The sequence below is a fragment of the Ambystoma mexicanum genome, chromosome 3p (genome assembly GCF_040938575.1).
Source record: "Ambystoma mexicanum isolate Mex_15411 chromosome 3p, UKY_AmexF1_1, whole genome shotgun sequence".
Classification (NCBI taxonomy): domain Eukaryota; kingdom Metazoa; phylum Chordata; class Amphibia; order Caudata; family Ambystomatidae; genus Ambystoma; species Ambystoma mexicanum.
Genome location: NC_090925.1, coordinates 419,261,572 through 419,333,660, shown reverse-complemented (window position 1 = coordinate 419,333,660; position 72,089 = coordinate 419,261,572).

Below are 72,089 nucleotides of genomic sequence, written 5' to 3'. Positions count from 1 at the left end.
CATACAACCACACAACCTGTTGAATCTCTCGCCCCCATAAGCAGGAAGGAAGGGAGACGAGAGGAAGAGAGGCATTGGAAAATGTCTTTACTGACAGAGGGAGTTCATTCTGGCATAAGTAATCAAGCTCAGTTTATGGGCCATCGGGTAACGAGGTTGAGTGGTCACTGGTCATCAATGGATGGTTTGCCCTGATTTGATATAACTAGCCCTGAGCTGACATTCAGTGTTCTCTCGTGAAGCTCCCGGGGTCATCAATCGTTCTTGCAAAACCCAGAGGGCAGCCTTGCGATACAGAAAGAAAATGTATTCTTTTGACTTAGATAGCTTTTCCATGGTATTTGCTTTGACAGCACAGCCCTTCAGGGGGGCGCCTAAAAGGTGGGCTCTGCATCAGGGCAAAATCAGTTCTCTCCTTAAGCCCATATTCGGGGGCTAGGCCCCATGTGAATTCTTGAAGTGCAAAGCTCAAGAATTTTCCAAAGGAGGGTGTTCAGACATTGGTTGCAATGCTACAAGACCCACACGAGGGTGGATGCATAGAAGATTTAATTAAGGTGCTTTCATACCCTTTGGGATCATGAGTAATACAGTATCCTGGAGGTGGAATAATATGAACTGGAGACTTTTATGCAGATTGTTCATGGGCCAGGCCACCCAAAAAGGATGCTGAAAGGTATTTTGAGGTTTGCGATGATGACATTTCATAATCACAAAAAAGAGATGAGCTATGGCTGGATCTATTGCTCAGGTTTGATCTGTATCGTATAAGGCCAAAGGCTTTTAACTCGTATGGGACATGGAGCAACGGCCGCCATAATAGCTGTATTGACTTTATTTTTGTTAATCCCCTTGTGTGTGAATTCTTTCATGAACTTGAAATCCTTCCTACGACTTTGAGTGGCCACGCTATGTTAAGTACGAAGAGTACATTCAAATCTAATAGAAACAGGGATGAGCCCTGTGCAAATGTCACAGTAAATTTGAAGGTCAACCGAATTTCATGGTCGGCAGTAAATATAAATAGCCTTAACTATGTATTGGCCAGTTGCGGTAGCGATGTCCTAACTCGCAGTAACTGGAACTTAAATGAAATGTTAGAGACTTAATTGCCTAAACAGTATAGACATTTGGTCTCACATAAATCTTTAGAAAAGCAGTGGGCCCTTTTTTACCGGGAAATTGCAAAGAAGAAGCAGGAATTGCATGCAACGGTCTGTAGGATCAGGAAGGGTCGGTATATTTCGGAGTGGGAGAAAAAGTCCCAGATAACTAAACTCTGCACCCGTTACAGGAACTGTCTTTATGGTTACAAATATCAGGAAGGAACCTCAAATTGGAAGTACATTCAGTCTCTGATAAGAACCCATAACACAAACAAAATGTGGTACCTGCTTCGAATACACAGGTCTGGAAATACAGTAAATGAACTTTGTGGTATCATTGAGAAGGCCTGGGGACACATATAGAAGGGATATACTGGGATCAAAGGTTGTCTATAGTAGAGAAGATCTTGCCTCAGAACACAGATATCCCTGTGTTGAACTATTTTAAGGAAGCAAATGTTGAAAGGAACATTATAAAAGCAAAAGCCTAAAGGGCCCCGGCCCGGACGGCCTCTCGAATGCAGCTATCAAGAAAGCTCGTCAGTTATGGGAGGCTATCTTACACATGTTTTCTCTACACATTATTGAGTGGCACGAATTTTCCCACACTTAACGTGACTATTTTGATCCCAGTACACAAAAGGGGTTTGGACACAGACCCTAAGAACTTTAGATCGTTGGCAATGCTTGATACTAGTGCAAAAATATTTGCGAGTCTTCTAGTAATGTTAACAACATGGTCCGATACTAACAATCTATTAAAACGCAACAAACTGGGTTTAGAAAGGGTGGTAGTACAATGCATTCAATCTGGCTTCTCCACTCTCTAATATCAGATACATATCAAAATCCTGAGACCTGTATATACCTATGTTACATTGATTACTGTGCGGCCTTAGTGTCTGTCGTGTTAAACTTTGGCAGAAATTGGTCATCTGGGGTATTGATCCTTTCCTTCTATATTACATTAAGGCGCAGTATAGTGATACAAAGATCAGGGTGAGGTTATCTCAGGAGGGTGGCACGACAAAATGTTTCACTACAAATAGGGGCCTTAAACAAGTTCTTGCCCCTCTCTTGTTCAATCTTTATGTCGCTGATTTAGATCAAGCATTAAGGGGTGCTCATAATTGTCCAACGAACTTTGGAGGGGAGAGTATACTTTGGCTTTCCTACGCAGACGACACTGTCGTCCTTGATTGGATGACAGTGGGTCTTCAGCATTCATTAGAAGCCCTGCACCTATATGCCAAGCAAAATGACATCAGAATCAACCTGAGGAAGACAAAAATAATGACAATTGGGAAGGGGGCATATGGAGGGACCTCATATTCCTGGTGCATGGATGGGACACATGTGGAGCAGGTGAAAGAGTATAAATATGTAGGATTGACTATAAAGGCATCATGTATCTTTGCACATTATGCTGAGGCACTCCCCCTTAGGCATGGTGGAAATGGCTGATGATTAATGGTGTCATAAACAGGAATGGGGGTCATTCTATTGAGGCTAAGCTTGAAGCCTACAAGGTCTCCCTTATTCCAGAAATAATGTATGCGCTGGAAGTTTTGCCTGAGAAAGCAGTGCAGTGGCTGCACAAATTAGAAGCTAAAATACTGCGCACTCTCCTGGGTCTCCCGGGATCTGTCCTGTTTGAAGTAATTAAGCTTGAATTAGGGCTGCAGTCCATAATGTTTCTTTGGAAAATGGGCAGATGTAAACTTTGGCTCAAAATTAATAATTTTCTCTTTTTAAATTTCATATAGTTCATTATAAACTTTAAAATTCATTAATCAACATTTCTCATTTCTTCATAGGACAAGTTAGTCCTATTATAGCATCACCATATGCCTAACATAGTCTCATGCTTGACAATTATCAGGCCAGATATGATCGAATCCGCCACCATTTTCACAAAGTCTCTTTTCGATCTCTTCCAAGAAAAATGTCAAGGCAAATACTAATTTGTTGTCAGTTCCTTCAGTCATCACTTTCTACCACTCTTCGTCACTTAAACAAGGTCTTTCTATCATCACTTTTCCCAATAGTACCGTTTGTAAGTCCGTTAATTTTTTGCAATACAATACAAGATGCTTCAGAGTCTCACTTGAGTTATCACAGAATCTGCACAAGTCGTCTGTAATTTCTTTTTTATGCCGCAAATTCAGTACCTCCTTTGTCTTAAACAGATTAATGCAGAATTTCATAAAGGTTTTCCTTTTGTTATTGCAAGGAAAGATTTCAAGGTATTTCGGTAAAGTATTCAATGCTCTTGGTTCGGGGCCACTTGACTCATGCATCTATGAGCAGATCTTACCTCTATGGTTTCACACCAGTCCTGCTCCCACAGTTTGTTCTTCACTTAGTTTGGATTCTGAATCAAAGTTTCTTTATCAAGAATTAATTGTATCAAGAGACTTTCGCATATTCTTTCCCATTCAACAAGAATTGAGTCAGGTATTGCCCTTTTCAATGTGTTCAAGATCTTAAATTGAGGTAGGTCGTTGGCTCCAATTATTTTTCTGTATAATACTAAGGAGTTCCACATCACCCTTGCGTTAATCGAGGTTAACCCCAATTCATACCATTTACATTGCTTCAGCTCCAAATATCAATGATGGTATAACTTTAGATTTGTAAAACTCCATTGTTAGTTTTAGGGAAAGGTTTCCGTATTTTTTGTTTATTACCATTCCTAGGGCAGATAAGAGTTTACATTTTCTTTTGATTTTTTGCACCATTGTTCATCATTCATATGTGAGCTGATTAAAACTCCTAGATATTGGATCTGATTTGCAACGTTAATTGGTTCGCCGCCAATTGACCATTTAAATTTCTTCTTTTTGTTTGGCTTTAATCCTGTTAAATTTTGGAGAACTAGGATCTCTGTTTTTGCCATGTTTATGACCAATCCGTTGGTTTCTGAGTATGTTTTCAGAGCTGTCAGTTTACGTTGTAAACCGACTGGAGTTGCATCCAGCAAAACAATATCATCTGCATATAATATATAGTTTAACTGGTTTCCATTGATCTTCACAGGGAATGCTCTTACGTCATCCATTACTCTTCCCACAAATGAGATAAAGCAATTAAACAGGGTTGCCCCCAATGGGCACTCCTGCTTCACTCCTCTTGTTGTTCTTATTGCAGAGGACAGGGAGCCCTTTTGGTCGAGCCTGATTTTAATGTCTGTGTCTGAATACAGCTCTTAAAAAGCCTTCATTAAGCTCTTTGGGCATTTTGTTGCATCCATCTTTGTCCAGAGTAATTCCCGATCAACACTGTTGAAGGCATGAGCCAGGTGGACAAAGGCTAAATATATTCTTGTTTTTTTCTTAATCGCCTCCATTTTTAACAGGTTGATCAGAAAAAGATTCAGGGCACAACCAACTCCCTTCACAAACCCTGTTTGTCGAATATCAATTGCTTCTACTCCTCTGATCCATGTTGTTAAATGGTTCAGTAGCTGAGTTGCAAAGAATTTTCCAACGACGTCCAATAATGCTATAGAACTCTAAATATATAGAATCTAAAGAATTTGACTCAGATCTTAAGCCTTTTTTAAATATTGGAACAATCAGGGCACATTTCCAGCACCTTGGCACCCTCTCTTCTTTTAAGATATTTTGAAATAGATTGTAGCAGAACTCTGCCCATTCTTCCGGGTTCTGATTTAGTATTGAATTTGTCAGCCAATCCGTTACAGGAGCCCTTGATGTACTTATTCTTTAGATGTTTTCAAGAATGTCTCTTTTACTAATTTCCAAATCCCAAGAACTGAGGGACTCCTGGTGCTGATATTTAGTTTGACTTTGTTTCTTAAATAATTCTGAGTAATGGTCAATCCATTGCCTCTCAGTAACCAGGGTCGCTTGAAGGACTCCCTGGGATGCCTCTACGTTATTTATAATGGCCCAAAAGTTTCTCGTGTTCCTGTCAGTCATAGTCTTCAACATTACCTCAGCATCTTTTTTTTTTCCTGGATGAGCATGATTACGCCCTTTTTCCTAAAAGGTTAAGTGTAAAATCAGTAGCATGGGATCGTGCTCAGTCTATATCTAGGCTAGCGAACATGAGGGGATACACGCTATACACACATCAGGGACAATTTACAGAAAATCCCCATAGCTACATGACGAAACTTCGCAGTCCAGCTCTAATACGTTTTACTATGTACTTACAAATTAGTATTTTACCAGTACATGAATGTGTGGGAGCCTCAAGGGTCACACCGCTGGAGGAGCGACTGGGTCTGCTATGCAAAGCTAATATCGAAACCTCGAGTCATGTACTTATGGCCTGCCTCTTTCTTGAAAAGGAATATGTGAAAGCTTACAATAAATGTGCTTGTTACCGGTCTGATCTGTTATGGGCATCGATATTTGGTGCAGACTCATTGGTTTTGACCTCTGCGGCACACCATGTATGGCTTAAGGCAAAGGAAACACTGGATTTACATCCTGTATTATTGTTTTAATGAGTAAGGTAGATAGGTTGCATGTGAGATGTTGCCTGTAAACAATTTTACTACTGAACTTTTAAAAACATCTAGGTTGTTTTTAAATTTGTTTTTTTGTTTTAGGTAGCCTACTCTTGCTTCCCCATTGTAATTGTAATGGGTTATTTATAACGCGCTTAATACCCAGAGGTTTCTAAGCGCGTACCGGGGATCGAACTTGTGTTGCTCCTCGTCGTCTTGCTTCCAAGACGAGCGCGTTGACCCTTAGCTATCCTCCCATGGAGCACTGAATGCGCTATTCCATACTGAAATTGACTTGTGCCCTATATTTAATGTGGCCACTATGAAGCTAATTCTGTATTGGTTGTGGCTATACTCATTCTTTTATCAAATATCGGGATGAATTGACCCATGTGATGAGTTTAGGAGGGGGTACGAACTTACCATCGGTTGCGCACGTGAAAGAAAGTCTATGTCACCTGGATGAGCATGACCTATGGTTGTGCCCCACGCATATTACTAAAGCCACGTCTACCCGAATTAAAAGAAAATCACTTGTAGTTCATAACTGGAAGAATATGGAAGAAGCCTTTTGTAATCTGAAATTGGTTTCAAACTACCTCAGGATTAAACAGGACTTTGGATTCGAAGGATATCTTGACCATGTAAATCTCCCATTTGCCCGTGCATTGATATGATATGATATGATATGGCATTTGTAACGCGCCTATACACAAGTGTTTCAAGGCGCGACGAGGCGGGGGGAAACAAGGGGAGACAGACAACGATCCTACTAGGCCAGGTGTCATTCAGATTGCGCAAGTGCAAGGGTAGAGGGGAAGGGAAAGTGCAAAAGGGAGGTGGAGAGGGGAGAGTGCAATACAGGGTTAAGAGCATACAGGATAAATAACAAGGGCCAGCTAGTGGCAAGTGCAAGATAAGTGCAAAAAAGTGCTGGGAAGGGGGGCTGTAGGGATACAGACACAGTCCTGCGGTGCAGGGGGTTGCCAGGGAGGCAGTGCAGGGGAGAGTGGCTGGACCAAGGACCGAGAGCGGTGAGTGGCCCAGTTGCAGATTCAGTGCAGTTTCATTAAGTTTAGCAGGGGACAGGGGGAGAGAATTATTCCTTAATTGAAGGACGGGCACCCTCAAGTTGGCCTCCTTCACAAAATCATGGGGTACTGCAAGTTCGGGCATTTGCTCCTTCTGTAGCACCAGTGAGGAGACTATTATACCTTTCCTATTCTTTTGTTCACAGTTTAAGGGCTTAAAGGATAGTTCCGGGACTTTTTTTTTATTGTCCCTACGGTTCGGCCATGTGTTTTTAAGCATAACTCGGTAGATCGTAGAAAACTTTCCTATGGACCTTACCCGACTTTTCGTCCATTAACGCACTCGAAATCAGCCGCCATTTTCTGATAATCCTATCATTTCCCCCCATCGCCCTGGCTGCACTGCTTTTGCGGCACTAAATCAAATCCGCCGCCCCTGAGCCTGACATCAGCAGACGCGTACCGCCCATTTCCCAACGCCAAAGCACGTTTCGTGTCAACAATCGCTGCGCCTCAGCTAATGAAGTGTCGCCATGGAAATGGCAGGACGCCTCTTTCCTCAATAAGTATAAACACACCGTTTGACAACACACAGCAGCAGATTTTCGATTCCATTACTCTCTCTGTGTTACTTTGAGTATTCTGTGACTCGTTTCTGTGCTCTGGTCAGCTACCTTCGCCGCTTCTAGGCCTTGTGAACACCTGTACCATCTCTGTAAATTATTTTACTTTCTTTACCACACAATGGCTACAATAATGCCGTATATGTACGAGCCCGAGTACACCGAGGAAGAACTACTGGAAAGGCAAGCACGCGAAAACGATGGGGATTCGGACGGCAGTTGGGAGGACCAGTCAACGGATGAAGACCCTGGACCATGTCGCATGGACGGCGTCTCCACCTGGTGCACGTGCAATCGGTGCGAGCTAATGCCAACTGAGGAGGAGAACTGCTGCTGCCGTGAAAATTCCGGGTGCTTGGCCTACATTTCGGAAGGCGAGCCAAGTCCGCAATGCATCACCGAGCTGCCAGAGTTCAGGGAAGCCTGCCTCTCACGGACCGTGTTGAGGATGATGATGGTGCTTATGCACGAACTTCGCGGCACTGTTCGTCCGCGTAATCCGAGTAACGAGTAAGTATACTCTGGTTGTGATGTCAGTGATGCCACTACTATTTCATGGTCGTCTCCCACATATAAAATTACATCTACATATCATTCGAATGCATGTAAATTGGTTCCATATTGTGCATTTTCTAGATCGATTTTTTTTCAAAGCAGACAGTGATAAGAAAGTTTTGTCATTTTAATACAGTTTGCATCTTTCATTTTCACAGGTGGTACAGGCTGGTGGCCTATCATTGCTTCACTTGGTGGCTTCACGGGAGGCTCGGACACCGCGTTCGGAGAGTAATACCTGCCTGTGCGGTACTTGCCATTAGACAACATTTCCCCAGCGACAGTGGACAATACCGCTGATTTTCCCTGGATGTGCTGCAACCGGAACTTTACAATGTGTAATGTTTATTATTTATGTTCAATTGAAATTAAGATCTAAAATAAAACCCAACATATATTTTAACAATGGTTGTTTTGATTTTTTAAATGAATCTAGTGTGTCTCCATTGAATAGTCTTCCTGTGCCTTGTCTTGTCACACCACATGTCTCCGGCCAGCATCCTCCCTCACACTGGCCGCCCACCTTCAATCCACATAACCGTTGAACCCATATGCAGCAGACATACATATGTTATTTTGCGGGTTGGCATCAAGCCTCCCGGCCTTGCCTCCTCCCCCAAAAATACTTACCACACCACTTTGTTCAAGCGTTGGCAATAAAAGGCCGTTGGGTTTTATTGATACAAAACATGGTTATAGGTAAATAATCAATATGGTTGATCATAATAAATCATCCTTTTGGGCACCGGGTACAGAGATGACCCCCTCTGGCCCGTGCCGCCTTGCCACCACAGGCCAGCCTGCTGCTGACTAACTGCCTAGGCATCCAGGGTCTCCAGGGTGAACTGCACCCATATATTCTCCTGGGAGGGTGAGGTATTTATAAACTCACACCCCTGCCTTCCATGTACTAGATCCTGCAGCCTGCCTCTTACATGCAGTTAGATGGCCTCTCCTTGGTGAGGCCCTGCGGCAAACGAGTCTTGTCTGCACGACCACCGCCCCAATCCACCCCCGCCCTATCAAAGGCAGTTCGCACCGGGGTACTTGTGCTGGCAAGTGGAGCTGTCAGGGAGCGATAAAGGCCAAGAGGTGCCAAAGACCATGTACACTTCAAAGTGGTCTATAGAGCATGGGTTGTTGTTCCCATGTCTACCTCCAGACCCCGTGTCTCCTGCCAAGCATCCCCCCTCACGCTGGACGTCCCCCTGCAATCCACATAAGTGTGTCTCCATTCACGAGTCTTCCTGTGTCTTGTCTGCACGACCACCGCCCCAATCCACCCCCCGCCCTATCAAAGGCAGTTCGCACCGGGGTACTTGTGCTGGCAAGTGGAGCTGTCAGGGAGCGATAAAGGCCAAGAGGTGCCAAAGACCATGTACACTTCAAAGTGGTCTATAGAGCATGGGTTGTTGTTCCCATGTCTACCTCCAGACCCCGTGTCTCCTGCCAAGCATCCCCCCTCACGCTGGACGTCCCCCTGCAAACCGCATAATGCCACGACATATACACGTCATTCATTCACAAACACACCCCTGTTTCGAATTCTTTATAACCCACTTCATATTTCTAATGAGAACTTCTTTGCGCTTTGCTAGTCAACCCGTGAAGGTGCTGGTTATCTGCTCTTCGTCTCTGTGAACTTCCGTGACCACTTCGAGCAAACTCGTCAGTTTGCAACCTGTGAACTGCTCCCTGTTCTACGACAAGAAACTACTCAGATCCCTGCATCTAACTGTTTGTTCGTCAAGGTAAGGCCATGTACCATAATCATTTTGCGTCCAATTTTTTAATTTATATCTATTTGCTAGTAGTCATCAAATTGCATCCATGTTTTCTTTTCGTTCAAGACAGTACATGCAAGGAACTAGTCACATGTTCTGAGTTTAGTCAAATTATTTTTATATTTTTTTAAAGTTATTCAAATACTTATCCGCATGTGAATAACGTGTATAGTTCCAAGAACCAAAACGAACCTTGCATTGAACCTTTTATGTGTCATTTAATTTTTTAACACATTGGTATTCATAGAGAATTGTTGATCTTTACTTTTCAGAACTTTCCACAATGCCTGCCTGTTCCATTGGCGGTTGCCCTTCCAAGACCCATAATAAATCGGAAGGTACTATAATGCATGTTTTCCCTAAGACAATAGATCAGATAAGAGAATGGGTCCGATATTGCAGCTATCCACCGTCTGAGCTTGAAAGTAGAGTCCTAGAAGTCTTTGCGGACAAGAGGGGTGATCGATACCGCATCTGCAGCAGGCACTTTAGCTCAGACATGTACTCCACATCATTGCTAATAAAGAAGAACACACCGCGAGCGAGGCGAAAATTGCTCTCAACCGCTATTCCCACTCTATTCGTCCACATCCCTCCACTGGTGAGTCAAGTTTTCGTATTTATCTCTCGGCCTTGCGGTAGTGTGTAGCATTAGCTAACAATAATTTCCCCATTTATGTATCCACTCAATATGAAGGCGGAAGATTCTCCATCCGTGTCGTTATTGCAGTCATCAGCCACTTCAAGCGCCTATCGGGTAATCTTACTTGGCTATTCTGCCACTGACTTGTTTTAGGCATGTAAATTAATAGTTTTAATTTATCGTGTAATTATTTTACCTAATGGTACAACCTTGTACTCGTCCTCTAGTCTTTGTTTTCAGTTATAATTATTGTTATCCAAAATAATGCAAGTACTGTCTTTCAGGGAGATGCTGAGGAGTCCAACGTATTGACGACAACCGTTGATGTCACTCAGATGCTCGAGGTACGTTTCCGGACAGTTCCATCGATGGAGATCATCAGATCTTGCATTCTTGTAGCGTGATTGTTACACACAATGTTTCTTTCGTTTTTAGCCATTGATATGTCCTTCTGTCGTCGCCCTCCTGTCTCTTCTTTTTTCAATATTGTGTTCATTACTAACGAAAGTCCAATGTTTCAGGGAGTCGATGGAGCATTAGTCCAAGAAGAAGCGGGAGCATGCAGTTACGGGTCGGCGCAACAGCTTGCAGAAGTGTGCACCGCAGTTACATCGTCCCTTGATGTTCTTATGCATTTCGAGGTATGGATACTGACAGTTCGATCAAGCGAAATCATATGACGTGATTACATCCGCTATACTTCCTTCTTTATTAACGCAAGTACTATGTTTCAGGGAGATGACGGAGCTTCTTCTACAAGAACATCACCCCTAGTAGTTGATGCAGATCTCTGGGTGGTGACACTTCCAACGATCGAGCAAATCGAATCATATTTACATATCCATTATTTATTTTAGACAACTGATCATTTGTGCAGGTCTATTTAGATGAGCCGTTGACGCCTGCACAAAGTTTATGTTCTTTTTAACAAAATAGAAAACCATACTAATGCAATTACTGTATTTCAGGGAGGTACTGAAGCATCATCTTCAATAATATCATCAATGGAAGTCTATGAGGAGCCCGAGGTATGGATCTTGACAGTTCCATCTAACTAGATCAACAATGCGTGAATAATTGTCGTTTGAATGTTCTACACAAAGCGTTCATTCGTGTTTTGCTATTGAGATGTACGTGGGTATTGGTCCCCAAGTACATTTTGTGTTTTCAATATTATTATACATACTAATGAAAGTTCTATGTTTCAGGGAGTCGATAGAGCGTCAGTGCGTGATGGATGTGCTTATCATGAAAATATAGGCGTTGCAGCGCAAGAGGAAGTGGAGACATGCACACACGAGTCGGAGCAACAGCGTCCTGATGTTGAAGTTCGAGGCAAGAAAGTTTCAAAGAAAAGAAAGCAAAAGAAGGTTAGTGTCCTGGTCACTATATTATGTTGTTTTTCACTGTTAATAGTTCAATACTGTAAGTTGTGTTTAAACTGAACATCCCTTTTCCAATCTGTCCTCTAGTTGCGAGTGGGTGTACGAACTAGATCTACACAGACAGTGAAGCGAACAAGAGATGTTGCTTGTCAAACCTTTTGGCAGGGACTTGAGACTGGAGATGCATCGTGCCAATGGGAAGAATATGAAGTGATTGACAACGGAGCTATACCACATCCAGCCATCGATAGTGAATGTCCTCCTGGTAGTTCGGATGCAGTCGGAGATCAATTCACAGAATCCACACCCGCAAAAACTAAGACCGCGAGAAAGTTGAAGAAATTGTTTTATTCACCCATCGCCGGAGAAGGAACAGATGTTGCAATGGAAGAGAATGAAGTGGACGACAATGAAACACCATCAATATCACTGAACATAGCGGAAGACGATATCAGAGATTTTACCTTTCATGTGAGTGACATGTCCTCAACGTTACAGGCCGAACCAGCTGGGATGCAGAGTGACAGTATAAGGAAAGAGGCCAAATTCATTGTATTCGATAGTTGTTTGATTGATATTATTATTCGGATGAAATGTGGGCATTCGGTTGGTGGGGAAGTATGTGGGGAGCCATTGATTAATGTGACTCGTGCAATTAAAGGCACTAACCTTAAAATACATGCCACCTGCACAAAATATCATCCTTTCTCATGGTCTGCACAACCCATGCTGGGGCAACTGCCAGCAGGCAATCTACTTTGTGCAGCGGCTGCACTTTTTAGTGGTTCAAGTTTTAAAAAGTTAGAGTCTTTCTTTCAGTTTGTGGGAATCCATTTCATTGCGAAAACTCAGTTCTACAAATACCAAACCGATTATCTATTTCCAGCCATTAGCGAAGCTTGGAGAATGGAAAAAATGTCTATTGATAGTACATTCGCGGGCAAACGGTTCAGGCTAGCCGGTGATGGACAGTGCGACAGCCCAGGATTTTCAGCCAAGTACTGCACCTACCACTTTCAGGACATGGAAAGTAAGAAAATTGTGAGTTCGGTGGTGGTGCAGGTGTCAAAAAATACATCCTCAGTGGCCATGGAGAAAGTTGGCTTGGTAGCATCATTGCAAGAACTACAATCGCGGGGAATGGTGATCGACCTGATAGCCACGGACAGACACGTTTCAATTGCCAAGACAATGAGAGAAGAGTACAAAAATATAAATCACCAATTTGACGTTTGGCATCTTGCAAAAACAATCAATAAAAAAATGTTGGCTGCAGGTAAAAAAAAAGATATGCAAGGTATTTCACAGTGGTCCAAGTCAATCAGCAACCATCTTTGGTGGAGCTCAAAAACATGTGGAGGGTCGTTGGAAATTCTACTGGAAAAATGGCGGTCAGTAATGCTACACTGTACCAACGTTCACCGTTGGAACACAAACCAACATTTCCACAATTGTGAACATGGCCATTTGTCCACAGAGGAGGCACGGAAGAAGAAGTGGTTGATTCCTTCATCACCCACTCACAAAGCCATTGAAAAGATTGTATTTGATAAAACTATAACAAGAGATTTGAGGGGACTCACGGAATTCTGCCACACAGGAGATTTGGAGGTGTTCCACAATATGTGCCTAAAGTACCGGCCAAAACGATTGCATTTTGGCATGGAGGGCATGATAAATCGGACTCTTCTAGCGGTCTTGGCACATAACCATAATGTTGGCCGTCAACAAAGTAGGACGACCGGAACTTTAGGGACGCTTCGCTACAATAAGGCCTTCACTAAAAGAAGTAAACAATGGGTGATCAAACCAGTGTTTGAGGATATGCAATATAAGTTTATTGAGAGACTAATTGTTGATGTCCTAGATAGGCACATACATGGAGTTGTGAATGAACCTGTGCAGGGGACAACTGCATTGCCACCCAACATTGCCTCTGTTCCATGTCCACCTAAAGAAGAGCTCATTGAGAAATACACATCACGGTTTAAATGATTGTAATTTGATTGTCTGTTCTTTCGAGTCTCCTCATGTCGCAGGCCCATTGAATATGTGTAGCTATGTATTGTGTAAATAAAAGTGATTGCTCAGTGTACATGCAATGTGTCTCTCTACCCTTGCCCCTCCCTTCACCGTGCAGTAGTGCGAACCACCCGGGTTTCACCTGTGACTTTGCTCTCGAGTCTCCTCATGTCGCAGGCCCATTGAATATGTGTATCTATGTATTGTGTAAATAAAAGTGATTGCTCAGTGTACATGCAATGTGTCTCTCTACCCTTGCCCCTCCCTTCACCGTGCAGTAGTGCGAACCACCCGGGTTTCACCTGTGACTTTGCTCTCGAGTCTCCTCATGTCGCAGGCCCATTGAATATGTGTATCTATGTATTGTGTAAATAAAAGTGATTGCTCAGTGTACATGCAATGTGTCTATCCAACCTTGTTCATTTGCGCATTAAATTAAACCAAACAGTAATATAAATCATTTTTCAAAAAATATAGAATGTCTCCGTATTTATGGTTCTCTGGGGCTGCAAAGCACGCAGACAAAATGCAAAGATGGAGTGTAAATTTCAAGTCCTGTGAGATGGCCTTAGACTGAATGTAGCTAACTAGGAATGTGTGCTCGTTCAAAGTGAAGGTCAGCTGCTTTGATTTTTTGCTCGGGTGCCGGAATGGCCCACGACTCAGTATAAGGTTCTATTGTTATTTGACCTTGACAGGCCGGGACCATCCCGAAAGACTTCTTTTTGGGGGTGTGGTGCAATAACGTAAGAAACGATAATGAATAAAATTTCAGAAACGATAGCCATTTAATGTTCGTTCATTAGAAGAAATAACGTCGGCATAGAAGGAGTGGTATTTCGGGGCTGCCCTACGCACAGAAACAATGGAAAATGCAAATATAATGTAAGTAACTCTTTAGATGAGTTTATACCGCAATTTAAACTTGTTCGTTCTATGTGGCATATTGTTTTGTACCGCGCACTATCTTGAGGAGAACCATCTCCTTTTACGGAAGCACCTCAAAACCTTCCTCTTTGCTTCTGCTTTCTCTCTCCCTCTCCCCTGCTACAACTGGTCCACTGTCTGCGACCTCGGTCCTGGGCCCTTCCACTCTCCACCTGCACTGCCTCCCTGTCAACCCCTGCACTGGGGGACTGTCTCAGTATCCTACAGCCCCCCCTTGACGTATAATACCCAGTTGCACTGTCCTAGCTATGAAATCATTTCCCGACCGAATATATAAAATGAATAATTTTAATAAAGATCTGATGGTGAGACTAATTTCATTTTTTATGTTTTTCAAACAGGTACATACTTCATTATTGCATGTGTCACGAGTACCAGACACCGGCGGATGGGTTTTTTAACCACCAGTTGCTTCTTCGCGTGAACAACGTTACCACCCTGACCATTTTATGGGACGATCGCCAAGTACAAGTATGCCCTTACGCGGTACTAACGGCTAGATGCAACATACAGACCTTTGTGGTGGCCTAGTGCCTCGTTGTTGGAACAGCCATGCGATTATCAGTGCGACCGAAGAGCTTATTTTATCGTAAACCAACACCCTGTGTACTGCACACGAACATCGCTTGCCTCAAGACGAACTATTTTGGATCGAGAGCAAAGAAAAATGCAAATCGCTGAATATTCTCTAAACATTTGATGTCCAATAAAAGTACTTTGCCAAATGTACAATCTTGCCGTTTGCTTTTAAACCACAGTTTCATATTCCGAATTGTGGTGCTGTATTGTGAGATGATCTAAGACCCTGTGTACAGCAAAGGAACATCGCGTGCCTCAAAACGAACTTTTTGGAACGTGAGCAAATAAAAATGCAAACCGCTGAATATTCTCAAAACATTTGATGTCAAATAAATGTACTTTACCAAATTTACAATCTTGCGGTTTAATTTAAAAGTACAGTTTCATATTCCCAATTGTAGCGCGCTGTGTTGTGTGAGCTCATCTGTGTTGATTTCCGGGTTCTGTGTGGAGTCGCGTAGAAGATGCCTGGGCGCGTTTGCCTACGCAGCTCAGTCACGTCACGGATAGAGGCGGGGAATATGAATGTTTTTATAAAGTCTGTTTCAGGGGCGGGGGATTTGATTTAGTGCCGCAAAAGCAGTGCAGCCAGGGCGATGGGGGGAAATGATAGGATTATCAGAAAATGGCGGCTGATTTCGAGTGCGATAATGGACGAAAAGTCGCTTAAGGTCCATAGGAAAGTTTTCTACGATCTACCGAGTTATGCTTAAAAACACATGGCCGAACCGTAGGGACAATAAAAAAAAAGTCCCGGAACTATCCTTTAAGAGCCCTTTATTTAAAGGCCATCGTAAGATCTGCTGGAAGTCGCACAATTCCAGAAGCATTAGAGTTCTGTCGAAGAATGAAGGCCCGGACAATGTTTATAGGGTAGCTAAATAAATCCACTGTGCGTGGTTGCTAAGACCCAATGTGTAGCTGAGGACATGTTTGCGTACTATCTTTTTAATGGAATTTGAACGTACAGATATTTTATGTCTCAGGTTTACTGATCGTTTTAAATGACACAGCTTTGGGGCTGCGAGTTCTCCCTTTTGTCGTTTGCTTTTCTCTCACATGTTTATTTATTTGCTGGTCTTATTGATTTTAATGATACGATTGTCACTTTATTAACTTTTTGTTATGTAGACATGTTAACAACTGTTGGAACTAGGCATACAATGAATGAGTTGTCAATGGTAATGCGCAATTTCTTTTTATGTTCATGTTTATATATTTGTCTATGCAATTGGTTTTAATTGATGAATTGTATACTGCAAACCTTTGATGGCTTTGTGCCGAATAAAAGTGATCTTGACTGAAAAAATGATTATCTCTCGTGGAATTATCTATTGTGACTTTCGCTCTCTCACCTAGGATATTTGTTTCCACTTTGTTATCGATGCACAATTATCCTTATTCTTCAAGCTTTCAAATAGTTCCTCAGATATCTAATTCTATGACAAGACCGGAGGCGAGCATTGTGCTTTAACTCCTTTATAACTGCTTCCAACAGCTTTTTAAATCTTCTTTATTTCTTTTTCTTCTCACAGTTTGAACTGCAAAACCTAGAACAAAACAAACCACCAAAAACATAGTAAGAAGATGCAGCCAACCTACAGTCCCCATGAGACCTAGCAGCTTAGTAGTCCCAAGCCTCTGTCCTGCTGTCCAATCAGGGCTCTCATGTCAGTACAAATCCCTGCTGCTCTGTGTCCCTTCCTCTTCTTTTTTGCTGCTTTTTCGACAGCTAAGTAGCCCTTTGTTATATGGGCTTTAATATGCTTATGATACACTTATGTATTGAGCGCAACGTGCATGGCACGTGCAACATCATTTATATTAGTTATTTTCAATGGTGACATTATTTGGAACGTTAGTAACATATTTTATCAGTGTTGCAGCATTTCCGTTGGGAAGGTGCGCAAGCATTACACTTCTAAATATCAACAGACAGACCGGGCCCGCAAGCGATCTCTCTTGCACAGGGCCCCGGTCTGTCCTTTCTTTCCTCCCCTCACTCAACATTATTATACTAAGTTAGAGGGCCCGCTCACTCGATAAAGGCCAGTGACGCACGATAGCGCATTCTGCACATGCGCGGTAAAGATTTCCTTGTTTAATGCTCTGAGGAGACATGGAGATACAATACCTTTGCTCCTGAAGCCCACGGGCTACGAATAAAGTGCTTTCTTAGCGTGTCAGCGACATTTTAGAGGCAGAATCGGAATTTAAATAGAGAATATAAAAAAGAAAATGTTTTAAATGAGACTTTCCAATTTACAGCGAACGGCCAGTGCAACTGTTGGAATACTCAACCAGGTTGCAATGGCAAGCTGCTAGTGACAGCAGCAGGCTTCTCCACCATCTATAACCGATGGCCTATAACATGGATGAAGAAGCATGGAGCAAGTACAGTGACCAGGAGCAAGAGATAAGAGAGGAGACTGACCTCTCTCAAAGTTTAAAAAAAGACTCCCTAGTACGAGCAGTGGCTCAAGGAGTTAAGCATCTTCAGGACAGATTACAGGTCCTCGAAAACATCTTGGGCACCAAAGCTGGCTTACTTGATTATCCAGGTGAGGGGACCTCCACTATTCAGCCTCTAGATAATAATTCAAAGGGGAGTGAAGTTGCCTGGAAGAGGAAACACTCTTCTACTCCCACAGGCGTAACAGCTACTCCCCCGGGCGTAACAATGAGGAAGAAAGAAAAGCCCCAGGAGGCAGCTGACATCTTTAAAAGGCTTAAAAACGCCTTTTTCTCAAAGTCAGCTGTGCCCAGCCTCATATCCCTACCCCAGGGGCGAACAAACATAGGGGAAGCTCTCTCATCCTCAGAGGAGTATGATCAGGAGGAGGAGCAAGAGGATGACAACAGAAGTATTGGAAAAGAGATCATAAAGTCGCAGAGCAAACCAACCTGCGAAGCTAAAGCCAGCATTGTGGCGATTCCCCCAGGTGAAGAAGACATGACCGATATGTTCGAGCCAGATACCATCAGACACCCTAGGTCCACAGAATGGTCCCCGTCGCCAAGAGTGGCATTATATATGGCTCAGAAGATGCGAAAACCGCTAGAAAAGGAGACTAGGTTTCGGCTCAGAGCAGAATGCCCTAGGCCCGAACCTACGGGGAAAGTAGCGGACACCACAGAACTGGACCCCAAGATGCTTACCTTTGTCACAAAGGCGGGAAAAGATGCCAAGAAAGGGATGGACTGAGCCTGGAGAACATGTCAGGACAAATTCTTGGACCTGACAGGGCCCATCACAAAAATTATGGACCTGGCACAGAGGGCTAAGGACACAGGGGAACCAGTAGACCCTTTCATTCTGGCAGGCTTGGCTCAAAGAGCAGTATGTATGCTCGGGAATGCGAACTGCGCCATTTCTTCTGAGAGACGCAGGTCAATGCTTTTGAAAATTGACAGCAAGCTAGGAGACCTAGCCTCCTATGAGGTAGGAGAAGGAGCAGAGGGATTGCTCTTTGGGGACCCGTTTGTCAAAGAAATGAATACGTTCGTAGGAACATTCACTACCTTAGAGAAGGCACAAGCTTCAATAATAAAAGTCTTCACTGGAAGAGTTTTTGCAGGGGCAAGTCGATCCAGAGGCCGCTCGACAGGCCGGTTCAACTCAAACAGAAGGCCCCAAGGCCCTAGGGCACAATACTGGGATAGTGCCAACAGGATGCTTTTTTTCCCAACAAAGGTAGAGGATACAGAGGCCGCAGAGGGCGAGGATACTACAGGTTCCAGAACAATACCTCAGGTGAGAGAGCGCATATTGAAGTACCCCCAGTAGGAGGGAGGATATTACTTTTCATTCCCAGTTGGCACGTGCTATCATCAGACGCGTGGGTTTTGCAGACTGCTCAAGGTTTCGAGCTAGAATTCCTAGAGACACCCGTGCAGCAAAACCCACCGCGGCGCATGCACATCTCGCAGGTAGAGAGCCCATTATTGAATGCAGAGATTCAGGCGCTAGCGCAGAAGAACGCCGCCATAGAGAAAGCTCAACCGCACACAGCTGGCTTCTTGAGCAACATGTTTTTGGTCCACCGCAAAGGCAAGGTGCAGCCAGTCATCAATTTCAAAGAACTAAACAGCTAGTTAGTTTACAGACACTTCAAGATGCAGGGAATCCATCTGTTAGAGACTTACTCAGAAAAGACGATTGGCTAGCGCGCCTAGACTTAAAGGACACATATCTGACAGTGCCGATAGCGGTGCAGTACCGCCCCTTCTTGAGATTTGTCTGGCAAGGGTAGATATGGCAATTCAAGAGTCTGCCCTTTGGTCTAGCCTCAACGCCGTGGGCATTCACTAAGCTCATGAGGCCTCTGGCGGCCGCCTTGCGAGACCAGGGACTACGGATGATAATCTACCTGGACGATATACTGTTCACGGCAGAAGAAAAGGAAAGATTGCAGAAGCAAATACAATGGGTGATATCCTTAATATCAGGACTAGGATTCTTAGTCAGCAGAGAGAAATCTGCTCTGACACCGAGCAAGAGAATAGAGTTTCTCGGCTTTACTATAGATACAGAGAAAGCCATGCTAGAGCTACCTGCGCCCAAGATGAGATCCAAAAAGATGGTTCTGAGGACAGCTCTCAAGAAACAGGCTATATAGCTTTCGGAATCTAGCCAGGATAGTTGGACTGCTTGCAGCCTCTGTCCAGGCAAAATTTCCAGGCCCATTACAGTATGAAGCTCTTCATAGGCTCAAGATCAGATACCTACAGAAAGGATGGAGGTACCATCACCTAGTACCGCTAGACCAGGACAGCAAAACAGAGCTTCGCTGGTGGCTACACAATAAGGAGGCATGGAATGGCAGAGCCATCTTCGGAGACATGGCAGAGCTCATTATAGAATCAGACGCCAGCAGATCAGACTGGGGAACCAGATGCGGCCAAACAGCGACATGGTGAAAATGGTCACAAGAAGAGCTAGCACTTCACATCAGTTGCCTGGAGCTTCTCGCTGGCTCCTTTGAAAAGACAGAGCCCAATTCTGCATCTTGCTGCGGATAGACAACATATCAGCAGTAAAATACATAAACAAGCTAGGAGGCACGAGATCCAAAATGTTAGCGGAGCTGGCAAAACATTTCAGGCACTTTTGCCTAGGGAAGAACATCTCAGTCAGAGCGGAATGTCTTCCGGGAGCAATGAATACAGTGGCAGACTGTAACTCCTGATATTTGATAGACTCGAGTGACTGGAGACTGCACAAATCAGTGTTCGAAAGATTACAGCAGAAATGGGGGCCTTTTCCATACAGACCTGTTCACCTTGAGACTGAACGCCCAGCTGACGAGATATTTCAGCTGGAGACTAGTTGCAGAAGCAGTAGGGACAAATGCCTTGCTACACAACTGGGAAGGACACACCCATTATGCCTTTCCCCCCTTCGCGATGCTGGCGAGGGTACTAGCAAAGGTATGCTGAGACAAAGCGGAGCTAGTGATAGTGACACCGGAATGGAAATCGAAAGCTTGGTTTCCAGTTCTGATGGAGAGGGTTTCTCACAAGCCCTGCATCCATTAATACAGGACCAGATGCGGACCCTTCTAGCCTGCAGAATTTCAGGCGCAGATGGTGTTTGCAGGGACTTTCAGAGGAAGCTACAGAGCTTATCAAAGTCTCATGGGCCCCTTCGACAGTTCGGAGCTATAATTCCGCTTGGCAAGCCTGGGAACTTTGGTGCAGGAGGAGGGTTATTCCTCCCGTTTCAGCACCTATAGTTCAAGTGATACATTTTCTGCCGAGCCTACCCACTAGAGGAAGAGCCTTTAGGACTGTAGGGGTGTACAGATCAGCAATTTCAGCCAGACGCAATCTGGTGGACGGAGTTCCCGTGGGAGAGCATCCAGCGGTAACTAGGCTCCTCAAGGGCGTAAAGTTTAGCAAGCCTCCTCAACCTAAATATTCATCCCTTTGGGACGTGAACAAAATGTTACAGTTGTTCGAACAATGGCCAAGAAACAACCTTCTCTCAGGAAGGCAATTGTCTGGGAAGTAAGCCACATCATCAATTGCCTAGTATCATGTTGAAGGGTTTCTGACGTAAAGGCTCTAGAAATAGGTTTTTTACCCAGAAGGCGTAACATTTACTATTGCGCAGCGTACTTAGACTAACTATAAAGTAATTTTATACCCATATTTCCCAGACAACAGTAAAGAGTGTGTAGCGCAGTGCATAAAATGCTATGAAGCAGCAACAGCAGCTATGAGGCTACAGGGTGTGAGTCAATTATTGATAGCGCGAAGAAAGCCATATAAAGCAGTGGCTCCAGCCACCATAGTAAGATGGGTAAAAGAAGTGATGGCATTGGCAGTGATAGATACTTCTGTTTTTGGAGCTCACTCAACCAGAGGACCCATGGCTTCCCGAGCTTTTGCAGCAGGAGTTCCGCTGCAGGAGATCATGAGGCAGCAGACTGGTCCAGCGACTCGGTTTTCAGAACCTTCTATTGCAAACCAGTCTCTAATATTGCCACTGCAGTGGTAGAAAGCTTTGAACAAGCATAATGCTTGCCTCCGGTTTTGTCATAGAATGAAGATTGTCCAAGAGCATAGCGCAGGAAGTCTTGATTCTGTTAAAGACACAAAGGCGAGCATTATCCCTCCCACTTGGAATACGCTCATTCATAATTGTACAGTATGATATATAATGATGATCATATTAGCGAATTCCCCTCCCTAACAGTATGAATCTCTTTTCACATGAGAGAGGATCAGAAGAATTCTAGAGATTAATCACCACAAAGTCGGCAGGGAGGATATTGGAAGAGAGGACACGTAAAGTGGCAGAGTTCAGGTTGGCGCAGGACAGCGAAAGGAAAAGAAATTACTGAAGACTGTTTCTTAGACAGTTGCAAAGTGTTAAAGCAGTTCACAAAAGAAGTGGAAGGACCTAGAGCAGCAGGGATTTGTACTGGCAGGAGAGCCCTGTTTGGACAGCAGGACAGAGGCTCGGGACTACTAAGCTGCTGGGGACTATAGTTTGGATACATCTTCTTACTATGTTTTTTGGTTTGTTTTGTTGTAAAGTCTGCAGTTCAAACTGTTTTCAAAAAAGAAGTAAAGTGAAGATTTAAAAAGCTGTTGGAAGCAGTAATAAAGGAGTTAAATCATAATGCTCGCCTCTGTGTCTTTAAAAGAATCAAGACTTCCTGCGCTATGCACTTGGGCAATCTTCATTATACTGGTTCAATGTCCTGTTATTGCCCTTATCGCAATCTGAGTGCCTTCTCTTTATTGCGTCTTTCCCCGGCGGTCTCCCGATTCTGCAGTTCACCCCTCTAGTTTCCTTTGCCGTCGGCAACCTGCAGGGCTCGGCACGCACTCTGGTACATTGATTAGTTTTCTTGCTTCTTCCTTTCGGGCTTTACGCGCTGTCTGCAGCTGGGCGCGGTCAGCGAACAACCGTGGATGGGAGCTGTCGACACTCCGTTGTCCAGGTTTAGGCATTGTTAGACGGCGCCTGGCCCACCACAGTACTTCTGTGATCACGCCACCCCTTCAGACGGTTCCTTGAACTCCGTCCTGATAACAGCTTTGCCGTTGTCTACTTCAATGTGTCTCTGGTGACTGAGCTTGGCATTCTCGGCTTCTTGCAGTTCTGTGTTTCCACTCTGCTCTGCCTCTCCACAGCGTTCTGAAATCAGGGGGTTTCCCCTGTGCACCGTTCTCTCTCCTTTCTGGTCTACTCGTCCCACTTTCATACGAGTTTCTTCTTAAGGTGTATTCCTGGTACCCATTCATGCTGGAAATGCTGCTATGCCCTCCTTGGAAGATCCCATGGAGGAAGTATGTATTGCCCCAATAAGGCAACAGATTGCTATCAGAGGAGGTGATGGGAGCAATGCTCTCAGCAAGATGACCATCACTGAAGTTTATATAGGCTTGTCATTGGAAAACATTTGGAATCTGGTGCAGGGAATAACATGTGACTGATTGTTATGTCGCACCTCCACAGTTCTGGAATGTTTGTTCTCCCTAGCCAGGCATTAAGGAAAGCACAATAAAGGGGTACCCGGGAGCTCGGCTCCCTCCATATTTAAATCAACACCAGAACTGGGTCTGTATTTTCAGATATCCTTCATTATTCTATTTTTGAAGGTGCTTTTAAACATGGTACCTCCTCCACGATTTGTAGTTCCTCATGGGATGTAAACTTGGTATTGAATTTCTTTATGGCAGCTCCCTTTGAGCCCAGACATTTGTATTCTTTTAAGATTTCTGACATTTAAAGTTGCATTCCTGGTTGCTTTAACCTCTGTGAGGAGAGTTTCTGAACTACAGGCCCCATCGAGTTTGCCTGACTTTATACAATTCTACAGAGACATAGGCCCTCATTACGACCCTGGCGGAAAGTGACTGACCGGACCGCCACAGCGTAAATAGCGTTTCCGCCATTGCACGATGGAGCAAAGTGCGGCCCATTCCGACCCATCGGGCACGAGCACCACGCCATGGCGGAAGTGCAAAGTCCGCGATGGCGGAAATGACCCCAAAACGGCCCACACCGCCGCCGTACGGCGCCCTAGGTGCAATACCGCCACCCATCATAGCGGACACCGCAGTGAGCGCCAACCGGAAAGTACGGCGACCGTAAATATACGGAAACGGAAGTAAAAACATGGGCCCGGAACGGGAAACAACACCCCGTACACCTATAAAACCACAAAATACACACAACCACTAAAATCACCACCCTGAGACACATCCCAACCCGTCATCCACCCTAGTGAAACCAAGAAAAATGGGAAAAGTAGCGAAGAAAGCGTGCAACCGCAAGCGGCAGGTCCACTTCTCCCGTGAGGAACTCACCGTACTCACAGAGACCCTCCAGGAGAATGCCGCCGCCGTCTTCTCCACGCAAATGACCAGGACGGCACTTGCGAACAAGAAGGCCATATGGGCCCTGGTGGCACAGCGGGTAAGTGCGGTGGGGACCGCACCCCGCAACCCACAGCAATGCAGGAAGCGGTGGGACGACCTGCGGATACGCGTCCGTAGCATACTTTCTGCCAACCGCAACATTGCCACAGCCACTGGGGGAGGGTCGGAATCACCCATCAAGTTGACCCCCTGGGAAGAAATCTGTGCCTCCACCATTGGAATGGAGAGCATAGAGGGAGTCGGAGGGATGGAGAAAGGAGTGCAGACATCCGGAGAATCAGGTAGGTGGCCCAAATAAAACCATGCCAAATCCACAATGTCCAATCATGTGACTCACATGTGTCCACATAGCGCAACAGCAACACATGGCCAGGAGAACGACCACACACATTGGCCTGATAGCGCACTTTAAAACACACAATAAATACATAAATAAGTAAAAACCCCAAAAACACCCACTACACGTGCAGCAGGCACACCCTAACTGCAGGCTGCCAAACAACTGCACCCTCACTCCACACACACATGAAAGCACCTCCAAGGCCCCGACCTAAATCACCCTCAGGTACCACCCCAATGCATGTGATACATTGCCATTCCAATTCCCACAGACCCATTAATAACGCTCGCCCTCCTTTACTCCACCACAGGGTCCGATCCAAACGATGAGCTCCAGGACACCCCTACCAGCACACCTGCAAAGAGGGCCAAGACCGACGGCCAAAGACCCTCCACCTCAGCTGCACGCATCAAGACACGGCAGCAGCACATATCAAGTGGCAGCACACAGGAGGGAACATCAACAGGCACCCCAGCAGCCAGCATGCCCACAACAGCACCACCACAGGTCCCCCCAATGGATGCCACAGAAGGTACTGCCTCTGGTGGCAGCAGCACCATAGGTGACACCCCATTAATGGCAGCATGCTCCGACACAGAAGACGGGGATGTCGAAGTCAGATCCATCCATGACCTGTCCCAATCCCCCTGTCTGTTCCATCCCGTACACCATGAGGATACCACGCAGGGGCACCCACAAGACGACGACTGGCCATCCCCCACAAGCCCTGTGGCAGGGCAACATGAGGCGAACAGCCCCTCTGTGACACCACCGCAAATGGCCATGGCCCAGCAGAGGCAACAGTCCCTCGACCAGTTAATCGTGCAACAGCAGCAACTGGCCACGCTCCTCAAGGACCATGCCGATGGATGTGGGGGCACCAAGGCAGACATAGAAACATCAACTGAGACACTTAGGGCACAAATGGAGAGTAGCACCGAGAGCCTGAGAGTCCAAATGGAGAGTAGCACCGAGAGCCTGAGAGTCCAAATGGAGAGTAGCACCGAGAGCCTGAGAGTCCAAATGGAGAGAAGCACCGAGAGCCTGAGGGGGGAACTGCATGCGACGTCCAAAGACGTATGTGCCGAACTTGCCGCAGTGCGCCGTGTGCTCACTGAGCTCTCACAAACCCTTAGGGACATGCATGGACGTGAGCAGGCAGAGACATCATCCGTTGCAAGTTCCGTCCAGGGCAGCCCCCAACGTAGATCTGGGAGGAACCTGCGCTCCACAGGCAGGGGTGCCCCTGATACCCGCAGAGGGGGCTTGCAATAGCGACTGCCCACTGCCAATGAGCATCTTTGGACACTGGTGTTCGGGGGGGAGGTGGGAGGGTGGAGGGGGTGTGTTGGGCTCACTTGGGTGGCGGGTCGATAGGGTGTTCAACATGATATCACATATGCCATAAACAATGCACGATCAACCAATGAGATGTGTGGACAATGATCTTTGTGTACTAGGCCATCATAGGCGTACAGTCCATATTGTGCATGTACCAGACACACACAGTGCCACGAGTCCCGTGTCCATGTATCAGCCACCAGGCGTGAGTGCTAGAAGCATGCATCTATGAGATGCTGACGAATTTCACGGCCCTCCTGTGCCTCGCAGACTCCTTGAGGTGCTGCCACATCCCCACCCTCATCATGACCATCTTCAGGTGCTTGCAGTTCTGCGTCAGGGGGCATGGGCACATTTCTACGTACGCACATGTTGTGGAGCATGACACATGCCATCACCATCTTTGCAACCTTCTCATGGCGGTACAGGAGTGCCCCGCCAGACCTGCTGAGGCACCGGAAACGAGTCTTCAGTAGGCCGAATGCCTGTCCAATGACTACACGGGTACGTGAGTGGGCATGGTTGTAGTCCTCCTCATGCTGGTCCCGTGGGTTCCGGACTGGTGTGAGGAGCCATCTCTTCAGTGGATATCCGGCATCACCTGTATGTGGACGATAAACAAATTATGTGGAATGCCATTGCTACGTACGCACCCCCCCCCTTCCTGCCAGGTCATTGCCGCATCACATACCCCACATCATCATGCATGAAATGAGACTCACCGAGTAGCCAGGATCTGTTCCCTGCGTGTCGCTCCATGTAGCGTGGTATTGTAGAGTTCCTCAAGACCATAGAATCATGGGTTGATCCAGGGAATCGGGCAAAACAATGTGTAATGATCCTGTTGGAGTCACACACCATTTGTACATTCAGTGAATGAAATTGTTTTCGGTTGCGGTACTGGGCCTCCATGGCATGTGGGACGACCAATTCCACATGGGTGCAGTCGATGGCACCAATGCAACCCGGTATGCCGCCAAGTGCATGGAATCCCACTTTTGTGTTGGTTATTTCCTGCTCCGAGCGTGGTAGAGAGATGTAGTCGTCTGCGTGCTGCAGGAGGGCATCGAGCACTTGCAATAGTGTCCGTGAGAACAGTGGCTGAGAAATGCCATGCAACTGTCCGACTGTGTGCTGGTAGGTGCCTGTGGCCAGGAAGTGGAGTACAGACACCACCTTCAGTAGGGGTGGGATGGCGGTTGGGCTATCTATCATGCTGACAAGGTCAGCCTGTGTCATGTCCACAATGGCGGCTATGGTGTCCCGGTCCAAACGGTAGAGGGTGTGGATCTGCTCATCAGTGAGGTTGAACGGATGTGCTCGGAGGCGTGGGATTGCGGGCTGCCTGCATGGTGGTAGTGGCTGTGCTGGCAGCCCTTGCTGGCCCTGCCTTGCCCTCCTCCTCCTCCTGCGTCTCCTCCGTGCGGCCGGTTGTAGTTGGTGTTCGTCTTCTTCTTGGAGTTGGAGTACTTGCAGTGCTATCAGGTCCCCCAGGGCCAACATCGCGAGTCCTGCCGGTAGCATTTCGGAGTGGTTGTGGGAGGAGACTGGGTGTGCAATTTATGTGTTTTCAGGCTGTATGGCCTCCACCTGTGGTGATTCATTCCACCTGTGCAAGCTGCTCTCCCCTTTGGGCGAGCACGTCCCGCACACAACGCTGCAATTCGAGGAATGGCATCTTGCTATTACAATCATGTATTAGTACCCGATGGCCGTGTAACATTGGTTGATATGTTCATTCAGCTATGGTCCCATTGTTTCACATGCATTCTTTGCAGTCGCGAACAGACTTGTGAAGGGTCAGTGGAACGTAGTACTCGAGTAACGGTGGACCCTCATGCATCACTGTACCGAGGTTCACCGACGGGCGGGGCCTCCCATTTGTGAGTGAAGGCAGTTGCCATTTTCACACACAGCCGCACTAGATGGATTAATTTGTGATTTCAAGCGGCCACAGATGCCTTTTCGACGTGATGTTGCAAATGAGGAATTCGAAGGGCGGCGCTTTCGGTCTTCAGCTAGCGGCGAGGAGATGCCCACAGGTCTGACTGCAAATATAACGTTCTATTGTTCAGTGTCCTTGGGAAAGGGGCCATGGCGAGGATGCAATGATTGATATGAATAGTTTGGGATGCGCAATAGCGAAGTGGATGATGAGGCCGGACGTTCCCAAATACATGTTACTTCACAACACTGGAATTACGGGCTGGGGCACAGTGGATTTTGCAGGCTGCATAACGCACAGACTCAATGGAATTCTCACATGTTATGTGAGTATGGAAACAGGCGTTATCATTACGGGATGAGGGAATGATGAATGGATGCATGGACAGATGATTTGATACGGTGTTTGCCATGTACAGGGCTTCTTGGAATCTGTCCGCCTCCCCTGCGCTATGTGATGCAGGGCTGCCATAGTGGGACCATCGTCTATCTGGCCTTGTTGAGCCCTCCCTGTCTCGACGCGCCTTCAGACACTTGTGTCCATGCACGTTACCAATCCCATCTGATGGATTCTGTTTTCACAGACGCATGCACAGGTACACTCGTTTGTGATGGTGTTTTCACCTCGATATGGATAGTTATGAGTCGCAAGTGGTTTTGGGGTGGTGATGATCCTTTGGAGTGGGCTAGCATGCATATGGCTGTGGATCTAGTGTGATCATTGAAGTGAGTTGTTCGAATGTAGTTCTGATGGCCATTCTTTTCTTTTTCTTTTCTTTTGGTTGACAGGTATCTCCTCCCCTTTTGCCACTGCCATCTGTATGCCACTCCTGCAGATGGGTTTTACTCCCGACACCTGCTGCTTCGTGTTAATCAGTGGAGCAGCATTACGATCTTATGGGACGATCGCCAATGGGCCACATGCCCTTACGCAGTACTAGTGGCTCGGAGCAACATTTCGGCCTTTCAGCTGGACTAGTGCCTCCCTATTGGGACGGCCCTGCGGTTCTAGGTGCTTCCATGTTGCCTTTTCGTACGAGAATGTAGCCCCTGTGTACCATGAAGGAACAGGGCGTCACACAAGAAGTAGCTGGTCATTTATTGCGGATGCAGCCCACAATGGTGAAATGTGTTTTGGAGTTCATGGCCTAATGGCTGTATGGGCTTGGTGAATTTGTTGTGCATTAAATTTCTATTCTGATATGGGCCATGTAGCGTTCTTCTTTGCAAGTGATGTGGCATATTCCTATTTGGGGAGCGATGTATTGTGAGGAGATCTGCATTGGGTTCCAGCTTCGGAGTATAGTTGCGTGGTACTGTGCTGGGCGCGTTTGCCTACGAAGCCCAGTGAGGTCAGGGGTGAGGGCTGCCAATATGACTGTTTGGATGATGTCATGCTCAGGGGCGGGGGATTAGGTTTTGTGTAACAGATGCCGGTCAGCCAGGTGGATTGGTGGAATGATGTGATTATCGGAAATTTGCTGGTCACAGGTGCCTGTGTTTGCGTGCGTTTCTTGGTGGGAGACTGAGGGCATGTCCATTGGTATAGCTTCTGTATTTGTGCCATCTGTGCCCTGCAGCTCCCATTGGCCCCTCTTGTGATTCTTTTGTTCGTTGGCATGCATGGGTGACTTGTACATTTCACTGGTTGCATTGTGACTTCGTTGCACCTACGGGGAGTTGTACTATGTGGCCAGGGAGCGGTGTACAGGCACTCAGTGGGGCCGTTTACGGTTGATTCGCGATGCCGTACTTCTCACCATGGCGGAATGGTACTTTCCGCCGTGCTTGATGGTGTTAAGTACATGTCCGCTAGGGTCGGAATTCGCGTATCCTTGCGCCATGGTGCTAATTACGGTTTGGCATGACGCGCGCGCGCATACTTGGTGCAGTTAGCGTTGGCGTTCACTACGGTGTCGCTAATGGCATCGTACTTTACGGTGACGGGTCATAGTCGCACCGAGCGCTATTCGATGGCGGTATTGCATTTCCGCCATCGTTTTTCGATTTCCGCCAGGGTCGTAATGAGGCCCAAGCAGTTTCTAAGAGACCAAATTCACTTTGGGCATTTCTTTGTATTACTTCTGGTTATGGCTTTCGCTGAAAAGCAAATACTGGAGGGCATAAGAGGGGTGATATGACAGCATATCAGATAGGAGTGGCATCGAAACGTCAAAGAGGGTACCAGTGAGAGACACATGCTATGCAGCTACTTGGGTATCCATACACTCCTTTTCTAAGCATTACTTGCTTGACTCAATATTCAAGGACAATGCCACTGTGGGTAAATCAGTCCTATACACTATGTAAACTTAAAGTGATATTTCCATACCCTCCTCTGCGAACATAGTACAGCTTTGGCAGTCCTTCAAACATGAGGAATCTGTGGGAAGAATGTTTCCGTCAGAAGAACAAAATACTTACCTTTGATACTGTTCTTTCTGGTGGACAATAATTCCTCCCTCAGATTTCTTTCCGCCTACATCGCTAATAGAATTATCCTCCTTATATATTGACGAGTGACCTAGCTAGCTATGGACCTCATCGGGAGTCTGGCGCTATTTCGGGGCAATTTCTGCCGAATGCAAATAGCGTTACCGCCGGGTCGTGCAACAAAATTAGCTCAGGCGGTAACGCTATTAGTGCCTGGTGGAAACTGTGCCGAAATAAGGGTTAATGCTGAAATACCGGCGCTAATAACACTACAGCCGGCGACCCCGCCGCTATAAGCACTGGTGGACATTGCGTCATCACTGAAATGGGAAGCATTGTGGTGGCCATCTTTAAAAAAACACAATCCGTTCAATATCTCCACTTCCTGCAGCCATCCGGACCTGAAAACAAGCCAGAATGTCCTGGGAGAGGACCAGAGGCAAGGTGCCTGAAAATCGTCTCAGAAAACCCAAGTTCAGTGAGGGAGAGCTGGTGGTCCTCACTGATGAGGTCATTGCCCACTATGATGAACTATACGGCAATAGGCAGCGTAAGACCACTGAACAGCGCATCACAGCCATCTGGCATGCCATCAGTCAGAAGGTGACTGCTGTGGCGAGCGTAACCCGTGCCGGAGAGGACTGTCGGAAGCAGTAGAATTACCTGAGGGTCAGGGCGTGTGGTCTGCTGTCCCAACACCACCAGGAGTCTCTGGCAACTGGAGTTTAAAAGTGCAGCACAGTCCTGGATATGGGGGGAATAGAGATTGTCGGAGGTGCGGAGGTGGGTGCCAGCAGCCGCGAGGTGAGTCAACGCCCCCAGCACAAGTGCATGCACAAATGACAGCCTAGCATAAGATGCCCCAGCGGACAGGGATACATGTCAACAGACCCAGAAGCTCGGCATGCCAACAGGGTAAACTGACAGGGTGGCACATCAGGCACTCTCCACAGCAGCCATGGGACAGGGCACCAATAGCACCCCTCAGTGTTACAGCAGCGGGAAGGGGTGGCAAGTGACTTATCCAAGTGCCATGCACGCCACACCCCTTCAGCTGCACCCTTTGCCAGTAGGATTGTGGTGCGTGAGCAACCACAACACTGTGCAGCAGTCACACCAGCATTTTTGCGGGCCCAGTTGGCCTGTCCCATGTTGGCATGGCAGACAAGCCACATGGAAGTACACTTCCCCCTACACCGACATGTGTTCAGATAGCCAATCACTGTACACCACAGTGCAATCCTTCTGGCTGCACAGCAGTGCACTATAGAGCCATGCCAGTGCCATGGAGTAAGCCACCAAGGCGGAGATGTGGGGGCATGAAGGACCACAAGCATGTAAGCCATACATCAGCTGCTCCAGCATGGACACCCTGCCCTCTCCACACACAGGGCAAGGAGCAACTGGCCATCTGTCACACACTCATTGATGCAACCGTCCCCACAATTCTGGGCCCCCATGCAATCAATCTCTCCTTACCAACCATGCCCATCTGCCCAAATGTGTGGGGTCCCACTCTGTACCATAGCAAATGTTTCTTGCATGCCAACACACGTGGTAGACCCATACCTAACAAAATGTCCCATGTCACCTACAAGCACTCACACATCGCCAGAGGCATCGGAGGAGGAGGGAACAGGCCCATCTTGGAGTGGCACACCCAGGCCCTCAGGGTCGGCCATCACCCCACAAAGGCGCAGACAGGCTACGTCAAGGCGGATGTCCCGCCGTGAGACACCACAGCCCAGCAGTGCCAAGCCCATGTCAACACCACAGCCCACCAGAACCACCTCAAGGCAGGCCACTGCACCCACTCCCGCAGCTGGAGGGGACTCACAGGGGACACCAGCCCAGTGTCACTGCCTACAGAACGTCCACAACCCCCTAAGAGGCCACACCACCGCCAGGGTGCACAGACACCTCAGACAGACATTGACATGCCTTCCTATGGCTCTCCGGACAACAGCCCAGAGCTACAGCACACATCACCAAGCAACACTGTGCTGCAGAGGCTGGAGGAGATGGAGTGGTGACAGAGGGAGATGGAGGCAATAGGACATACACACTCTGAACACCTGCAGGTGATCCGTGACTGCCTACAAGGGGCCAACTGCAGGGTTGTGCAGGCCATGACGAGGAACCACGCGGAGGCAGCTGCCAGTACGGCCGCCCTGACAGTGTATGGGCAGAGAGTCAGGGAGATATGATATGAGAAGTCATTTATAACACGCCTCTAAATAAGTGTTTCTAGGAGCGACAAGACAAGGAGGGGTAAACAGAAGGAGGACAAACAACGATCTTACTAGGCCTTGTGTCATTCAGATCACGCAGGTGTGGAAGAAGTGGGGAGGGGAGAAGTGCAAAGGGGGTGTGGTGGGTGAGGAGACGTGCAGGTGACTCAATAAGTGCTGCCAGAGGGTGGCTCTTAAGTGCAAAGAGAAGGGTCTGTAGGGTTATAGATACAGACCCTTAAGTGCTGAGGGAGCACGGAGGCAGTGCAAGGGCAACTGGACATGCAGGAGCCTGGGCCGAAATCAGGGGTGGCCAGGTGACCCGTGTGCAGAGCGATCAGGGGCATTAGCAGGGAAGTGGAAGAGAGAAAGCGGAAGCGAAAAGGAAGGTCTTCAGTTGCTTCTGGAACCGGAAGCGGTTCTGCTCAAGTTTGAGAGAGGCAGGGAGGATGTTCCAGAGAGAGGCCCCAGCCGAGGAAAGAGATCTGCCCCCCATTCTCTGCTTGGAAAAGCACCTAACCCTCAGAGAATTGGAGGTGGATGAGTGAAGAGCTCGAGAAGGAAGATGTTTAGTAAGAGAAAGATGTAGGTAGTGCGGTCCCAGGCCCCAGAAAGCCTTGTGGACGATGCAAAGGGTCTTGAATTTGGTCTTTGCAGTCACAGGGAGCCAGTGCAGAGATTTCAGAGCTGGAGAGATCCAATCCCTGGGCTTGAGTCTCGCAGTTCTGTTCTGGATGGATTTTAAAGGTCGAAGAGTAGAGACAGGCAGATTTAGAAAGAGGCTGTTGCAATGGTCCAGCCTGGAGAGGACCAGGGATCTAGAGACAGTACAGGGTGAACAACTGAGGGCCTGACTGCGGCTACCGGTGCATACCTTGCTTGGGCTCTCCACCTCCACTTCCTCCTGCTCCTCCTCCTCCCCCTGTACTGCCTGTGCCCTGGCCTGGTTGTCCTGCCTCTCTACTTCCAGGTGCAGCACAAGCAGCTGTCTGTCCCAGCTCACAGTGGCTAGTCGCAGCATGGTGTTGCTAACAGTGTTTGGGGTAGGGGTGTGCCTTATGTAGCCTTCTGGAGTGGATTGGGATCACCTGTGGCTTAATTTCTGACACCTGTGTTCATTTACCTGCAGCTGCAGGTAATTGCCCCGTGTTTTCGGCAGTATTAGTGCAGGTTTTCGCCGCTTATACCGTCGTACATGGACTTTTGATGCAGCAGTGATTGCGCTTCTTGTTGCCGGCGAAGATACCGCCGGCTGTAATAGCGCCAGATGATTTTACAGTCAGCAGTATTTGGGCCGGCTCATGATCTGGCGGAGCGGCAATGATGGCGTTTATTCTGTTACTTCTACTTTTAAGAGTTACCGCCAGACCCTGATGAGGCCTAATGTCTCTGTTCCTCTGTCTTGCTTGCTGTCGTGAGAAAGGGCGGAACTGAAGAAAATGGAGCGGACAGCTCCGTTCTTGCACGCTGATGACACCACCTCATAAGATGGGACCAACGAGAGAACGTGGTCGACGACAGAATCGAACAATGCAACCCACTGGCTGGAAATTCTTTTTCTAGTGTCGACTTCAAAGAATGGGATAATTCAAGGATGAGGCATCAATGGCAGGAATTGTGTCCGCCAGAAGAACATTACCGAAGGTAAGTAATTTGTTCTTAGTTTACTTTTGGGTTTTTGACCAGGAGAGCAGGAATCTGCTTCCAAGTTAGGACCTATTCCATCCCACAATGCATGTTTGTTTACAACACATAAAAGGCTTTGTTTTTCCAACCAGACCAATTATATATTAGTTCCACATTACAACAACTAGAAGACTGTTTACATCAGAACAAGCGAGAGATCAAGTATCCTCGGGAGGATAGCTCAGGGGCAACATGCTCGCCTTGGAAGCAAGACGACACAGAGCAACACAGGTTCATCCCTGGGTCCGCGCTTAGAAACCTCTGGGTATCAAGCGCGTTATAAATAACCTATCATATCACATCATATTAAATGGGGTGATGATGGAACTCTGCATTAAAAGGCAAAAAGCACCCCCTACTATACATTATAAGTATATTACAAGTTACCTGAGTGTTTTGTGACCTTATAAAGAAAGTTGGTTTCTTTTCTCATTCCACCCTTTCTTCACAGAATTCCTCATTGACTGCAATAGCCTTTAAAGTACAGTAGAAGTATTCTGACACCACATGCATACTGTGTTCTCAAAATACGTGTGTGCAGCTTTCTCTATACATGCATGTACGACTTTCACTAAACATGAGTGTTACTTGCAGTCTATATGTCTGTGTATGACATTGAGCTAAGGATGCAGCTTTACATTCACGTTTGTGCGTGTACTGTTTTCAATGTGTTTGCATGTTTGACTTTCAATCTATAGGTTAGAAGGAGGTGTGAGGAACCAGGAATGAGAGACAGACACAGAGAGCTCATGATTGTGATCAGTGAGGAGTCGGTGTTAAGAGACAGACACAAGCTTGGTTGTTTGCCCAATTACATTTATTCAAATAATAAAAGAGGTTGGAAAAATTCCTCACTAGCCCTAACTCTATTAGGGGTTTCCCTGCCTCAACAAAACGAACTAATGAGACAGTCGCTGTAAGGATGTCCAAAATAAAGTTCTCTGTCCTATGTTCAAAACCTATTCTGACCCTCACACTCAATGCTACAAAATGTAATACAAGGGAAAAATGAATCGTCTTTGGACTGCTCGTCTGTTGCCTTCTTCAGTTGGTATACACAGTTCCAGAATATTACGTGGCAACTAAAATGCCCTTAAATAAAGTTCCACAGAGTTCTAAGTAATATTCTCGTACTTGTTGGTCCGCTTACTTTTGGGCGAAGTGACTTCCTTATAATAAACGAACTAGAAAGAAATTCTAGTTCGAGGTATGCTTTCGCTTTGCTCTCCAATGGAGTTGCTGTCAGTTATTTTATCAATCTGTGCTTTCATTCCATACGTTTGACTGAAGACATTAAAACATATTTTCAGTTTTTATTTGCTTGAAGGCAAAAAATGCATCATAGGAAATCAGTCCCACAATTAGGGTTGCCACTGCATTTCGGACCGAGTCTGTCTTCAGGGCTAGGGCACTGTACATTGTAGCCATAATTGAAAAAAGTTTATATTTGCATTTCCTGTCGTATCAATTCACAACAGTAAAACACTGATGTAGTGAGAACACCAATTAAAAAAGGTCAAAATTCCATATGTTTTGATGATGTGTGCATTCATCAAAAGCATCAAAAAGCATCAGTTTTAGTGACAATTTAAGTAAGTTCAAATTTACATACCATATTCAGTCCCCACAGTGGGTCACCAGGACATAGGAAATAAAGCATAAAGCATAGTCGTAAGCAAGTATATGTTGACTGTTAACAAGTCCAATGTGTTAGACCAGATGTTTCAAGCGTGCTAACTTACAGTAATAATTGTACCTGATTAGTCGGCCATTCGGCCAATATGCCCATTATATGTAGTGGTCAAGCGTAAAGTGCATGTTCAGATTGCTGCTGTCTTGTTAAAACCATTATTTCAGCAGTTCGCTAGCTGAGCAACGTGCCTGTAGGCACGTTCACTGCTCGTAGTTTGTCTACAAAACAAAAAAATATATATGCTAAGTGTCCCCTCCGTTCGGTTCTATGTCACCTCGATCTAGTCTTTGCTGGGTTACAGCGGTAATCGCCTTACCTTTCTCATGAGTGCGAATGCCGACAGGCTGAATACAGCGTGCGCTTGTCTGTAACTACAGATACGCTGTTTATGACTTGGCTGTTGCTAGGGGATGGGACCCCGCGTGTCCTAGAATGCAGCAGCATCACATACGCCTCACGTCCTGCTGGCCCTGTTACTAGGGGCAACGGGTATGCGGCCATAGTTTGTTATTACATTGCTTCTTTACGGGCGGATCAATGTCTACCGAACAGTCTATCCCGCTGCGTCCATTCTCTGTGGACATAATGTTTTCATACTTATAGACACATAGGCCCTCATTACAAGTCAGGCATTAAGGGTTTAACGGCGCCGTTAACCCTTAACGCCTGATTCACACTTTAACGCCTGCTTTTTGCAGGCGTTAAAGTCCAAGGCGCTAAGCGACCTTGGTGCTAATTACGGCACCGTAATTTACGGTGCCGTAATTAGCACCTTCCCCATCCCCATTATGTCCTATGGGGCAAAAATGGGAATGGGGAAGGGCAAATGGTGAATGGGGAATTACCGCCCCACTCACCTTGGAATGGGGCGGTAATTCCGCCATCCACCATGGCAGAATCCGGCATGGACCATGGTGCTAACAGCACCACGGTCCACCGCCTGACTTGTAATTGACTCTTCAGTGTGTAGAGAGTGCCATATTTTCCACATATGTACTGCATGTCCCTAAGGAGGATGCTCATAAATCATGCAGTTCATGCTGTTCATGCTTATCATGTTGCGTGGATGTGAACGAGTCAATATATCTCTGAGGTGTTTCGTATATGCCAAATTACTGATAATAACCAGCTACGTGGAACCCAATTGTGTGCATTGTGTGCGATTCATGTGTGGGTAGATATTCAATTCAGCAATGAGAGGCTGTAGTGCCTTCTCTTATTGTGGTGTCCATTGGTCTAAAAATAAAGATTGTGTGCTAATCCTCAAAAAGATGCAGGTAGATGTTACACTACACTATGTTACACTCATTATAGGTGTCACAGTTATGTGTGGGTGGATATACCTTACATAAGAGACTACAGTGCCTTCTCTTGTTTTGGTGCTCATTGGTATTATGTGCAGGTTGTGTGAAGACCAACAGAAGGAGATCATAAATCACTTCTTCATGTGGTAGCTAGATATTGCTTTAACTGTTGGTGGGAGGCTGTGATGTTAGCAACAAATGGTCAGAACTAGGGATTAACAACCTTATTAGAGAGTGCAACTACAAGGGGGTAGAACCGTGTGGCATTAATATCGACAATCAGTTGGTAGGGCTGCTCTGTACTAGATAATTCAATGTGTGTAAGGGGTACATGTGAATATTGTTAATTTCAGTTATGGAGCGATCACCGATAGCACATATAATTAATGTCATCATTGATGCCCCCTAGTACCAACGAGTCAAGATGGTCTATCCAGAAGGTGTCCCATACTCCATACGCTTTCTTGTAGTTCCATAAGTCAGCCTTTATTGCCGTTTACATTTAGTTGTAATGGAGAGAACCACTGGGACCCAGGATATTAAGTCCCCAACTGGCTGAAATGGAACCTTCACATGAATTTACACCCAAACATTCCACAATGACATACCAACATTCTCTCAGACCACTCACTCACAGCAAGCACTATACAACACAAACATTCCCCAATGACATACCAACATTCTCTCAGACCACTCACTCACAGCAAGCACTATACAACACATCTCCTCCCGTTAAGGAATGGACACATTTGGACACACACACACACACTGCAAACAATGGACAACATCCACAACCCTCTCATACCTCCACTGACAAGAGCACCCAAACTGGCGTATCAACTTCCTACAGATGTGGCAGCAAAAACCTAACACTACAGACTTATGTAAAACCCCTCAAGACAAGAACAATACTACTCCTGCTCATTCCTGCCACGAATGAGCATCTAGTCTGTCACACTAGAGAACACACCTGCCACCTTCTGCGGCAAGCAATCTACATTCCACCGCCATCAATAACAAACCTACCACCTTCGGCTCATCCCTGCCACGGACGGATCTCCAGGCTGCCAGACCTGCGGAAAGGCCAAAATGTCACTACATCTGAAACCATGGTTAACTAACAAACAAGATAACATCTTATCCAGAGGTAAATATCCAACACAAAAACAGACACACCAACCCCCTCACACACACACAACTACATTCGCACACTGACTCATACAAAAGGGCGCACATGCACAGCCAAAGCTGTGAGACCTCCCACCGACACACTACTTCAAGATGCTGGCCATCACTAATAATCACCACCCTGCACACAATTGGCAGATAAAAATGAGTCGTACATTGTTCACACCGCACCTTCATGAGAAAAGTACAGTGTTTAGCTTCAAAAATACATGCAACAAAATGCAACTGATTTTATTAAATTCCAGCTTTAAAAAAAATCATATCTTACGCATCAGTGAGATCATGAAGACAACTCTAACCGCCTGGGGCGAACAGACACGTAAGGGACACTTTACTACAGCAATGGCCCCGTTCACTCCAATATGTATTAATCCGCAGTTTCCACCGGGGTTGGAGCACGGCACTTATGAGAACTGGGAGGACGCAGGCTGTAGGAAAATTGGGGAACTGTTTGTGGACAAAGAAGTGAGTTCATTCGCCGACTGCAAGTCAATGTGGAACCTAACAAATGCGGACAGGTACAAGTATGAACAGCTGAGACATTGGCTAACTACGCCAGAGATCAAGCTTGCAGCGACCAGAGAACTAACCGCCTTCAAAAAATTTCTTATCACAAACTCAGGAGAAAGGAAATTGGTCTCCACGCTCTACAAGTAAATAAACACACAGGAGGAAGACATAAAATGGACATACATGAAAAAATGGGAAAAGACATTGAGAGAGGATATCTCGGCACAACAGTGGCAGTCGCTGTGGGCAGACATCCCCAAACTAACACGAGCGGCCCAGACCAGAGAAATGTGGATCAAAATAGTCACGCAATGGCACCTCACCCCTGAGAAACTAAAGAGCATGTACTCGCATACGTCGAACCTCTGCTGGAGAGGTTGTACAGATGTAGGCACGTGGAGACACATATGGTGGGATTGCCCAAAGGTTAAAAGCTTCTGGTCTGAAGTAATATCCGAATGAAAAAGACTTTTTTCGGCAAACATATATCCTGCACATTTGAATATGACCTCTAACCACATATACCATATTGCTTCCTACCTTTCTATACATGACTTTAAATCACAAAAGTCCTCAGATGCCTTGCCCGTAACCTAAAATTCCTCAAAATGTTAGTACTATAACCTGTCGTTACCGCATACATCTTACATGTTTTTTAACACATACACCTTACACATGTGCCCAGGCACTCGCCATGCTCTTTTTATCACACGTTATCACAAATAACTTTCAGTGCCTAAAAGTCCTTAGAAGTCCATAAAATGCATTGTCCTTTTTACTATCCTGCAAATGCTAGGAGATGGTTAATCCCTATGAACGCACGATATACTTGCACAGGGTACACTTTCATTACGCGCATGCCCATACAAAACATCATGAGCACACTGAGTTTTGGCATATTCACAGGTCACCTTTTCCCGTTTGACACTCTTAGTTCTAGGTTCCTAAACACATGTAACACCCAACATTACTCACTAGTATTATACTTTTGTAAAGGATACATGTACAGCATTGTGCAATCCGCTTCTTCATCCCTGCACAATGTAACCAAAAACGAAAATAAACAGTCTCCTGACCGCGGCTTGCATCACTTAACTATTCAGACATGAGGCGACTTCGACTGGGGTGCTGCAAGGGATCTGTCCCCCATCTGCTTGTCGACCTGGATCTGTCCCACGCTGGCTGCACATATGCTAACAGAGCACATAGCCCAGTGCTTTACGTGTCACTGTCCACCAAACACTGTCCTTTTTCTAATTTGTCTTAAGTTTTCACTTGTCATTTATGCACATTGGGTCCCGAAATAACCTCAAACATGCAGACCTTGCGTGGGCGCGGCTGCACTTCTATGACAAGACTGGAGGCGAGCATTATGCTTCATCTTCCTTTATTTCTACTCTTCAGCAGTTCAACAAACATGTACAACAAAATCCTGAAAAGTGTCTTAAAACTAATAACTTTTTCTTCTTTTTTTTTTTTTTTTTCAAAACTACAAAATCCATGATCCTCTGTAGTCCATGCCCCTCCACCAGTCACAATCCACTTCCTGTGCCTGGACTCCTCCTCTTCTTTTACTGCTCTTCAAGCAGATAAGTACTATTTCCTTTCCTCTCCGAATGTCTGTGGATATATGGGCTGACTGAAGAGAGGAACTGTAGATGGAAAGATCAGATGTTGAGTGTGGTTTGCAGGGGAACGTGAGATAATTAGTTTAGAGACGTTTTCACCGCAAATGTCACACTACGCGCGAGCGCGCCAAGCTTGAAATTTTCCTTAATACAGGAGCAGTCACCGAGTGAGTATCGGCGGGGCCCCAGGGAATTCCTTTGATCTATAGGGACCGCCGTGAGGCTGACGGCCCCGTGCCGTATACCCGACACTTCAGGGGCTCGGTCAGCCTCACGAGCAATAGGCAGGTCGCGCAAGAGCGCAAAGTGTGAGGCGGATCGCCTCATCAGCATAGCCCCCACCCGCGGGTGGGCGGAGCTAGCGCGTGAAGCGCGGAGCGGCTCGCTCCAACAACATAGCCCCCACCCGCGGGTGGGTGGAGCCTACACGCGCCGAGGCGCGTAACGTCATCGCGAAGCGGCGAAGGCTTATTACCTTCGCCAGCGTTCGTGGACACGGAGTTTTTCCTTCCGACTCCAACTAGTAGGAGGAAAGAGTCTAACGAACAGACGATCGCGTGCAGCTCGATCAGCTGGGACACGGACATCTGCACCGTGTATAGAACTTAACAGCAAGAGCTGGAAGACTCGGGCATTGGAGCCCTGCGCTGCCAAGAGGCAGTTGGAGAGTTGAAAGTGGATTGGCAGCCGGAGAGCTGAAAAAAGACAAAGGTGCAGCCACATACATAAAAAAAAAACAAAAAAAAAAACAATAACATCATAAGAGAGAGGGGGCGTGCTAAGACACCTGTCTCAGGTATTTTAGGCACACAGCACAGAGGAACATGTCAGACTTTGAGTGGAGTGAGGAGGAGCAATCCCAGGACCTCGCTGCCAGCTTCAAGCAAGTGCTGGGTAGCTCTCTTATAGATGCAGGGCGGAAGGGGTGAGACCCCTACAAGAGAGGCTGGAGACGTTAGAGGCTATACTCTCCCAGCCAAAGACCAGCACCAAAGCAGATAAACGCACGCCCACAGAACCCTTGAATGAAGGGCAGAAGGGGAGTAAACAAGCCCTAAAGAGAAAATCCTCTGACGACCCCCGGGGCTCATACGAGGAGGCGATAGAAAAGGCCTCGGAGGTGCCTGACGCTTTTGCTAGGCTTAAAGAAGCGTACCTACAGAAGCAGGCAGTGCCGAACCTCACGACCCCCGCTCCAGGGGAAGACAATATGGGAGAGGACCTTAGCTCGGAGGAAGAGCTAGTAGATGAGCAAGGCTCTTTAGGAGATGAAGAAGGCGAGGAAGTGGACTGGCCTAGACCCAGTGGGGGCAAGAAAGCGAGGAAGGAGAAACACCTCGTAGAAAACGAGGAGGATATGTTCGACCCAGACAGCATTCATAATCCGAGGTCCACCGAGTGGCAACCATCCCCCCGAGTGACCCAGTATATGGCGGCAAGATTACGCAAGCCACTAGACAAGGAAGTGCGACAGCGCCTACGGGCAGAGTGCCCACGCCCAGATTTGCCAGGAAAGGTGGCGGAAGCACCGGAGCTCGACCCAAAAATGCTGACTTTTGTAGCCAAGGCCAGTAAGGATCCCCGGAAGGGGATTGATAGATCCTGGAAGTCCTGTCAGGAGAAGTTACTAGATTTAGCGGGTCCGCTAGCAAAAATCATGGACCTCGCAGAGAGGGCGAAGGACACAGGTGAAGAGGTTGATCCGGAAGCCCTCGCAGGGTGGGCTCAGAGAGCCGTCTGCCTGCTTGGGAACGCGAATTGTGCCATCGCGGCTGAGAGAAGGAAGGGCCTATTGCTCAAGATAGACTCAAAATTGAGCGACTTATCGTCATATGAAGCAGGGGAAGGCGCACAAGGCCTCCTATTCGGAGAGACCTTCGGGAAGGAGATGGGCCGGTTCGTAGGAACATTCGCATCACTAGAGAAAGCCCAAACATCTATTCGCAAGATATTCCCCAGCAGAGTTTTTGGAGGGACCGGCCGCTACAGAGGTCGCGCTGCCGGTCGCTACCAAGGAGGGAGAAGACCTCAGAACACCAGGGCACAATACTGGGAGAACAAGAGCCAAGACACCTTTTTCCCATCCAGGGGGAGATTCCCAAGAGGCCGAAGGTCCAGAGGATCGGGAAGAGGTCAAGGATTTACGCCAGGTGAGAGCGATTATGTATCCCCCAGTAGGGGGGAGGACGCGCAGATATTTAGAGAATTGGCGCAAGCTTTCAAGCGATTCCTGGATACTGCAGACCGTCAGCGGTCTGCATCTAGATTTTATAGAGACCCCAGTGCAGCGATACGAACCGCGGAGCCAGAGATTAGCGCAAGCGGAACAAGCATGGCTAGACAGCGAGATAGCGCAGCTAGTGACCAAGCAGGCGATAGAGAAATGCGAGACAGCCCCGAAGTTTGTGAGCAATATGTTCCTAGTGCACAGGAAGGAGAAAGTACGCCCGGTGATAAATCTCAAGGAGCTGAATGGCTGGATCATATATCGACACTTCAAGATGGAAGGCGTCCATCAGCTCAGAGACTCCCTAAGAGAAGGAGATTGGTTGACGCGTCTAGATCTAAAGGACGCTTACCTCACGGTACCCGTTCTAGAGGAGTACAGACCATTTCTAGCTTTTCGCTGGCGAAGTCGTTTCTGGCAATTCAAATCGATGCCATTCGGTCTTGCTTCGGCACCATGGGCATTTACAAAGCTAATGAAGCCAGTATCGGCAGCGATCAGGGAGAAAGGAATAAGGCCTATTATTTACCTGGACGATCTCCTGCTGCTGGCAGAAGACCGGGAGGTATTAGTATACCAAACGAGATGGGTGCAGGACCTTCTGACCTCACTAGGATTTCTAGTGAACACGGAAAAGTCAGATACCGTACCAGCACAGAGGTTAGACTTCCTGGGATTCATTCTAGACACCAAGAAGGCGACCTTAGAGCTTCCAGCTCGGAAGATGAGAGACATCAAGAGAGAGATCAGAGTATGCTTAGAGAAGCAACAAGTATCCCTCAGGACATTAGCGAGAATAGTTGGGCTTCTAGCAGCATCTATCCAGGCCATTTTTCCGGGGCCACTGCACTACCGTGCACTGCAGAGATTGAAAATAAAGCATCTGCAGCTAGGTCTGAGGTACCATCAACAAGTGCCGCTGGATCAGGGCTCGATTACAGAACTAGAATGGTGGTTAAAGAATATGGACGCTTGGAATGGGCGAGCCATATTCGGAGACAGACCGGATTTGATAATAGAATCAGATGCCAGTCGGAAAGGCTGGGGAGCCAGATGTGGGTCTTTACAGACCGGAGGCAAGTGGAGCGAAGAGGAGCTTCGTCTACACATAAACTGCCTAGAGCTCCTGGCAGGATCATTCGCGATCAAAGCCTTTACGAAAGAAAGAGTGAAATCTTGTGTCCTGCTGAAGATGGACAACATATCAGCAGTGCGCTACATCAATCATTTGGGGGGTACGAGATCCAAGATGCTCGCAGAGTTAGCGAAGGACCTGTGGCATTTCTGCCTACAATCAGGGACGTCAGTGACAGCAGAGTACCTGCCAGGAACACTGAACGTAGTAGCAGATTGGAACTCTCGGTACCTGACGGATTCCAGCGATTGGAGACTGGATCCAGCAGTGTTTCAGAGACTGGACACGAGATGGGGACCATTACAAGTAGACCTGTTTGCTTCCCGGCTCAATACACAGAGGAGCAAATATTTCAGCTGGAGGCTGGATCCAGGAGCGCTGGGGACAGACGCGTTCCTACAAGAGTGGATAGGAGGTCCGCATTACGCTTTTCCCCCCTTCGCGATGTTGAGCAGAGTATTGGCGAAATGTCGGAGGGAGAAAGCAGAATTGGTATTAGTAGCACCATTATGGAAGTCGCAGGTGTGGTTCCCCACCTTAATGGAACTAGTGTCGGACATTCCGAGAGTCCTCCCCGACGAGGAGCGACTACTCATGGACCCAGCTGGGTCGTGTCATCCTCTGAGAGTGAGAGGGACACTCCCGCTAGTCGCGTGCAGGATATCCGGAAACGGTGGGCCTTGCCAGGAATTTCGGCGCAGGCTGCGCAGCTTATCGCGGAATCCTGGGCCCCATCCACTAGGAGGAGCTATGACTCAGCTTGGGCAAAATGGACAAGCTGGTGCAAGAACAGAGGTGTTCATCCCGTTTCAGCACCTGTAGTGGAGATTCTGAACTTTCTAGCGAACTTATTACAGAGCGGGAGAGCCTTCCGTACTATAGGAGTATACAGATCGGCGATTTCTGCGGGTCACATGCCATTAGAGGGCGTCCCGGCAGGGGAACATCCGGCGGTGGTGAGGCTCATCAGAGGAGCTAGATTCAAAGCGCCACCGGAACCCAGGTATACCACGACATGGAAGGTGTCTACAGTACTGCGTCTTCTAGCGAGTTGGCCGACTAATAAATATCTCTCGCTTAAGCAATTATCTGGAAAGCTAGCGATGCTGCTATGCTTGATCTCCTGCAAAAGAGTATCGGACGTGAGAGCACTAGAAGTTAACAGACGATCCTTCGGGCCGGAGGGAGTTACATTCTCCATAGTCAGAAGGACCAAGACAGGGACGTCTACGGTACATTATCCGTATTTCCCGAGTAATTCGAAATGGTGCGTGGCACGATGCATTAAGGAGTACGAGAATAGAACGGCAGAGCATAGAGCAGCGAATAATACTCAGTTGTTAATAGCGCGTAGGAAACCCTATCACGCAGTTGCATCGGCTACCATCGCAAGATGGGTCAAGGAGGTTATGCAAGCAGCAGGTTTGAATGTGAGCACGTATGGAGCTCATTCGGTGAGGGGGGCCATGGCCTCGTCCGCCGTGAGAGCAGGAGTGCCTTTGAGTGAGATAATGCTGGCAGCAGATTGGTCAAGCGAGAGGACGTTTAAAGAATTTTATTTTAAGCCAGCGGAAAGTTTAGCAAATATAGTGTTGGGTAAGCTTTGAACAAGCATAATGCTCGCCTCCAGTCTTGTCATAGAATGTAGATTACCCCTGCTATCTGCGCAGGGAGTATTAATTCTATTAAAGACTAGGAGGCGAGCATTAAATTCCCACCCGAGTCTGGTACTAAGTATACAATGGCGATGATTTATTATGTATCAGTACGAGACGTTGGCACCACCCTATCATAATCTTTTGTTGCTCTTTTTCATAGGAGAGGATCAGAAGAATAACTGATGGTGAAGACAGAGCAGAGAGAGTAAGGAGCCCAGAGCATTTACAGCGATTAAGTTAAAAGTCCAAGAGAGCCTTCGCACAGTTGCCAAGGATCAGTTAGAGACTTTCAGAGCGAGTAAAAGCAGAGGAGGAGTCCAGGCACAGGAAGTGGATTGTGACTGGTGGAGGGGCATGGACTACAGAGGATCATGGATTTTGTAGTTTTGAAAAAAAAAAAAAAAAAGAAGAAAAAGTTATTAGTTTTAAGACACTTTTCAGGATTTTGTTGTACATGTTTGTTGAACTGCTGAAGAGTAGAAATAAAGGAAGATGAAGCATAATGCTCGCCTCCTAGTCTTTAATAGAATTAATACTCCCTGCGCAGATAGCAGGGGTAATCTACATTCACACTGTTCCTGCTCTCAGTGACCCGCTTCAATCACAAAATAAAAACAATGGACCCTCCTCCAAGAGTCCTGATATACTTGCGCAGGTTTCGATGCGGCAATCATCCTGAAACAATAACGTCTATATTTACTTTATTCGCCCAATCCAACTGTCGGCTGAAGCTTTCTTGTTCCTGTTTGATGAAACGAACGAAGACTGCGTGCAATGTCTACAAGGGGATGGTTCTTTGCTCTGCACCACCGGAGCTAATCAAATGCTCAGAACGTTGAAGCTGGGATTCCGACCTCTACCATCCCCTGTTACAAGGAACCTACGTCACCAGTTACCCTAGCGTTCCCGACCCGTGCTGAGCTCCTTCATACTTACATTTTCATGTGAGTTCCGTCTCAAGATGACCTCTACTATTTGGAACCGTATTTGGTTAATGTTATGTTTTTTCTCATTCCAATGTCTTGCTACGGCTCAATTGGTGTTGTTCGTCCTAATGCACGATCTATGTTAATTCTATCGTGCTTTACCTTAACGTTGGATTGCCCTACGTAGTATATTCCATGGGGACATTTAATGGTGTAGATTATGTTTGATGTGTCACATGTGGCATAGCTGTTGATCTTGATTCTCGACTACAGGTGGCAATACAAGTTTTACCTTTGGTACAACCCTGTACTACTATGTCAAAGTGGTAGCAGTAGCGGAGCAGCCAGGCTTATCTCAAGAGTATATGAGCAGTAGCAGAGATTACACAAAGGGACACAATTACTGTGGTTCAAGCAAACACTGACTCAAGGTTTCAGGTAAAAAAATGTGTTATTAACACAACACTTCTATTAAATTTAAAACCACACGTTAAATACACTACAACTGACCAATTCACTTTGTACAGTATAAATCAAGGTAAATACCCTGTGTTTGAGAGAACCGCTGTTATGAAACAATACACGTTACCTTGAATACAATTGCAATCACTTTTTGACAGTTCGGTCTACTAAATAAACGTGTATTCGCAGCAAGAAATGCTACTGGGGCAAAAACACACTTAGCACGTGAGATACCCAGAGTAGGTTTGGGGCAAAATCATAGGCAATATGTTGGGCAGGCAAACAGAATCGAAGAACACTCATAGACAGAAATAGAAGAGTCAAGAGGCCGGAGCCAGTGTCAAGGGGAACCGGGTTTCTGTGTCGAGGATCACACGTCGGATAGTTTGCGATTCAAAGTTGCCAATAGTACTTTAGATATTTATCAAATGTTCAGAAGCAAAAGTTATAAGAAGGAGGGAAAAATTAGGGCAAGCCTTATAAGCGAGAAATAGGGATTTCACCCAAAATTCCTCAAGCAGGGCACAGTACCTTTTCAAAGAAGAAGCTGGTGCCACGGCAGTTGTTCCTGGTAGTTTCCTGTAGACCCACGATTCCTGGCTTCGGCACGAAGAAGGACGATGAAGGGGGTCTACACCACACAGGGATGAGGCCGGCAGCAGCGACAATGAATAAAAGGTGCGCTCCTTAAAAACAGGAGAGGCTCTTCAGGTGGCTATCCGGACCACTGCAGCAGTGTGCAGGGATTTCGACCACAAAGGCGACCTCTGGCTGAAGAAGATGAGCTGGTTATCCCCACCAGTCTCAAGGGAAGAAGACTCCAGACAGGATCTCCTCTTAGTTGTTGAAGGGTAGATAGCTGAAGACTGCAGGAGGGCTTCACCGGTACGGGATAGTTGCAGCAGTCGACCTCTCCTCTGCTTCTCTTCGTTTCCTTGTAGTTCCAGTGGCGACTCTCTGACTTCCAGCCCAAGAGTCTTGCCTTTTATGCGAAAATCCCCCATTCACACAGCCTGGCTGTCAATCACTCAGCAGGGGGGTTATCCAGCCTGGACAACCACCTCAGCCAATCATGAAAAAGTGCGACTTGGGTTTCCTAGGATACCCTGTGCAGGGGGTGACTACACCCCTCCCTCACATTCAGCCCACCTAGACACCCAGGCGCCTTGAGGAGGGCTTCTTGGCAGAAGCCTGCCAAAAGACAGTGAACAAAGAAGGCAAACCTGGTTTGCCGCGCAAAGTAAAACACAAGAAGGATTTTAACAAAAAGAAATGGCGAATAAACCGCACCTGAGCCAAAAGAAAAAGTATTTGGTCAAGTGGGTTTAAGTTTGAGGCTAACACAATAGCCTACAATATTTCCACGGTTATATAAGATAACCGCGGTAGAAAATTTGGGTAGATACCACTGCCACCAGCCATGTCTAAATGTTAAAAAGAGCTAAACAATGCTCTACGAGGTACAGATAAAAAGGGCTAAGAGTTAACCCTTCCAGTACTCCATGTAAAATGGGGTGTACTGGATCTGTGGTTAATTTGACTAAGTAAAGTTAATGGTAACTTTACCCTTTTCTGCGGGACAGTAGTCAGCCTCAGAAATGGAGTCAGTGGGAAGTCTGAACGACAACCCTGTGTCACTGCACAGAAGGTGCTGTGTGACACACAAAAGATGGGGGCTACTGAAGTGGTGTACTCCAGAGTCCACAATCAAAAAAACAGGCAAAAACACATAGCAAAACACAAGTAAGAGTGGTGAAAAGCTCACACTCTTACCAAGTGGAAAGAAATAACTCCAGAGATCCAGCAAAGCTGCTGAGGGACTCACTAGGTAAGGGAAATTAGCCATGAAATGAGAATTCTCCCTAACACTCCCATTCCCCCCCAGACTAAGGGACAGGAGGATTTAATCCACTCCTGGATGGGTTTCATACCTCTAGTCGGTCACAAACATCCTAGAGAGACCATCAGCATTTTGGTGGTGACTTCCTGCTCTGCACTCAATGGTTAAATCAAATCCTTGTAGGCAGATTGACCATCTGAGTAACTTTGGGTTTTCCCCTTTCATTTACATCAGCCATCTCAAGGGTTGGTGGTCAATCTGAATGATGAAGGTAGATCCATACAAGTAGGGTCTAAACCTCTTCAGTGACCACACAATAGCAAAACATTCTCGTTCTATTGTTGCCCACCTTGTCTCGGGATCCTTTAACTTCCTGCTGATGAAACAAATGGGGTGTTCCCTACCTTTCTAATCCAGTTGTTTAAGGACTGCACCTATACCTACATTAGAAGCATCCGTTTGTACAATGAAAGTTTGGTGATAGTCAGGAGCTCTTAGGACTGGAGCTTGACAAAGGGCTTTCTTCAGAACTTCAAATGCTTGATTGCACTTCTCATTCCATTTGACCTTTTTAGGAAATTTGGGAGAGGAGATGACATTCAAGGGAGAAGCTATGGTCCCATAGTTCTCTATGAAGTTCCTATAGTACCCAGTGAGGCCTAAGAAGGCTCTCACTTGGGTTTGAGTAGTAGGGTGGCCCAGTTTTGTACACCTTGTACTTTGCTAGGCAGTGGCCTTATTTCACCTCCTCCTACCTCATGTCCAAGGTAGACCACTGAACTCTGACCAATTTGACATTTGCTTACCTTTATGCTTGGATGGGCCTTTTCTAGAGCCTGCAATACATAGCCTAGGTGTTCAATATGTTCTTTCCATGTAGGGTTGAACACTGCAATGTCATCCGAGTATGCCATGCAGAAGTCCTCCATCCCATTCAGAACTTGATTGACCGCCTCTGAAATGTAGCAGGTGCATTCTTTAATCCAAAAGGCATTACCTTGAATTGGTAGAGGCCAGCTGGGGTAGAAAATGCAGTTTTCTCCTTGGCATGGTCTGTCAGGGCTATTTGCCAATAGCCTGACGTTAGGTCAAATGTGCTGAGGTACTTGGCTGCACCAAGTTTGTCTACCAGCTCATCTGTCCTAGGTAAAGGATGGGCATCAGTCGTTGTGACTGCATTCAGAGCTCTATAGTCCACACAGAATCTCAACTCCTTGGATCCTGCCTTTGGTACAAGCACAACTGGGCTACACCATGGGCTATTAGAGGGCTCTATAACCCCGAGATCAATCATCTTGTTGACCTCATTCCTTATATGGGTTCTTACATTGTCAGACATTCTGTAACCCCTGCTTTTGACAGGCAAACAGTCACCAGTGAGTATATCATGCTTGCCCCAAGGGGTTAAGCCTGGTGAAAGTGAGAACAGGGAGGCAAACTGATTTAACAGTAACTTGCACTCATCCTGTTGGTCAGATGTGAGACTGGAAGAGAGATTAACTCCTTCCACTTGCTCATCTAAAGGTAAGCCTCTGAGGAGGTCAGGCAGAGGTTCACTCTCCTCCTCCTCTTGAGCTGAAGCTAGAAGCAAAGCTCCTATGTCAGGTCAAGAGACATATGCCTTCAAACGGTTGGTGTGAAAGACTCTGGGAGCCTCCTTAGGTTTGTCTAAGTCCACCAGATAGTTCACCTCTCCAAGTTTACCCACAACCTTGAAGGGTCCTATCCATTTGCCCTGCAAGGCCCTCTGCCCTGTGGGGACCATAACAAGAACAAGCTGGTCTTGAGTAAACTCAACCATGTTAGCCTTCTGGTCATGCCAATGTTTGACCAGAGCTTGACCAGCCTTCAAGTTATCAGTTGCCTCTGCCATCATGTGTGACATTCTCCTCCAGAGACCTATCACATAGTCAGTCACTCTGACTGGCTTGGGGGAAGGAGCACTCTCCAACCCCTCCTTAATCAGGGCCAATGGACCTCTGACTGGATGGCCATAAATAAGTTCAAAGGGACTAAATCCTACTCCCTCCTGAGGGACTTCTCTATATGCAAAGAGAAGGCATGGCAGTAGAAGGTACCACTTTCTCTTAAGGGGCTCTTCTAAAGCACCTATCAAGCTCTTCATAGTTCTGTTAAACCTCTCTACCAACCGATTGGTTTGGGGATGGTAGGCAGTTGAGAACTTGTAGGTTACTTCACAGGTTTTCCACATGGCTTGCATGTAGTTGGACACATAATGTGATCCCCTGTCGGATATCACCTCCTTAGGAAAACCTACTCTGGAAAAAATACCAAGTAGGGCCTTAGCCACAGCTGGAGCCGTAACAGTCCTCATAGGTATAGCTTCAGGAAATCTAGTGGCATGATCCACTACAACCAGGATAAACCTGTTGCCTGAAGATGTGGGAGGATCAAGAGGACCAACAATGTCAATCCCGACCCTCTCAAAAGGAACTCCCATTACTGGGAGAGGCACTAAGGGTGCCACATTCTTGGATCCACTCTTGCCAGAAGTTTGGCAAGTGTGACAGCTTCTGCAGAATTTGTCTACTTCTGAACCCATTTTAGGCAAATAGAAGTAAAGTGAGAGCCTTTCCTTGGTCTCTTAAAACTTAAGTGACCAGCCAAAGGTATCTCGTGGGCTAACTGCAGAAACTGGAGTCGGTTCACTAGAGGTACTACAAGTCTTTTGCAGTCTCCAGGGGTTGACTCAGTTGGTTCACTGTAGAAGAGGCCATCTTCCCAGTGCAACCTGTACTTCCCAGGCTCAGTCCCATTGAGCTGAGAAGTTGCCTGTTGGCGAAGACCTTCCAAGATAGGACATTCTCTTTGTCCCTTACTGAAATCTTCCCTGTTGGGTCCACCTTCTGCCAGTAAAGACTGCAGCTCAAGATGGTCAACAGGGTCCAGATCTCCTACCAAGGTAAGATCCTCTTCTAGATCTGATTCCTCAGTATCTAGTTTGACCATACAGGGTTGATCCTCACACTCAGCCTCAGCTGGTATGGGAGTCACAGATGTGACTTTGAACAGTCGTGGAGATGTCCTTCTGGGCACAGGAGTGCTTGCTGGTTTCTTGCTGGCAGACTTGGGTTTCCCCTTTGTCTTTTCTCGTCCTGCAATGGCAGTAAGTAAGTCCTGTGGACTTGGGGTGATAGCTGTTACGCTCACCTGGTATCCACGGGGACGCCACCCAGCTGCGGGGACTCTGGTGCCCTTCTCAGCCGCTCCCTGGTATTTTCAGCGGGGAAGTTCTGCCTGGAAAACAAGTGGGCAATGTTCAAGACTGGGCAACTGGGGTAAGAGCCTCCCAACCCCCCGGTATGCCCGCAGCCCCTCCCCAGACCTTTCCTCATCTTGTAATGAGTTTTGGCTCGCTCTCCGTCCTGCCTTCTGGGCAGGGGCGCGTTGTCCTTGTGGGCGAGAGTGATCTAGTTACTTCACTGATGCTCCCCTTAGAGTCCTTCAGGTAGGTCTTATTACTGTTATACTGTAAGCCTTTCTTGAATGCACTAATGTCTTTTCTCTCTCCTTAGGTGCGCAGAAGTGCCCGGTGGAACGTTGGCTGAATTCGGAAGCTCGGGTAGGTGATGATGGTGTTTCGAGAGCGCCTTGATACGTTGAAGTGGGCGCTATGCGCAGCGCTAAAATGCCTTGCCTTTGCTAACCTGTTTGTCCTTTGTTCCCGTAGGTTGCGGTGCTCACCAGAGCAAGAAGTTCCAAGGCGATGCTGTCCGATGGGCAACTCGAGAGGCAAGCTGCTGGTACAATTGTGAAAGTCTAATGTCTTGTTTCTCTCCTTTTGCAGGTCTGACGATCCGGGAGGCTGGCTGTTGCTTGGATGCTGTTTGCAGGAGCAGAGGGCAGCTAGCAGTGGAATCACAGGTAAGCTGCTGCTATTAACGATGGTCCTTTGTTTTTTCAGTGCGGTTCTTTCGAGGTTCGCAGATGCTGCTGGACACGATGAGCGTCACGCAGGATTGCAACGTAACGCGAAGCGTGTTCTCCAAATCGGGCGTGGTTTAAATAGCATCATGAAAATAGTCCAGGTAAAGTAGCCCCTAGGCTACCACACCCAAAACACTGTACCGCATAGCTTGGTTCCAAGGAACCAAGCTATGTCGGTGCCTCCATGTTGGCTGGCATTGAATAAAGTAGTTCCCAAACACAAGTCTTCATTAAGTATGATTCTGGCGCCAAAGGCGCCAGGACTGGCCCCAAGAGGGCCTGAGCAAAGGATGTCTTAGTTTGTTGGGGGCCCGAACCGAGACCCCTCCTGGTCTATGGGCCTGCCCGGGGGGGTTTTAAGAGGTGCGTCGTGACAATAGCTTCCTCTTTCATGTCCCCAGGAGAGCCTCTCAAGTTTCTCTCCCTTGCAGACCTTGTGAGCTCCTGCTTCCTTCCGCTGGGGGCCCTGGGGGTAGTAGACACAACTCCAAGAGTTTTAAGGTCATTACCCAGCAGGACCCTCACAGGTACGTTATTTTGCACACTTACAGGTATCCTGACAGTCATGCCATTACACTGGATGAGAGCTGGTAACTGGGGAACCATTTGCACAGGGCCTCCAGCTAACTTGGTTAAGTGTTTGGGTGCCTTAGCAACATCCTCCACTTTGGAAAAACATTAATCAACCACAGTTATGCTGGCTCCAGTGTCTCGGATGGCAGGGGTCTCCTGTCCATTCACAAGAAAACTATCTTTGTAATACTCTTTAGTATTATCTGGGATTGAGTTATAGACATCTAAGTTCTGTTGTTCCCAAAGACCCAAGGTCACCAAAGAAACACTAGCTGAGACTCTCATGGGCTCATCTGCTAGTAACTGAAAGTTTCCACTGGTTATACGTACTTGGGTGAAGGCTAAGGAGACAGTGTAGACCCCTGAAGGTTTACCCTTACACTTGGGATCTCCTTTCACATGGTCAGGTAGCCTACAAACAAAGCATTTCCCAAATTCTCTTTGGAATGGGGGTTTACTCTGACCTCCATCTGGTTTGGGACCAGATGGTACACTAGCCTGATTCGGTTTCCCTTGTGGCTTACCCTGGTTATGTTTGGGGTCCTCTTTTGGATTGGAATTATTGGAATTCTATTTGTTGTCTTTCTTTGGCTGCTTTCCCTGATCCTTCTTCTGAGTTGCCCCAGAATCATTGTGAGTAGCCCTGTTGGCAACCCACAAGTCAGCAGCCTTAGCTAGTTTCTTAGGATCTATCTCCTTTGAATCAGCCAAGTGTTGTCTAATCTCAGGGGAACAGATATCAAAAATAGACTCCAACATTACAAGATTCCTCAAACCTTCTTAAGTGTTCACTTTGTAACCCTTAACCCAACCCTCTACGTTTTTCAAACATTCACACACCCAGGTATCCCAAGGGGTACCATCATGCTTGCTGAGGCTTCTAAACCTCTTAAGGTACTGGGAAGGGGTCTTCCCAAATCTAGCTATTAATGCTAGCTTCACACACTCATAACGCTGTTTATCCACCTCCCCCAACTCCATTACAGCATCACTTGCAAGAGGGGGAAGCCTAGAGAAAAGCCAGGGAATCAGCTGATTCCCTGAGATACCTTGAATCCCATGATTGTACTCAAACATTGCTAACCAATCCAAAACATCAAGTTTAGTCTCATACATACCAATCATTTCCTTTGGCATACGGGGTCTCTTAGGGCTGGCAGACCTAGAAGACTCTGGGAGAGACGCATTTTCTACAGACAACTTTTTCATCTCTAGTTCATGATTCAGCTCCATTTCTCTGAGCCTTAACTCTTGATGTTTCATGGCAGTTTGTGCATCAATACGTTTCACTTCTAATTCAAGTCTCATTTTCTCAAGTGCAATAAATTCAGGAGTAAGTGTAGGACCTGTGGGGGTTCCAGTGGACAGAGGTTGTGCTTTCCGAGCAGGCAAAGGAGTTGTAGGGTTATCTAACAAGGACTCATCTACTTCTTCCAAATCAATACTCTCAGAATCAGAAACATCAGTATCCACATTTGCTGGAGGGGTAGGCCCTTCTGACCCACTCTCCAGACCTTGCTTTCCTATTAACTTTGCAATCAATTCAGATTTCTTTCCTTTACCAGAGAGACTCCTCTCTCTACACATGGTTCGCAAAACCTCAGCAGTGTAGTTCAAGAGACTCTGTTCAGTGTGGCTTTCCATATTTGACATGATTTCTCAGAGAAATAGAATTAGTGGTGTTAGCCTTGTGGTTAGTTGAACCCAAGCAATAGCAGCACTCTAAGTGTAATCACTCTACTTCCAAATCCTCACCGCTGTACACCGTGTTAGGCAGAATCCTGTGCAGTGCCCTTAGGGACCACTACACACAATTAAGACTACAGGTGGCAATACAAGTTTTACCTTTGGTACAAGCCTGTACTACTATGTCAAAGTGGTAGCAGTAGCGGAGCAGCCAGGCTTATCTCAAGAGTATTTGAGTAGTAGCAGAGATTACACAAAGGGACACAATTACTGTGGTTCAAGCAAACACTGACTCAAGGTTTCAGGTAAAAAATATGAGTACATTTATTTTTAAACCATTTGTTGTTAACACAACGCTTCTATTAAATTTAAAACCACATGTTAAATACACTACAACTGACCAATTCACTTTGTACGGTATAAATCAAGGTAAGTACCCTGTGTTTGAGAGAACCGGTGTTATGAAACTATACACGTTACCGTGAATACGATTGCGATCACTTTTTGACAGTTCGGTCTACTAAATAAACACGTATCCGCAGCAAGAAATGCTACCGGGGCAAAAACACACTTAGCACCTGAGATACCCAGAGAGAGTTGGGGGCAAAAATCATAGGCAATATGTTAGGCAGGCAAACAGAATCGAAGAACACTCATAGACAGAAATACAAGAGCCAAGAGGCCGGAGCCAGTGTCAAGGGGAACCGGGTTCCTGTGTCGAGGATCACACATCGGATAGTTCGCGATTCAAAGTTGCCAAAAGTACTTTAGATAATGTCAAATGTTCGGAAGCAAAAGTTATAAGAAGGAGGGAAAAATTAGGGCAAGCCTTATAAGCGAGAAATAGGGATTTCACCAAAAATTCATCAAGCAGGACACAGTCCCTTTTCAAAGAAGAAGCTGGTGCCACGGCAGTTGTTCCTAGTAGTTTCCTGTAGATTCCTGGCTTCGGCACGAAGAAGGACGATGAAGGGGGTCTACATCACACAGGGATGAGGCCGGCAGCAGCGACGATGAATAAAAGGTGGGCTCCTCAAAAACAGGAGAGGCTCTTCATATGGCTATCCGGACCACTACAGCAGTGTGCAGTGATTTCGACCACGAAGGCAACCTCTCGCTGAAGAAGATGAGCTGGTTATCCCCACCAGGCTCAAGGGAAGAAGACTTCGGACTGGTCTCCTCTTAGTCGTTGAAGGGTAGATAGCTCAGGACTGCAGCAGGGCTTCACCGGTACGGGATAGTTGAAACAGTCGACCTCTCCTCCGTTTCTCTTCGGTTCCTTGTAGTTCCAGTGGCGACTCTCTGACTTCCAGCCCAAGAGACCTGCCTTTTATGCGAAAATCCCCCATTCACACAGCCTGGCTGTCAATCCCTCAGCAGGGGGGTTGTCCAGCCCGGACAACCACCTCAGCCAATCATCAAAAAGTGCGACTTGGGTTTCCTAGGATACCCTGTGCAGGGGGTGACTACACCCCTCCCTCACATTCAGCCCACCTAGATACCCAGGCGCCTTGAGGAGGGCTTCTTGGCAGAAGCCCGCCAAAAGACAGTGAACAAATAAGGCAAACCTGGTTTGCCGCGCAAAGTAAAACACAAGAAGGATTTTAACAAAAAGAAATGGCTAATAAACCGCACCGGAGCCAAAAGAAAAAGTATTTGGTCAAGCGGGTTTAAGTTCGAGGCTAGCACAATAACACAATAGCCTACAATAGTACCATGGTTATATAAAATAACCGCGGTAGAAAATTAGGGTAGATACCACTGCCACCAGCCATGTCTAAGGGCCTCATTACACGGATGGCGGTAATGGTTAACGGTCACCGTTAATGGTAACGGTGACCGTTAACCATTACCGCCTTACTACGAGGTCCCTTAGCAGGTTGGTGCTTTAATGCCTGCTTTTTGCAGGCGTTAAAAACCAACCCGCTAAGGGACCTTGGTGCTAATTACGGCACCGCAAAATTGCGGTGCTGTAATTAGCACCTTCCCCATTCCCATTATGCCCTATGGGGCAAAAATGGGAATGGGGAAGGGCAGTGGTGGAAGGGGGAATTACCGCCCCGCCAACCTTGGAATGGGGCGGTAATTCCCCCTTCCACCAAGGCGGTGCCGGTATTTTACCGGCATGGACCAAGGTGCTAATAGCACCTTGGTCCTTGTGCTAATACCGCCATCCGTGTAATGAGGCCCTAAATGTTAAAAAGAGCGAAACAATGCTCTATGAGGTTCAGATAAAAAGGGCCAATAGTTAACCCTTCCAGTACTCCATGTAAGATGGGGAGTACTGGATCTGTAGTTAATTTGACTAAGTAAAGTTAATGGTAACTTTACCCTTTTCTGGGGGACAGTAGTCAGCCTCAGAAATGGAGTCGGTGGGAAGTCTGAACGACAACCCGGTGTCACTGCACAGAAGGTGCTGTGTGACACACAAAAGATGGGGGCTACTGAAGTGCTGTACTCCAGAGTCCACAATCAAAAGAACAGGTAAAAACACATAGCAAAACACAAGTAAGAGTGGTGAAAAGCTCACACTCTTACCAAGTGGAAAGAAATAACTCCAGAGATCCAGCAAAGCTGCTAAGGCACTCACTAGGTAAGGGAAATTAGCCATGAAATGAGAATTCCCCCTAACAGAGACAAGGAAAAGTGCATTTTCTTGATGTCAGTGGTTGTCTAATATTTGGTTTTGTTTTCACTAACGGTCTCTGAAGTTGGCACTCCTTTTATAGGTGAACTTTGGTAGTTCTGTGAATAAATGTTCAACTCTGGAGTCGCTGGTAAGCCTCCTCCAGTTTTTTTGTATTGCTGTGTTAATCCAATTGCTCTGAGTTGAATGACAAGACACATACACTAATGGGGTACTTGATCTTTTTTGTCGCGTATCTCCTTGTGGGTGACTCCTGAGTCGTTCTTTCGCTGTTTCCAACTCTTCCGTTTTATAGCCCCGAGCCAGGACCTTGTCTCTCATTCTCTCAATCTCCTTTTCATACTCTATTGGGTCATTCACAATTCTCTTTACCCTAAGCATTTGACCGAAAGGATGATTTTTTTATTAGGATGGGCTGATGAAAGCTTAGTCTGTGAAGGAGATTGTTTCTATCCGTTTCCTTGCAGAAGATGTTAGTTACATATTTGTCTTGCTGTATCTTTATTGATACATCCAGGAAGTGTATTTCAACTGCCGAAAATTAATTGGTGAATTGGATCCTAGGGTCTATCGTGTTGAGATATTCAAAAAACCCTTGTAGTTTTTCCTGAGTTCCTGTCCAAATGCCAAAGATGTCATCTATGTAGCGCACCCATAGCGTGATGTAATTTCGCCATACTCCATGATCTAAAATATGTTCCTTCTCAAACTTGTGCATGAAGCAGTTCGCGTATATATACGCCATATTTGCTCTATATATGTACCAGAATTTTGGAAAAAGAACTTGCTCTTGTATTGAACATACGTGTTGACTGATATAAACTGTAGAAGAACAAGTAGCTGCTTTAATTTCCCATTCATTTAGCAGTATCCATTCTATTGCTTCCAGGCCCAGGTCATGCAGTATTGAAGTGTAAAGACTTTTTACATCAATAGTGAACATGTAGGAGTCCTTAATGTATTCGGTGCTGTTGAGAAAAGAAAATGCGTGGTGTCTTTGATGTATGTACTTGTTTTTTTGTTTGATGGGCTGTAGAAAGCAGTCAATGTATTTACCCAAAGGTTTTAGTATGCTGTCCATTCCTGATACTATTGGTCTACCCACAGGGGAAGTCGGGTGCTTGTGTATTTTAGGTAGTATATAAAAGTTCTGGATCCTTGGGTGTCTGTTGAGTAGAAAATCCTTGGTACGACTGTTGATCCATTCTAATTCTTCCACTCTGTTGAGGACAGTTTGTAGATTTAATAGGATCTCCGCTGTGGGGTCAGATTCTAATTTAGCATAAGTGGTGTTGTCGTTGAGCTGTCTTTTGCACTCTGTTATAGTCTATGCTGTTCATGATAACCAGTGCTCCCCTTTTGTCTGCCAGTCGGATTCTTATACTGTTGCCTCCATATAGATTTTTAAGCAAATTGAATTCTGAAGATTTGAGATTGCTGAATTTGGGGCGTTTGTATGAGATCTTCTTGAGGTCATTCAAAGTTTGTTTGTGAAATATTTCAATTGATGGTATACTAATCGGAGGCATGAAATTACTCTTATTTCTGAATTCTAGGTACCTGTCACCTTCAACTCCCGTTGTTAGCCGGCTGTTTGTTGATTCTAGTTCATTAAAGAATACGTTCAATTTAAGTTTGCGAATAAACCTGAAAAGGTCTACTTTAGTGTCAAAAAAGAAAGTGTTATGTGTAGGCACAAAGCTCAAACCCTTTTGCAACATTTTGGTTTCTGCACTACTTAATAATCTTGATGATAAATTAATCACTAAACCTTCTTCTGTTGTCTTGTCATTCTGCCTTTGAATCTAGGATTTCCTCTCCCCCCTCCTTGTCCTCTTTCTCAGAGTGGGGGTCCTAGAAAAGAGGCACCAATGGAGGTTGTTGGTCTAGAATTCACTTCTTCACTAGCCGGTATATTGTCTTGGGATGCTGGGGCCTTGTCGCTTGTAGTCTCAGAGTCGATGCTGGAGGAATTATCTGAACTCCCTGGTTGAGGCCTTCTTTGGTGTGGAGGTGCAAACGTATCCATCCATGAGTATACTTAACCATAAGTGTCTCTGCAGCATTTCCTTACTTTTTTAGCCTCAATCTCTGTTTAATATGGCTCCAGTTTGTGATTAATATCTGTGAGAATTACATCCAATTCTTCTTTAGCCAGTAAACCATTCAATTCCTTTTCAATTTACTGTATTTCAACGTTTAGAGACTCGTCACATTCTTTGTTAGTTCTTGTATTGTTAGCAGTATAAGATCTAATGAGCATTTGTTCAAAATGGCCTCCCACTTGCGCACAAACTGTTTACTCTCCTTACATAGCGTTGGTCTCAAGTTAATCCTTAGTCCCCTCGCTATACATTGGTTTTTGTAATACCGTCCCAGGGTAATCGCATGTAGTTTACGGTTAATCTCTTTCCGTATTAGATATATTAGAAGCTGCTTGATGGGTTTAGATGGATCTGATACATTTGCTTTTGTTTGGTTCCAAGTTGAATCACTGATCTGTACTAAGATCGCTTCTATCTCCTTGGTCGAGAAACCTAAGGTTTCGGTTCTGATGTCCGTTAGTGATTCAGAGGCCGATTAATGGAATTAATGTGCCTTGAAATTTTCAGCGCAAGCGTGCGAAACCGTGCGAATCGCAGTGCCAGCGTGAAAATCGCAGCGAAACCCGCGCACAGCGATTCATAGAAGTCAGTGCGTGTGGAAATCCCAGGATGTGCGCCAAAATTCTGCGTGGGGCACGCTGGCGCACACGTCTCCAAACAGCGTGCGCTAAGCGCACAGCGAAATCGCACATAGCGCGTTGCACACAACAAAAGCAGGAGGAACAGGGGGCGTGACACGCGGAATGGGGAACAACTCGTGAAAATGTGGCCGTCACGGGGGAAGTACAGGAGGCAAGTGCGCGGAACGCCCACACGCACGTTCAAAACACGTATTCATGGAATCGAACCGGGCTAACGCGTGCGCCAAAAAAGACGCGCTAATCAGGAAACATGTATGCCAGCAAGAAGCAGGCGTACATGGACCCGCGCAGCATAAAAGTGCGCGCAAACAACAAACAAGCACAGACGCCAGGATGAATATACCGTTTCTAGCAGCAGTGGTCGTGGGATACCGCAGGAGGAGGAGGAGGATAGTCAGGCCCAGAATTCTTACACCCAGAACCAGCCTTTTTGGGATGCCTGATGACCAGGTGTATGGGAGGTACAGGTTTCCACCTCACATAATACTCGACCTGGTCAGTGAGTGGGAGGATGACCTCACATCACCCACCCTGTGCTCCCAAGCACTCAGCCCCCTGCATAAGGTCCTCAATGTACTGCACTTCTTGGCCACTGGATCATTTCAACGGACAACTGCTATAGTGGGGGGGTGTCACAGGTCACGCAGTCACACTGCCTACACCAGGTCTTGGCCATCATGACTGCACGCCCATCAGTCCGCAGGCACATATACCTGCCCAGAACACCTGCAGAAAGGCAGGCTGTCGTCCAGGATTTTTATGGGGTTGCACACTTCCCCAAAGTGTTAGGTGCCATTGACTGCACCCATGTGGCTCTACGTCCCCCCAGGGCATCTGAGCACATCTATAGAAACCACAAGCACTGGCATTCCAACAACGTCCAGGTAGTATGTGATGTCAAGGGAATCATCACCTCAGTATATGCCAACTATCCAGGGTCCACCCACAACAGTTTTATTTACAGAATGTCAACCCTAAACCGGGACCTAGAAGCTGGGCGGCATGGCGATACATGGCTGCTCGGTGAGTATAAATGCCACAGCACATGCATGCATGTCAGATACTGAGCAATGTCACAACCACACTAATGATACCCATCACCACCTCCCCAGGAGACAGTGCCTACCCTCTGAGCACACACATGATGACGCCAATTCGGAACCCCACCACGCCACCTGAGGTAAGATACAACACAGCCCACATTGCAACCCGGGGCATAGTGGAGCGCACATTCGGAGTGCTCAAGTCACGCTTTCGCTCCCTTGACCGTTCTGGCGGGCAGCTGTTATACGCTTCCCCAGTAGTGTGCAGGATCATAGTGGCAGCATGTGTCCTGCACAACATTGCAACACGCCGGGGCCTGCCCGTGGACATGGTGGTGCCCCCACATCCCCAACCACATGCACGCCCGCTGCGCATGGGAGGGGAAAGGGCATGGGGTGAGGCAGCCAGTACGCAGCTGGTTGCTAATTACTTCACCTAAAATCACACCCCTGTGGAGTGCACACAGCCCTGGCACATACCAGCTGACAATCAATGATGATGACATAAGGGACAGTCAACTGTCACAACCATACCAGCCTGAGATTGGTCACCTGGAAGTGTTACATTGTGTGCATCCCTACCTACACAAACACCACCAATGCTGTGTCATCAAAAGACACACTTCTATGCTGCAAAAATCATAACCCCCTTGCAAAATACAACATGACAACCGTGCCATGTCACCCAACCCCTCCCCAGCACCGCCACCCAACACACCATGGCATGTCATGCTATGTGAGAGCAAACAAAGCAATCCACAAAACATGACACAAGTGTCAAAGTACAGTGTCCTTAATGGAAAGTGCCCACACACAATATGCTCCCAGTAATGTAGAACTAACAACACACATGACCAAATACTTACCAACAATACAATGCAGCTACACAACCTCAAACATAGCATAAACATGACAGTACTAAGTTAAAAAAGTGGTAGTCTTACAACCTGATCATGCCAGCACATCAGCCACTTCCAACTGTACAGTGCTGCTGCCACGCAAATCTCCAAGTGCACTGCTTACAACATGAACTCCATCTCCAAAGTAGACAGCCTTGTGAAGACATGAGGAATTAACCTGCAAATTAGGCGAAAGACATGGATGCACAAGCACATAGCAATACACCATGCAGTGTACAATTCAACAACAATATCCACTAGGAATGTATACACAGTATTGACTACAGACTGCCCACACAGCTCATGGGAGTCCTACGTCACCGTGTAAGTCAATGTCACTTGGGCACACCCTTTGCAAGCCCATGGAAACAGAAAGCAGGAGGGTTGTGTGTCTCACGAATCCAAGCATCTAACCCAAACTCAGGACAAGCCTGCATGTGCCCAGCCGGAATACAGTGGATGCCTATGGGAGCCACACAAGGCAACACACTACAAAAAAAAAAATCCAAAATCAAAAATGGCCATGTGGGGGCCGGGGTTGGGGGGAGGCCACCCAGGAGGTCCGAGGACAGGGTGCGCACCAACACCCACCTGTGTGGATGTTGGGAAAAAAAAAAACATCTCCATTGGCTCATGGCCTGCATGGCTGTGCCAATGTGGGAGAACTGCTGCTGTCGCTCTCATCACCCTCTGCTGCTGCCACAGGAGGTGGTGCTGCCACAGGAGGTGGTGGTGCTATGGGAGGCAGCCCACACAAAGCCCTGGTATGGTCCTCCATGGCAGCAAGCATGCGGGTGTGGAAGGTCTCGTTCTGGAGGATTATAGTGCGGAGATCCCCATGCAGCACCTGACGTGATGCCCGGATCTCCTCCCGAGTTGCCTGCATCTCAGCTGAGATCGAACATGTGAGCCGCTCCAGCTGCTGTTCTGTCCTCAAGTTAGTGGAAGCCTCAAGGTCAACAAGAGTCTCCCTGAGGTGATGAAGTTCTACCCTCAGGGCTTCTCTGTGGCCCTGGGACTCTATTGATATCGATTAGCGTAGAGTCTCCAGTGCTGCCCGTCTGTCCCTGTTGGACGCCAACATGTCCTCCCTGTGTGATTGGCAAATGGAGTCTGTTGCCTGCTGTAGTAGCTCCATCTGCCTTTCAGGGGGGACAATGGAAGTGGCCACCCTCTCCATTGCTTGAGCCATCATCTCAACTGATGCTGCCTGTTGGGTTGCCATACCGTAAATGGATTGTTCCCATGCGATAATGCCTGGTGGCGTACGGCCACCGCGTCGGCGGGCACCACACCTGTTTGGGGCAAGGCGATCTGCGCCTTGCTGTGCCAGCACTGCCTGAGGCTGCAGGACTGCATTCCCCCTCTGATCTGCTGGCCCAGGAACAGGATCAGATGTTGTGGAGTGTGACCCTGCATCCGTAACTGCAAAAGGCGGACTTACCAACACTGACATCCCCATAGAGGGTTCTACCCCTGGTATAGGTGGGTTGGACAGAACAGAAACCCTGCCAAGAACACTTACCTGCGACGCCACATAGGTCTCATCATCCGAATCAGCACCTGAATAGAGGTCTGGGGAGGTGCACCCAGAGGTACCCCTCGACAGAATGGTCTGCAGCAAGATTGGGTTCTCACCCACCACCACACCACGTCCCCCACTGGTGCCCGGTCGTGCCTGAGATTCCTCCTGGGTCTGCACCATCTCCTCAACCTCAACAGCATCAAGTGTGTCATCCCCTGCAAAAACATGAAAGACAAAAAATGGAAACAGGCATTAGCACCATAGCACACAAATAGGCCTAAAAAGCTACAGAACCAGTACATGATTTACACATGTCCCACAAGACTATAACCCTCCCATGCATGCACTGTCACTGAGTTTGAAGGGGAGGCAAAAGGCAGACACTGATGACACCAACATGGAAGAGCAACACATTTGCAGCATGCTGGGTAGCACTGGCATCACAAATTGGCCTGTGAGTGGCATGTCCAATACACATACATGACACATGCGATCACACAGATGGCATGTACCATAGCCATGGTACATTCCACAAGTACATACATATGTCAGTGAATGAATACTGTCAGCCATCCATGTGAGATGGACATGATGAGATGAAAAATGCTACATAGTGTGACAAAATGGGCACGTGCCACACACTGCAACATGTCCAGTGTAAAAAATACAGTGATTGCAGGCCGATGTACACATCAATGGTTTGTCCCTTCAACATGACAGGAAACAACTATCATGTTCCACATTCAAACAGGACCCAAACATTCCTATGATCAGGCCAATACTCAATTAGCCTGAATGGTCAAATCATTCATCTAACGAGGTAACACAGGTGTTCCAATGTGGGGTTCATCAATGACAGAAGCATGTCACAAATGTGACAATAGGGCTGAGGAAAGTGGAGCAAAAGTGGGAGAATTGAAACAATCAGCCTGAACGAACACTGAAAAATACAAACAATGTTATTGCACGATGCCACTTCAAGGGCAACTGCCGTAATGTTGAGCCAAATTACTAATGTGGGCAGAAGGGATACTGTCACATCCAAATCCAAGGCCGCTGAATGTTTTGGATGAAGCACATGGGTGACCCATACCACTCAGGCACACACACCCTCACCTGGCACTCAATCAGAACCCGTCACCCAAACAACATACACATGCATTACACACACATGCATGGGCACTCACCGGACAATGCATCATAATCAGGTAGTCCTCCCACACCTTGGATCTGTTCCTCTGTGACGAAGGTCCCAGCAACAGACTCATGTTCAGTGAGTTCGTTGTCCTCTTGTGGAGACCCACCGCCAGTCACCAGAGTAGCGGTAGGATTGGAGGCCAGCTTGTTCTTTGCTCTGCGTTTCAGGTCATTCCACCGCTTGTAGCAATCATCAGCTGTGCGCCTCACAAATCCAAGGGCACTTATGCGGTCGGCGATGGTCTGCGAGTGTGCCTTACGTTGACCAGGTGTGGTCTTACACCCTGCAGTCACCAGCATTTCGTGGCTATGTGCCGACACATAGCCCACAAGTGCATCAAGTTCCGGATCATTGAGGCAAGGCTTCCTTGAGGTACCAGAGTGTGTAGCCGTGTCTGGGGTCGCAGCCTGTCGTGCCAGAGCACCCTTCTTCCTCTTCTTTAAAGGTGGAGCAGAGCCAGAGTGGCTTACGCCGCTCTGGTCAGTAGGGGCAGAATCACCTGTGGACTGGGTAGTAGGAGTGTGGGAATGCACAATGACCATAGGTCTTGATGCAGGCATTGGTTGCAAGGTAATGTTGGCAGGGGGGACGTCAGTTTGATGGACTGGGACTGACACTGTCCTGGCTGGGAGAGTCAGAGCTGGGGCGGATGGAGCTGCAGCTGCCCCTGCAGCCTCCCCACCCTGCATACTTGGGGCAGCAGATGACATAGCTGCCCCAGATCCACGTGGATTGGTGACAACAACTTGCACTGCCACACATGGCCTAGACTTGCTGACCTGGAAGTCAGCCAGGGAGTCATCCTGTGCCAGGTCAGGTGCCACAATGGGCTGGTCCAACAGGGACTGAGCCTGGATGGTGTCAGCCACGTTTCCCTCAACCATGAGGGGGGGCATGGGTGTCCCTGATTGTTCCTCCACACATGGGGGTATAGGGGGGACCCTGCAAATCCCGGCAACGTCCCCTAAAGTGCCCACCACGGCCACCTCTTGAGGGTCGGCCACCTTTGCCTCCCTTACCGCTTGGTCGCCTCCCAACCATGGCACTGATGTTGTTGTGCGTATGGGAGTTGCAGTAAACTATTGTCCTGGGCAATTGGGGGTCAAAGGGGTAGGATACCAGATGGCATTCGTACCCTAGTGCTCTAACAAGGCTGTCTGTGACCCCTGGGGGAAGTTGACAGGTCAGGCAACGCACAGGCAGCCCAAAATCAAAAATAAACGTGCACGCAACCCCTTGTAGACCACGTGCGTGAAAAAATGAACCCGCACTACGCTGTGGCACCCAGAAACACAAAAAAAAGCGTACGCGTAATACACGCAGCCTACAATGACCTCTGAAAGCGAACGCGACACACGGGGCAAGCACAGTTGCTAAGTACGTGCGGAACTCACCGTCTGCCTGGAAAAAGAACGTGAAAAATACGCGCATGTGCGCGTTGGTAACACCCCCGCCAAAAGAAGAATTGTACGCTGTCTGACGAGACAGGAGAAAAGGAGAAGTGAACTCTGTTTGAGGAAACAGGCCCAACTAAAAATCAGAAAAGATCTGTCAGAGGTAACAGGGAGTACGAACTAGAAACCCTGTGAAGTAATCGCATGTGAACCGAAAAGAAGTACAGATTTCACCCACTCTCTCTCCACGAAAAGCATGTACAAGGAAATGGCATCCTACACGCAGCTTTTAAACCGGCCCACACGTCAGAGACGGGTGTACGTGGGCGCTTTCATCCAATTACACGCGATGACACTCGGACGGGCAGTTTTTCCACGTGTGCTCTGTCATCACGTGCCATGAGGGAAACGCACACGCGCGTAATGTAACTTACATGCTTACGCGCTAAGGGCCTTTGGTCCAATGGAATCGCGTGCGTGTGCTGACGCACTTACACGCTAAGGCCCTTTCCTCGAATTACACGCTGACGTGCAAGATTTTCACGTGCCAAATCACTCCGTATCAAGCTCGCCACGCGAAAACACACGGAAGACCACGCTCCTGCCCTGAAGGCCATTTTCCTGCCCCCAGAGCCCCGAGCACACTCCCACCTGCCATCTGCTGCTGCCTGACTGCCTACTGGCCACATGCCCTGCTATTTGGTGCCTGCACATCAGCCATCTGCAGGGGTCCAGTTGCTGTGTCCACCCCTGCTGCAACAGAAGACTCCCGACTGGGATACCATCGCTCCACAGCCCAGCCCTAGGACACAGTTGCCCACCCACGCCTGCCTCGGGGGTCGTCATGTCGGGGCAAACACCATCTGAGACCACTGGCGACCCCCAGCCAGAGGGGCAGAGGGCCACCAGCTTCAGTCAGAAGGAAGTTGGTGTCCTGGTGGAGCATGTCCTGGGGCATTATGATGCCCTCTTCGGAACATCACGCGCCAACAAGGAAGGACGGATAGAATCTGGGATGACTTTGTGGTTGCCATCAATGCGGAGGGGGTGGCAACCCGCAACATCAAGCAAGTCAAGAAGCGCTGGGAGGACTTGAGGTCCAGGACCCTCATAAAGGCCCGGCGCCTCGTGGAGGGGGGCCGGGGCAGCATGAGTACCATCCAGATGAGGGTCCTGGAATGCATAGGCCCAGCGCTCCACGCACAGATCCTTCGGAGGCAGACCCGTCTGGAGTTGAGCGGTAAGTGGCCAAGCATTGCTGTGTGAGACAGGGCATGTTGCAGGGTGCTGGTTGTGTGATACTTGCCTGTATGTGTGACATAGGCCATGTACGTATGTGTGTGTGCAGGGACATCATGGTCATGCATGTGAGACCAGTAATGTGTGAACCACATGGTTGGTGCATGTGTTACAATGCAACATGTGGAGCAGCATGCGGAATGCACACATTAATGCATGCCTGTCTCTGTTATTGGACATGGATAGGGTGTGAGAGATGGGTGCTGCTGTCATGGACATGTATGGTGTCCATGTCTGTGTGTTTGACTTGCGTGTCTGTGACTTGTAAATGCCATGGATGCATGACACATGTCTGTGACAATGTTCAGATTCACTGATTCAGCCTACTCATCCTTGTATCCACTGTGTCTGGGGTGTACGAGGCCAGATGGATGAAACTACGGTGAAGTGTGTGCATGTGATAGGCATGACCCATGATGCATGTGAGTTACAAACCAGCATTGTATGTTTCAAGAGTCCCTTGGACATGTATGCTAATGTTCATAGCATGCACCATGCCTGTTACTGCATGTGTTTTGCCTGCACTGACTCATGTGTTGTGGAGCGACATGATGGAAGTGATGTTTGACAGTGCCACTCATCTGCTATTGCTTCCTGTCTAGGGGACCATTGTACAGTACCCTGATGCTTGTGTTCTATGTCTCCCTCTATACAGCGGCAAGTGATGAAGAGGGCGGAGACAGCGCTGTGGAGCAAAGTGGCGGGGATGCCCACACCGGCCGGCGACGCAAGGCCCAGTCACCCTCCCAAAAATTACCATCGTCCGGGAGTGAGGGGACTGGTGCTGCGTCTGCCACTACGGCTGCAGCAGAAGGTGTGGGTGAGCCCCCACAGGGGCTTGCAACGGCGGAAAACGGTGTGGAGCCATCCAGGTTGGTGGTTTCCACAGAGGAGGAGGAGGCCGCTACTGAGCCGCACATGGGGCCTGGTGGGGGTGGTACCACTGGTGCAAGTGGTGCAGTCCAGGGGCAGGAGGCAGTACAGGTTGGCGTGGAGGGGCCTGTACCAGCAGGGATGCCCCATCCCAGGCCCGTCCGCAGGTAGGGGGGATGTCCATGTCATCTGACACTCCTCTACCTGCGGACGAGGGGACCCCTTACCATATGGATAAGGTCCTGATTGGTGTTGCATGGCGCACGTGTGACATTCGTGATGACGTGCATGCTTCCCGGGGGGAGCACGCACGTCATCACGAAGAGCAGCGTGCCAACGTGGCCCAGTTGGGAGTGTCCATGGTCGGGGGTTTTGTACATGTGTCGGCCACTCTGGCGGCCCTCTCCTCCTCTGTGGAGACTATGCGCCAGTCATTCTCCATGCCGTCTTCCGGCCCAGATGCCACCAAGGCCCCCTGTGGACCTGCCCTGACCAACGCAGCCAGCTCGGTGGGGATCCCATCCCTGCCACAGTCAGCAGTCGAAGGTCCAGCAGGGGTGGACACCCCAGCAACTGGACCCCAGCAGATGGAGGATGTGCCGGCATCATCGGGCAGGGCACGTGCACGACGGCGTCGGTGGATTCCATCAGCCTGGATGCCGTCGTGCTGGCAGATGCAGTTGCGTCGGAGGCAGTGGCAGGCTCAACGTGGGAGGCATCATGGCTCGGGGCCATCTACATCAGAGGGGCAGGCATCGGCCGGAGGGCGGAGGACCCTGGAATCGGAGTGTCTTCCGTGTGGCAGCGGTTGGGCCAGCGGATAGGTGCAGAGCGGCGGCGGGCGGAGGAGGCACGGCTCACAATGGTCAGGGCGGAGAACTCCATGCGCAGGGCGCTGAGGTGGGCTGAGTGCCTCGAGGGAATTCGCAGGGAGTTGGAGGTGGACATGGCGTTATCCCTGCGAGACCTCGGGGCCAGTGAACAGGCCCACCTCCAAGACATTGAACAGGAGTTCGATGATGCCCTGGCCCATGACATCAACAAGTGAGCCGTTATACTTGCCCGCGACAATTGTATATAGTTCATTAGTGTTAAGTTTCATTTCTTTTTTCTTTCATTTGGGGCGCATGGACTATGCCCCACATTTTTTTATATAGTTAGTAATTAGGTAGGTTTCATTGTAGATTTCATTTATGTCGTTGGGCTCATGGACCATGGATTTGCTATTTGTACATAGTTTTACAGTGGACTTTTCTCCTTCGTCTTTTTTTTTTTCACCATGGATCTATGGATATTACGCTTTTCTTTCCCTTTGGATTTGCTTTGTTGGACGGTGACTTTGGACACATTTTCATTTGGATTACTTTGGATTCTCATTTTATTTATTTATCATTTTTTGGGACATGCTGCATTTTGATTATTATTGCCATTATTGTGTGTTTTGATTTCATTCCCTTCATTTTGACTTGAATACATTTTTGTTTCTTACTTCAATGTGTGGTCTTCTCTCATTGGTTTCATGGATGTCACAATGTGGGTTTTCTCAGTCATGTGTTGCCATTGTGTGGGTCTGACAGACTTGTACTCATGCGCATACTGCTTATTTGTGATCTATCATGTAATGGGGATTTCAATTTGGAGTGGATGTAAAGCTTGGTTGGGTGTTTGGACTGGGGTGGCGTGGGGTGGGATTTGGTTGGCCATAAGAGCCAGGGATCTGGATTGTGATGACGTGTTGGCTGGGGGACATGTGTCGGGGCCTGCTGGCAGGTGCCTGTCAATGCTGGGGGATTGGGGTGCTGGGGGACATGAGTGGGGGCCTGCTGGCAAGTGCCCCTCACTGCTGGGGGGTGGGGTGCTGGGGGACATGAGTGGGGGCCTGCTGGCAGGTGCCCCTCACTGCTGGGGGGTGGGGGTGCTGGGGGACATGTGTCGGGGCCTGCTGGCAGGTGCCTGTCAATGATGGGGGGTGGGGGTGCTGGGGGACATGAGTGGGGGCCTGCTGGCAGGTGCCCCTCACTGCTGGAGGGTGGGGGTGCTGGGGGACATGAGTGGGGGCCTGCCAGCAGGTGCCCCTCACTGCTGGGGGGTGGGGGTGCTGGGGGACATGTGTCGGGGCCTGCTGGCAGACGCTTGTCAATGTTGGGGGTGTGGGGGGCCTGGGGGACATGAGTAGGGGCCTGCTGGCAGATGCCCCTCACTGCTGGGAGGTGGGGGTGCTGGGGGACATGTGTCGGGGCCTGCTGGCAGGTCCTGTCAATGATGGGGGGGGGGTGGGGGGCTGGGGGACATGAGTGGTGGCCTGCTGGCAGGTGGCCCTCACTGCTGGGGGGTGGGGGTGCTGGGGGACATGAGTGGGGGCCTGCTGGCAGGTGCCCCTCACTGCTGAGGGGTGGGGGTGCTGGGGGACATGTGTGGGGGCCTGCTGGCAGGTGCCTGTCAATGATGGGGGGTGGGGGGCTGGGGGACATGAGTGGGGGCCTGCTGGCAGGTGCCCCTCACTGCTGGGGGGTAGGGGTGCTGGGGGACATGAGTGGGGGCCTGCTAGCAGCTGCCCCTCACTGCTGGGGGGTGGGGGTGCTGGGGGACATGTGTTGGGGCCTGCTGGCAGGTGCCTGTCAATGCTGGGGGGGTGGAGCGGCTGGGGGACATGAGTGGGGGCACGCTGGCAGGTGGCCCTCACTGCTGGGAGGTGGGGGTGCTGGGGGACATGTGTCGGGGCCTGCTGACAGGTGCCTGTCAATGATGGGGGGTTGGGGGGGCTGGGGGACATGATTGGGGGCCTGCTAGCAGGTGCCCCTCACTGCTGGTGGGTGGGGGTGCAGGGGGACATGAGTGCGGGCCTGCTGGCAGGTGCCCCTTACTGCTGGGGGGTGGGGGTGCTGGTGGACATGAGTGGGGGCCTGCTGGCAGGTGCCCCTCACTGCTGGGGGGTGGGGGTGCTGGGGGACATGAGTGGGGGGCCTGCTGGCAGGTGCCTGTCAATGATGGGGGGGTGGGGGGCTGGGGGACATGAGTGGGGGTCTGCCTGCAGGTGCCCCTCACTGCTGGGGGGTGGGGGTGCTGGGGGACATGTGTCGGGGCCTGCTGGCAGGTGCCTGTCAATGATGGGGGGTGGGGCGGCTGGGGGACATGAGTGGGGGCCTGCTGGCAGGTGCCCCTCACTGCTGGGGGGTTGGGGTGCTGGGGGACATGAGTGGGGGGCCTGCTGGCAGGTGCCTGTCAATGATGGGGGGGTGGGGGGCTGGGGGACATGAGTGGGGGTCTGCCTGCAGGTGCCCCTCACTGCTGGGGGGTGGGGGTGCTGGGGGACATGTATCGGGGCCTGCTGGCAGGTGCCTGTCAATGATGGGGGGGTGGAGCGGCTGGGGGACATGAGTGGGGGCACGCTAGCAGGTGGCCCTCACTGCTGGGGGGTGGGGGTGCTGGGGGACATGAGTGGGGGCCTGCTGGCAGGTGCCCCTCACTGCTGGGAGGTGGGGGTGCTGGGGGACATGTGTCAGGGCCTGCTGACAGGTGCCTGTCAATGATGGGGGGTTGGGGAGCTGGGGGACATGAGTGGGGGCCTGCTAGCAGGTGCCCCTCACTGCTGGGGGTTGGGGATGCTGGGGGACATGAGTGGGGGCCTGCTGGCAGGTGCCCCTCACTGCTGGGGGGT